This window comes from Eptesicus fuscus, chromosome 18 (genome assembly GCF_027574615.1).
Source record: "Eptesicus fuscus isolate TK198812 chromosome 18, DD_ASM_mEF_20220401, whole genome shotgun sequence".
Classification (NCBI taxonomy): domain Eukaryota; kingdom Metazoa; phylum Chordata; class Mammalia; order Chiroptera; family Vespertilionidae; genus Eptesicus; species Eptesicus fuscus.
The window spans coordinates 56866053-56938141 of record NC_072490.1 but is presented as its reverse complement, the minus strand read 5'-3'; the positions used below and the strand labels follow the sequence as shown (position 1 = coordinate 56938141).

At 41.6% G+C, this 72089-nt stretch overlaps 1 long non-coding RNA gene across 3 annotated transcripts; it reads right to left on the bottom strand.

Annotated features, from left to right (window-relative positions):
- Positions 1 to 19778: 19778 nt before the first annotated feature.
- LOC114227295 (uncharacterized) lies at positions 19779 to 71045 on the bottom strand. 3 transcript variants are annotated; one of them, XR_008558869.1, is made up of 6 exons: positions 70813 to 71045; positions 70119 to 70462; positions 45969 to 46028; positions 41968 to 42007; positions 39571 to 39694; positions 33558 to 34155 (listed from the first exon to the last, which is right to left on the bottom strand). It is a non-coding gene; the product is annotated as an uncharacterized LOC114227295 (long non-coding RNA). The 3 variants fall into 3 exon arrangements; XR_008558870.1 differs by lacking the exons at positions 33558 to 34155; positions 45969 to 46028 and adding an exon at positions 19779 to 19836; XR_003613340.2 differs by lacking the exon at positions 45969 to 46028.
- Positions 71046 to 72089: the final 1044 nt, after the last annotated feature.

The window sequence follows — 72089 nt, the reverse complement described above, 5'->3', positions numbered from 1 at the left end:
GCTGAGAATCAAGGAAATTAAATGTATGTGACCATATTGTCATTGATTAGTCCAAACAGGGCCGTAGTAGAACACTGATTTCTTGACACATGGTCTAGTTCCTGTCACATCAAAGTGCCTCCTGCAAATAGTCTTTGTTCTCCTCCTCCTCCTTCTTTTTCTTTTCGTTCCTTCAGCTCAGTGGTTCTCAACTGGGACCACTTTGTTGTTTAGGGGTCAATGTCTGGAGACAGTTTTTGGTTGTTAGAAGTGGGGAGTGGGATGCTATTAGCATAGTAAATAGAACCCAGGGATGCTGTTGAATATCCTACAATGTAAGGGAGTAGACAGCTTCCCCACAACAAAGGATTATCCCAATCAGAATTCCCATAGTGCTGGAATTCATAAAGCTTGCTCTAGTTACATTCTGCAGTTATTAAAAGTGGATATAATCTAGAATAGTTTTTTTAGAGTAGAATCTTTTATATTCTTAATGACCTAATATGCATAACTCCATATGCAAATAGAAGCAGTAGTTTATATATTTATTTTATGAGCTCAAATCCATAATTTTTACATAAAATGAAGCCATTCAATGGAAACGAAAGTTAATGTGTCAGTGACAGCCAGTGTGAGAAAACTTGGTATTTAACACATTTTAGTACATTTTGTTGTTTTTCATTATCATTTTTAAAAAATGTAAAAATGTGTTTAAAAGTGAACAAACAAAACATTAGGGATTACCTTTACAGAGCACCGAGTTCTGTGGACCACATTTTGACTGATATATTCATTATAACTCCAAAATAGTATATTCAAGGTATTAATATATGAGTTTCTAAAAAATTAAACACATACCTTTATACAAATATAAAATTAACATTTGTAAAAAAGTATTTTATCATTTAATGAGGGAAACCATGAAACATTAAAATTGGTTCAGAGGAGATTATGAGTAACAAGCGCACACACACACACACACACACACACACACACGGATGTTGACAAAGCAAAGCTTGGTACTGTTCTATAGGGCAATAAAGTGTAAGATTTGGGGTCATCTTTCAAAAGGATGGAAATTAATTATATCTCTACTGAACAAAATTAATTTACTTTGCTATGAACAAAATTATTGCAGCTTAACCTCTACCCCAATAGACTTGTGAAATAGCTTACATAATAGACTGTCGAAGGTACATGCCCCTCAATAATCCTAGGCCAGGAAGGCTGGCTAAGCAGTGCCCAGCAGTCCACTGAAAGATGCCTACTAATCTCTTTGCCCATTTCCAAGTCATTTACAATTTTTCTGACACAGGTCAGTCCTAAAATTTCTATGATACGAAAAGCACTTATCAAAGTTCATTCATTTCCAGGTTTTACTTGTAGATCTCACTCCTCCATTCTGCCCACCTAACCCCCAAAGACACACCGAGTTGTGTTTCTAAGAAGTCCTACATAGTTAGGTCAGCTGAGCCTGTACTTTATAGACCTCACTTTATAGTTAGAAAGGAAAATGTTAATTACCTAATGTAAAAATAAACCAGGAGAACACGTTTTTCTCACTGATTGCCTGACTGTTTTCTGGTACTTACAGCTGAGGGGAAATTAAATGATCATCCCTGATTAGAAGTTCAGTGCTTGTTTTTATTTGGGGAGCAATCTGGAAGGGAGACGCCATCAGCGGGTGTAGATGTGATCCCCATGCTGAGTGCGCGTGCTCCCGGGAAGGTGCAGCAGCGTTTCTAGAAGAGAAATTCCTGCAGAAATAAAACCACGTTGGTCCTCTTTCTCCCCGGAAAGGCAAAGAAAGGGAGCATTTTATAATATATTACTTGACTCAAAGAGAAACACATTTATTCCCCAAAGTTTGTAAAATACAGGAGAGTACAAAGAACACAATATGTGCCTTTAACCCCCAGACCTACAGGGAAACTTAATACATTAGTATGTTTCTTTCCTTCTGTTTCTCTGTCTTTCGTACAATTTATCTCTGTCTTCCTCTCTTTCTCAGCCCACTGCTCTTCCTCTTTTTATATACATATTTACTTATTTAAATAATTTTTAGTTTATACCACATACATAATTTTTAGTAACTTACTTTTTCATGTAATGATACATACACACACACACACACACACACACACACACACATACACACACACATATATATCCTTCCCATATACTTAAAATTTTTTGGCAACTCCTAAGTGGGTATGTGAATTTTATTATAACTACATAAAACAAATGTTACTAAACATTTTTATAAAATAATTATGATCGCTTACTTTATGTCTAATTTTGGAATCTATGAAAAGTGGGATTATTTTTTTGTATTTTAATTATTGTTTATTCAGATAGGTGCCAAATGAAGGGGAAAAAACATACTTTATTAATCAAATTTCAAACATCATTTTTTGTTGTAAACTTTCTTAAGTAACTGGCTTCATTATCACACTTGTTAGAGTTTTCATAGGTGAATCTAAGGGCAATGAAATGAAAAAGTCTTAAGTTTGTTAGATAATTGACAAAAAATGTTATGTAAGCTACACAGTACAATATGACAGTATTTAATTTTCTAAATTCTGATGGTGTCACACAAATTTGTGCCAGATAACTGAAATTGTACTTCTAGTTCAAATTCCATTACCTGAAAGATTGTTCTATATCAGAGGTCACTAAATAATGTTACTTATAATAAAGTATTTATTAATAAAAAAGGAAAGAAATTACATAATGTATTAAAGTTAATGGAGATAAAAACAATTCTCAGACTCTAAAAACACAATATTTGGTGCTGATTATCACTTTGTTAGAGGTAAACCTGAAGGTGGGGGCTTAGGGATGAAGCAAATGGGAACTGGAAAAAAAAAATAACCTAAGAATAACAAACAGCATTTTTCTCATTTTTTCCTTTGCTACTTTTATAGTATGAATTTTGCCTTACATAGACTTTATTAAATACACAGACTGTCTCTGATTTTTTTAAACCATTTCAATTGAACCTCATACTCATCTAACATAATATTGGAAAATTACAGCTTTATAATTCTTAGCATATTAAATACAAGGTTTTTCTTAATTTGCTCACACTGACTTTCTCCTTTATGATGTTTGTGGGTTGCATTTTTTAAGGAACCTGGAGGAGGCATGAGTCAATCCATCTACATTTTTTCTGGTGTAAAATACCGGCATAATTTATTTTAATCAATGTAGCCCTCAGCCATTTCAAATATCTTAAGGGAAAGGAATGAAAACCTCTAGAGAACAAGAAAACTGAAAAGTGTGAATCACCTACATTTCTCATTTACCCATGCTAATTAAGACCACGCATTTGAAAGTTACCATCTGAAGGAAAATTAAGCCAATTAACCCACTGATGAAGATAATTTTCAATATTCTATCAGGAGGCAAAAACCTTCACCAGCCCCTCTTATTCCTACTGTGGAAATAATTTGCGTGCAGTCTCTCAGCACTAAGAACTTAAACGAGTGTCACGCCAGTTCTGTGGGTTCTAATTGCAACTTTTATTTAAATTCTGATTTTCTGCCCCACAGCTTGATTTCTCATTGGTGGAACCTGATTGCTTTCAGACCTGATTAGATTTTATTTGTAGGGCCTTGGAAACGTGCATGGGTAACATTCTCCCAGCTTAGGAGGAAACCCTCCAATATCCAGCTTGTCTATGTCAACTGGAGCATGAGAACCGCTGGAGGTTCTTGAGGGAAGGGATTAATTTGGGAGCATTAATTACCAAGTAATTACATCCTATGTGTAAGTTACTCATAAAGATGTATCTCAGGATCTAAAGCTGTTTCTCAGATGAGTACATTTCCCTTTAATTTCAGCATATGCAGCATTTTGTCTTTTATTGTTTTTCCTATGCGTAGAGTCAGCTAGCATTTTACAGTAAAAATGCCTTTACTAACTGAAATGAGCATTTTACTTTGTAAGATCTTTCCTTGCTCTGGGGAGGGAAGATTGAATGGACCAAAGAAGATAAATATGTATTTTAAAAAGCACCTGGAGTATTTTTAGACATAAATTTCAGTTGTAATTATTGTCTATCTAAATATCTAACTATTTTTAGTATTTCAAATAATAATGACCTGGCTTGGCACAGAGAGAAATGAAGTAAAGTGAGTTATCTGCAGGGCAACTCTAGGTGTTTGAATTTACACGCCTTGCTCTAGGTCTCTGGTCGGCAAACTGCGGCTCGCGAGCCACATGCAGCTCTTTGGCCCCTTGAGTGTGGCTCTTCCACAAAATACCACGGCCTGGGTGAGTCTATTTTGAAGAAGTGGCGTTAGAAGAAGTTTAAGTTTAAAAAATGTGACTCTCAAAAGAAATTTCAGTCGTTGTACTGTTGATATTTGGCTCTGCTGACTAATGAGTTTGCCGACCACTGGTCTAGGTTCTCCCTCACTTCTTCATAGGCTGGCCTGTTTCCAGCTCAAATACTCTTGGAAAATGCTAGTACCTTTCCCTAATGAGGAAAATAAACCAACAAGAGTCTCCTTGGACATAGAGCTAGAACATTTCAGGATGATGTTTTTTTTACACAACAAAAATCTGCTTTGTATTCATTTAACATTTCGATAATATAGAAATATTATACAGTTAAAAGTAAAAAGCATAAGCAATTTGATTATAATACTACTATATTAGAGATGTTCAAGAGGTTTTAGAATAACTGTTTTCCTAATTAATCATCATGATCATATGTCAATGGAAATAACTATATTTCGTCCAGCTATATTTACCATTGATGATAATGTATGAAAATAGTGTCTCTCATTGTACATTGATTCATGGAAAATATACACTAAAAGGCAGGCACACTCTCCACTTCAGCGGGATCAGGGCCGCACATGTGCCAGCACACTTCTGGGAACGAATGGTTTCTTCTCCTCAAAGCGTGCTGTGCTGCGTGTGGAAATGCCTGCGTGGGTGTCTTTCTTGCTTTGGGCTATTGTAATGAAATCTGTGACACTCGGTAGAAATAATGGTGAAAGCACAACAAAAGCCACCAGGTTGGTAAGAGAACACATGAGACAACTTAACTGTTCTGTTACTAGTTTATTACCAGTCAGCTTGCCGAGCTACCTGGGACATGGACAATGAGCCATACAACCCAGAATCCAGAGGTCACTCAAGAGTGAAGCTCTTCGCACAAGACATGTGCCTCTCTTCTGTCTCTCTGGCTTCTCTCTCAGTGAATCTTTAGAAAACTGTTAGACCCTTGTTTTTTAATCTTAACCCATGGATATGTTTTTATTGATTTTATATATATATCAAACAAACCAAGAAATTGTTCACACTGAAATTACTGTGCAAGATATGAAATTAATTTTACATATTATATATACACTAGAGGCCCAGTGCACGAATTTGTGCACCAGTGGGGTCCCTCGGACTGGCCTGTGGGATCAGACCAAAATAGGCTCTCCAACATCCCCCGAGGGGTCCTGGATTGCAAGAGGGCACAGGCCAGGCCAAGGGACCCCACTGGTGCAAAATCAGGGCCGGGGAGGGACGCAGGAGGTTGGCCAGCCAGAGAGGGGCTGCGGGAGGGCTCCAGGGCATGTCTAGCCCATCTCACTTAGTCACAATCGGCCGGACCCCAGCAGCAAGCTAACCTACCAGTCAGAGCGTCTGCTCTCTGATGGTCAGTGCACGTCATAGCAAGTGGTTGAGCAGCCATAGCATATCATTAGCATATTACACTTTGATTAGTTGAATGGCTAATCAGCCAACTGGACACTTAGCATATTAAGCTTTTATTATATAGGATAAAATTATATATATATATATATTTATATAATTACATATATGTATACATATATATACATATAGTGTGTGTGTGTGTGTGTGTGTGTGTGTGTGTGTGTGTGTGTGTGTGAGAGAGAGAGAGAGAGAGAGAGAAACATCCATCAGTTGCCTCATGTATGCTCCCTGACGGGGAATTGAACCCACAACCTGGGTATGTACTCTGGGAATCAACCCACAACCTTTGGGTGCACAGGATGATGCTCCAACCAATTGAACCACTGGCCAGGGCTAGTTCCTTTCTTTAATGAGGACTCTGACAATAAACCAAGTCTATAGGACAAGTGGTATTTACGCATAATAAAGTTTCATAGAGAGAATAATTGTGGTTGGGTTTCTACATGTTGAGGAATCTGTTTTTATTTCCTACACTAGAGGCCCAGTGCACGAAATTTATGCACAGGTAGGGTCCCTAGCAGCTGCCAACCGGGGCCTCCCTTCCCTGGCTGCCAGCTGCTGGTTGGGGCCTTCCTTCGTTCTGCGCCACCCCCTGGTGGTCAGCGCACGTCATAATGAGCGAGCCAACTCCTGGTCAGTCGAACTCCTGAGGAGACACTTTGCATATTAGGCTTTGATATATATATAGATAATCTATATCCTGGAACTGACTTTTTAAAATTTATTTTATCCTCACCCAAGGATAATTTCCCATTGATTTTTAGAGAGAGTGGAAGAGAAAGGGAAAGACAGAGAAAAATTTGATGTGAGAGAAACACATCAATTGGTTGCCTCCTGCACACTCCCTCAACAGGCCCCCTCCCTGGGGAGGAGCCTGCAACCTAGGTACGTGACCTTGACCTGAGTCAAACCTGGGAACCTTCGCTCTGCAGGCCAATGCTCTATCCACTGAGCAAAAATGGCTAGCGCTGGAGCTGACTTTTTAAACCCCATCTTCTCATCAGCGACAGATTGGCAAATACAGAAACATCTCGTCACAGTGCTCACCCAAAGGGCTGATCAGACAGAAAGGACCAATAGTGGTGTAGCAGGATAAAACAGGTCTTAGGTGGCGCTTAGCCTCATGCACTACCTCATTGATTTAATGGAGAAGATAAACAGACCAAAGAAAACAGAATCCAGCTCTTGTGCTGTGAGCTGTCATTATTTTTTGATATTCAAAAGGAAGAGGATACTTTTGACTTTTAAGAAGAGCCTGGCTATGTGAGAGACCAAAAATGTGTTATGTTACAGAAATCTCGTGTTGAATATCAAAAGTATGCTCAGAAAAACCCAAGCATGCCTTGTATTAGCTTCCCTAGCCATAGACTCCCATCCAGATGTTGCCTGGGAAGGTTTGTTAGGGAGCGCTGCTGAGACGCAGCCTCGGGCAGTGCAGAGGGGGCTGGCCTGAGGGGCTGACCGCAGGGGCTACGGCCGAGGCCTGGCTCCCCTGCAGCCGAGGCTCTCCCCTGGGTCCAGTCCGAGGAGAGGGTTTGGTCTGTTTGCATCCCTTTGTTGGTCAGTCACAGGCTAGCATTGCAACTAAAAGACTTAACCCTTGGTTCCTAACTTGCTTATGGGACATTATTATTATGAATTTTACTACATGGAAAGGGGCTCTTTTTGTGATACGTATTCCTTTAAGCAATTTAAAATGAGGGTGAGGTGTGTGGGGTGTGGAGGATGAGTAGCAATTCTATTTAAAACAACCAGAAAATTGTGTGGCTGGTTAAAAAAACAACTGATCAAGGTCTGCACAAAACGTGCAGAAAAACCACTTCATATTGTATTTAGATTGATTTGGATGACAACAGAAGGAGAAATGTAATGTAAATACCATAACTTTCCCAGCCATTCGTGAGAAATGCACTGCTATATATAGCGTATTTACAGTAGAAAAAGGAGTCCAGATTTGTCCCAATTAACCTTGTAGCTAGATGTCCTCCAGTGCTTACAAATGACAGTAATGAGATGCAGACAAGACAATGCATTAAACATCATTGGCATATAAATTAAATTCACATACAGCCTAAAAGGAATAGATACCTTTATGTACTGGACACGCAGGGAAATTATTAAGAAGCTATTTCATAAGAAAAAGCTAATTAGAAAGAAAATTCAATACTTTCTCTAGTGCTCATCTCCATCAATGTTGGAAACAAGTTTGACCACGAACTAAGAAATTGTTCCCACTGAAATTACTGTGCGAGGTATGAAATTAATTTTATGATTGTCCCAATGGAAGCTACAGTAGCTACAAATACTTATATGCCCATTATCATTTTCCTCTATATTGGCCTACATTTTAATTTGCTTAGGTTTCTATCTAAAGCTTATGAATATTTTAAAATAGATCCATCTTTACAGCAAAATAATGATAGATAAAAGAACGAGATAGACATTTTGCTGTGCACAGAATCCAAACTCAACAGCAAAAAATGTGAACTCTATATGAGAAGATTGCTTTTAAAGGCCATTTGTAAGAGTATATTATTAAAAGGTAGCTCGGGGCCCAACATGTGATAACATGTGATAACATGACTCCTGTCAGGAGCTTGGCAAGGAGCTCGGAGGGTCGGGCAGGACGGGTGCTCTCCGATAGAAGATAGTGGCCGCATCTGAGAAGGAGCATCTGCAAGGTTTCAGCACTGAAGACAGTTGAACTTTGCTTAGGACAATGGCCTTTCCTGACAGTTTCTAGAAAATATTACCATCGTGAAGGCTGAACACAAAACTGGGTCTTTCCAGTTGTCACAGGCTAATAACTACTGCTTTGTTCTGCCACTTCTGACTAAAAGCCACATCCAGGCTTGTAACAATGGCAGCACCAGGAAGGAGGGGGCGCGCCTCCCACCCACCCATGTTCCAAACATCAGCCCATCAGGCTGGCTCCGACGTGCAGTACAATAGTGTCGGAGCCCCATCAGAAATCAATCAAAGACATATTTCTTTTGTGAGTTTTTTTTTTTTTTTAAATCACAACAACTCTGAGAACCAAGGAGGAAAAGCAAGCTTCTAAACAAAAACGAAATTAGTAACAGCAGACCCATTGCCAAGGGCAACATGCATTTGACAGGAGATGCGAGGATGACAGATGAGCCCGCGTTCTCAGTCTGAATTTTGTCTGAGAACGACTTCCCGGCATCTCAGGGACGATCAGCCGGCGCTCACCTCTGTCGTGCAGAGTGGAGGGGCTGTGCTGGCAGAAGTCACAGAGGTGTAATCCCCCTCCCCCGCGACCCTCCCCGTGTGCACTTGACAGCAATTGTTCCAGTCTGTCCCCCACCCCCGTCTCCTCGGTGTGCCTCCGCATTCGTGGATCTCTTCTCCTTCCCTCTTCTCCTCTAACGTGGCAGTTGTCTGTTTTCTGCCACTGGGACCATGAATTTTTTTTTAACTGATTTGAAATACTCTTCGATAAAAATCATGTTTTAAATTTTTTTTCTTTGGAAAATATTTCTTTTCATGGAATTCAATTTAAATAAGTTTATTTTTTAGCACTACAATCTTTCTATGTTTATCCAGTGCAACCTTCTCATTTTATAAACGAGAAAACTAAGATCCAGAAAGTTATGTGGCTTAGCCACGGTGACATTAAACACCTGTTATTGACATGGTTTCTGGAACTATCTAGCAAGCTGTTTTCAGTTGTCTTTTGCACTCTAACTTTGATTCTCTCAAAACCTCCTGGGAAAACCAGGCATTCCTACCACCGCTTTCGCAATAAGGAAAGGCAGGCTGGGCTCCGAGATCATCAGTTCAGCTAAGATCATGCAGCAAGCTGCAGCCCTGCTGACTGCAGGGATAGCCGCCTGCCTCCGGGGCCCCTCTACTGTGAGAACAAGAGGGTAGGTTACGTATAGAAACAGAAATTCCCATTTTGTATTTAATCTTAGTGGCCTTCCTTTCATTTTCAGTAATTTCCTCCTAATGCACAAGGTGATAAACTGCTCACTTTGATGAAGACTGTTCATGAGCTCTCTGAATTTAGTAAGAACCGAGCCAGAGGCTGCTCCTCAGTGGCCCCGGGAAGGCGGGCAGTCACACGTGACAGAGCAGAGCAAGCCCGCTGCCAGCTGGTCAGCCATGCCCCTCACACAGACTGGCACGTGGTCTCACGAGCAGGCACTAGAGATTTTCAGAGAGCTCTCACAGCTCACAATCATCTAGGACAAATATGGGACAGAGATCAAGAATTAGCCTGGTATTCTGTTTATTAAGCTCGTTTCTACAAAAGATTGGGACTTCCTTCCCTCGCCTTGTCTCTGCCTGAGAAGCTTCCCGCAGCTTCTCCCGGCCAGGCCCGTGTTTAGACAGACTGTCCAGGTGACACGAGGTACAATGAACAGAAGCCACCGAAAACCATCAGTGGCAGAGCTACTTATTATTGAACCATCTTCCTCTAATTTTAGAAACTGAAGGAGCGTCGTTCTCTATTGTCCATGTTTTAATTAATGCCTATTATTTCCCCTAAATAGTGCCCTCCTTTGACATGCTATTTATACACACAGTTTCTGCAAATACACAGGATTTGCACGGCAAGCAGAATCCCCACAGAGGGATTCTGTAAGAAGTATTTGGGTCCCTTTTGTCTCAGCAATGTCTTGAGGACAAATCTGTAGCGTGCCTCCTCCGGGATGTTCCAGCTTTCAGTGTCTTTTTATGTGATTTTCATACATTTGATGTTGTGTTTTGATTACTCTGCTAACATTTTCTCTCCTACAGTTAATTTGGCGTCCGCAGGACAGGGGACCGGCACTTCGCTGGGTGCTGACGGGGCTCTTTCGGGCCCTTCGGGCCTCCGAACAGCAAGCCCCGCACCGCAGGCCCAGGTTTTCCCAGGCGAGTTCCCGGGGAGCCGCCAGCTGCTCCCCACGGAGGCAGGGGGCTCAAAGGCCTCTGCATGGAGGCAGCTGCACAGCCACTGGGATGGAGGGGCCTGAGCCCCAGGGACAGGGCGGGGCAGAGCTGGAAGGTGACTGAGCTGGGAGGTGACTGGGCTGGGAGGTGACAGGGCTGGGAGGTGACAGAGCTGGGAGGTGACAGGGCTGGGAGGTGACTGGGCTGGGAGGTGACAGAGCTGGGAGGTGACAGAGCTGGGAGGTGACTGAGCTGGGAGGTGACTGAGCTGGGAGGTGACTGGGCTGGGGTGTGACTGAGCTGGGAGGTGACTGAGCTGGGAGGTGACAGAGCTGGGAGGTGACTGGGCTGGGAGGTGACTGGGCTGGGAGGTGACAGGGCTGGGAGGTGACTGAGCTGGGAGGTGACTGAGCTGGGAGGTGACTGAGCTGGGAGGTGACTGGGCTGGGGTGTGACTGAGCTGGGAGGTGACTGAGCTGGGAGGTGACAGGGCTGGGAGGTGACTGGGCTGGGAGGTGACAGAGCTGGGAGGTGACTGAGCTGGGAGGTGACTGGGCTGGGGTGTGACTGAGCTGGGAGATGACTGAGCTGGGAGGTGACAGAGCTGGGAGGTGACTGGGCTGGGAGGTGACAGAGCTGGGAGGTGACTGAGCTGGGAGGTGATTGAGCTGGGAGGTGACAGAGCTGGGAGGTGATTGAGCTGGGAGGTGACAGAGCTGGGAGGTGACAGAGCTAGGAGGTGACTGGGCTGGGAGATGACAGGGCTGGGAGGTTGACAGGGCTAGGAGGTGACAGGGCTGGGAGGTGACTGGGCTGGGAGATGACAGGGCTGGGAGGTGACAGGGCTGGGAGGTGACTGGGCTGAGAGGTGACTGGGCTGGGAGGTGACAGGGCTAGGAGGTGACTGGGCTGGGAGATGACAGGGCTGGGAGGTGACAGGGCTGAGAGGTGACTGGGCTGGGAGGTGACTGGGCTGGGAGGTGACTGAGCTGGGAGGTGACAGGGCTGGGAGATGACAGGGCTGGGAGGTGACAGGGCTGGGAGGTGACAGGGCTGAGAGATGACTGGGCTGGGAGGTGACAGGGCTAGGAGGTGACTGGGCTGGGAGGTGACAGGGCTGGGAGGTGACAGGGCTGGGAGGTGACTGGGCTGAGAGGTGACTGGGCTAGGAGGTGACAGGGCTAGGAGGTGACTGGGCTGGGAGATGACAGGGCTGGGAGATGACAGGGCTGGGAGGTGACAGGGCTGGGAGGTGACAGGGCTGGGAGATGACAGGACTGGGAGGTGACAGGACTGGGAGGTGACTGGGCTGGGAGGTGACAGGGCTGGGAGGTGACAGGACTGGGAGATGACAGGACTGGGAGGTGACAGGACTGGGAGGTGACTGGGCTGGGAGGTGACAGGGCTGGGAGGTGACAGGGCTGGGAGGTGACTGGGCTGGGAGGTGACAGGGCTGGGAGGTGACAGGGCTGGGAGGTGACAGGGCTGGGAGGTGACAGGGCTGGGAGGTGACTGGGCTGGGAGGTGACAGGGCTGGGAGGTGACAGGGCTGGGAGGTGACAGGGCTGGGAGGTGACAGGGCTGGGAGGTGACAGGGCTGGGAGGTGACAGGGCTGGGAGGTGACTGGGCTGAGAGGTGACTGGGCTAGGAGGTGACAGGGCTAGGAGGTGACTGGGCTGGGAGATGACAGGGCTGGGAGGTGACAGGGCTGGGAGGTGACAGGGCTGGGAGGTGACAGGGCTGGGAGGTGACAGGACTGGGAGGTGACTGGGCTGGGAGGTGACAGGGCTGGGAGGTGACAGGGCTGGGAGGTGACTGGGCTGGGAGATGACAGGGCTGGGAGGTGACAGGGCTGGGAGATGACAGGACTGGGAGGTGACAGGACTGGGAGGTGACAGGGCTGGGAGGTGACAGGGCTGGGAGGTGACAGGGCTGGGAGGTGACTGGGCTGAGAGGTGACTGGGCTGGGAGGTGACAGGGCTAGGAGGTGACTGGGCTGGGAGATGACAGGGCTGGGAGGTGACAGGGCTGGGAGGTGACAGGGCTGGGAGATGACAGGGCTGGGAGGTGACAGGGCTGGGAGGTGACAGGGCTGGGAGGTGACAGGGCTGGGAGGTGACTGGGCTGGGAGATGACAGGGCTGGGAGGTGACAGGGCTGGGAGGTGACAGGGCTGGGAGGTGACAGGGCTGGGAGGTGACAGGGCTGGGAGGTGACAGGGCTGGGAGGTGACAGGGCTGGGAGGTGACAGGGCTGGGAGATGACAGGGCTGGGAGGTGACTGGGCTGGGAGGTGACAGGGCTGGGAGGTGACAGGGCTGGGAGGTGACAGGGCTGGGAGGTGACAGGACTGGGAGGTGACAGGACTGGGAGGTGACAGGGCTGGGAGGTGACAGACTCCTGGAAGGCTCTCAGGAAGGAGCGTCAAGCACACCACAGGTTTCCATCACCATTTGTGTGATATTCTCATTGCTTTCTGGCCAGTTTTCTTAAGTAATGAAAAAAACAGGTTTTAAAGGACTTATTTTTAGGGTGTTTTAAGATTGCAGTTTCTGTGTTTAAACAATAATAATAAGCTGCGCAGTGGAAGACGCTGCCATTCCCAAGGCGGCTTTCCAGGCCGCAGTCTTGACTTGAAATGTCTTCGCTTGTGGTTGGTCAAACTGAGACCCTCCCCTGGTTTCCAGACGTGAGACCCCGAGATACTGAGGACAGTTAGCAACAAGCGCCTTCATTCAGCTGCCGCTTCAGGGTCTTTCATTCAGGGTGTCACCAGCTGCGTAACCGGGGTGCAGAACTGAGGCCTTGCCTTGCGGGCCTGAGTCTCAGACCTCTCAGCCGGGTGCAGCGGCCTTGCCCTCCCACAGGCCACCCCGCGGGCCGTGAGCCCGACTAGCAGGACCGTGCGCTCAGTTCCCGTGGGAACCCAGCCAGCACATCCCTCACACCTTACGTTACAGCAACAGCCGGCACCTTCTTTGCTACGTGAGACAGGGTCCATTTGGTAGCCTGCCCGCACTTACACATCTGAACATTCTTTTGCCTCTATCACTGTGCACACATCAAAACTTTTTCCAATGTTCAAAAATAGCATTTCACTTTTGCATTTGTCTTAAAACTACAGTAATGATCAAGTGTTTTGCTAATATAGCAGGTATTAAGAAAATATTCAACATATAATCACAGGAAGGCTGTCTGTCCAATAGGGTTGAACCAGAATGGGTGTGATGTAATGTGGGTCTGACCCGTCGCTACATCACATTCAAAGACATGTCAGGTCACTTTGGTGAGATCAGTCTAGAATGGATAATATGTTTTTACATATTCAATTCATGCAGTTTAACTACTTCTTTTAATTGCTTCAGTGTTGAATTAGTCTTTAAAAGCTTCCCCTCATTAACGTGAAAGGAAATTGAAAGGGAAAGTGAATAGAATGGGTTCTGAGACCATTAAAATTATTCAAAACCAGGAGGAAATGTATTTTTTGCTTCCAAACATCCAAAGTACTTTTTGGTACATATTTCATGGGTACATACATTTTCCATCATTATGAAGCATAAGCAGGATCATTCTCATGATTGTATAAAAACTGTCCCATCCTCTTAGCACAAGAACCAAAATTAAATTGTCTAGAAGTAAACAATGAAGAAAATGATTGTTGATTCTGTTATAATGAACTTGCTGGATGTTTTTTTATCTAACAAGGTTACGATGGGTGGAGGAAAGCTCTGACCTGAAATATTCAATGAGACTCTTCCATAAAATGAAATTTCTATCACAAATCAAGAACTTAAAGTCCTTACATCTTGAAAGACTCAGATCTAAGTAACCTAAAACACATTAAATTTGACCACCCTCCCCCAAAAAAGGAAAATGCCCATTTGAAAATGGAGCCTAAATTTCAATAAATCTTACTCGCCTAACCATTCTGCAATATTCCGGCCCTCCTGGGTTCAAAGTGCTACCGGCATCGCCTTTCCAGCCTGCACTTGGGCCACTTTAGGTAGATCAACCGCAGCCGCCACAGGAGTGGAATCCAATCGGGAGGTGGAACAGGGGGAAGTTCAATGCCACAAAGAGTCCCCATGGTCCCTGCATCTTGGAGGTAACAGGGAATGAGAGTGTTCTGGGCCTCAGGACGTACACAGCCTCGTGAGTGCTTATAATACAAAGATTTGAGGCAGAAAATGAACTCCGCGAGTTCTCCGGAGCTCTGAGAAAAGGAACATTATTATTCGTAAGTCATGCCTAGGCCTTGGCCTTCTAAAAAGAGCCCTTCAGTGGTTTCACGGTAACTACTTTCATCTTTTCATGGCAGTATGGAGAATTTGTTGCCAACAGACTTGTATGTGAAGACATGTTGAAGGAGCTCCCTGGCGGTTTTCATGCGGGGCACATTTAAGACTGCTTTCTTGGGGCACATTTAAGACTGCTTTCTTTCTTTAATTATAATTGCATAAATTCAATTTGTGGCTTTGTTTTAAGCTACAGTTTCACCAAACTGAAATAAGAGTACAAATTATAAAATTGTGGAGCTTGAATTTTATTTTATTGCCCCTTCACAATCCTCATTACCATATGAAAGGTTCTGAAAGTCCTGCAGTCAGGAAATCTGTTTTGCCTTAATTAGTCCAATGTCCCTCTATCTCGTTTGCTCCTTTTTTCTTCCTAAGTACCTTATATCTGGACTTTCTGGAGTCGTTTGAAGCACATTTTAGAAAACAGATGAGATACTTGCTTTCTCTGTCCCTAGTGCTGACGGTCAATGTCTATACCTGCTTTCTCAAAACTATCTTCACGGATGAGCAGCCCAGGAAAACGATGAGGGAGCAGGGTGCTTGCCAGTCACAGCATCAGGACGGAGGGTGACAGCACCTTCTTTTCTGCAGGTACAGACAAGCAGGCCGCCCGGTTCACTAGAATAGGCGTCCAGCTTGGTGGAAGGCAGGTTGGGGCACAGATCCACGAGCAGGACCTAGAAACCAGGCCAAACACGGCTGCCTTGTGCGCAGAGACATTTGAAAATCCCATGGCGAGTAGTTCAGGGAGAAAAGCCTGATGCTTGGTATCAAAAGTCAGGTCTCTGAAGGACGTGGCAACACCAGGGTCACCTATATCTCAGCTCACCGTGGCAGACTTTACCGTCCCCCTTCTCGAAGCCAGACATGTTAACAGAAGCAGAGATCCATTTTAAAAACGAGGTCGTCACTGATACATTGTGCATTCACTTGATCTTTGGTCCCAAAGGTACGTTAACAATACAGAACACCTCCTCACTTCACAGAAGAGGAAACCAAACGTCACAGAGTTAAATGACAAGTTACTTGGGGACACCGGATGACTCCACCTTACATGATCAGCACTTAAATGTTTAAATTTTTCTTTCATTTTTTTCTTATAGGAAAAGAAGCTTAGTCTTTTGAAACCTTTATTCTCTGTCTTATGTGAATTTTTTATGCATAATAAATTTTGTGATGATTTTTAAAATGTAATCGTATTTCATGAAATTGATCTCCAAGAAAATTAAAACTTACTTCCCAAATCATTGTGTCCTCATGTTTTACCACTAGTTTAATACAATGACATGTATTTGGGGGAAATGTCACATAGGAAAACAATGTTTGCCCACAACCATTATGCGGGCTCATCAGAGGCTTGCTGCCAGCATCTGAGTCACTTGACCGTTTGTGGTTAGTTACAATGCTGCTCTCAGTTTGTCACCTTCCATTATTTTCTACTTGTCGCATCTGTTCTTTATTCTGTTTTTCCTCTCTTCCTGCCTTCTTTTGATTTTCTCTTTTTAAGGTTTCAGTTAAGCTTCTCCATCACCTACTACCTTCCTCAGTGCACTCAGTGGTGGCTCCAGGGTCACAGGCGCATCTGTAACGTCTCACCAGCTACCTCCTACCCAGGTAATGGCTATTCCTAAAAGCAGAAGTCCTCTTTGATTTTTCAGTTAGCAAAAGCAGGTCCTACTAATTAGGCTTTTGTAAAAGGGAAGTGGCATAACGAAACAGATGTATCATCTTTGCTTTACACTGTCTCCGCTTACAAAGGTTTCTTACGCAGCCTCTACTCCCGGATAGGGGGAAACCTGTAATATTGCATCAGCTCACATACTAGTACAATGTGAAATCTCTCCTTTCTCTCCTATCTCCGTTTGTGCTCATTGTTGTCATAAATTTGACTTCTACACATGTTATAAATCTCTGAATGCATTATTGTTATTTTTACTTTAAGCAATTAATTTTTAAGACATTTTACAAACCAAGAAAGCAGTCTTAAATGTGCCCCGCATGAATACCGCCAGGGAGCTCCTTCAACATGTCTTCACATACAAGTCTGTTGGCAACAAATTCTCTCATATTTCATCTTTCTAAAAATTGCAGGACTTTTATTTTTTAGGAGTATCTTCACTGGATACAGAATTCTGGGTTACCTGTGTAATTTTCCTTTTGGCACTTTTAATAATGTTGTTCCATTGTCTTCTGGTTAGAATTGGTTGAGATAAGAAGTTACAAATTCTATCTTTGCTCCCCTGTATTTAATATGCCTTTTCTTCTGGCTGCTTTTGAGATTTTCATCTTTATTAGTGGTTTCTAAAATTTTATTATGAGATGCCTTGGTACAGCTTTCTTTGTGTTAATCCTGCCTGTAGTTTGTTGAGCTTCTATGCAATTTGGGTTAAACTTCTCATTAAATGTGGACAAGTTTTGGCCATTATGTCTTCAAATATTTCCCTGCCTTCTCCTCAGCGCTTTCCTTCTGAACCCCATTACGTGCATGTTAGACTGCTTGGGGTTGTTTTACAAATCACTGTCTCCACTTATTATACTTTTTTCTTTGTGCTTAAGCTTGGCTAGTTTCTGTTGTATTGCTATGTATTCAAACTTGCTGATTTTTTTCTGCAGTGTCTAACCTGCTCTTAAATACATCCAGTAAATTTTTTATATTAGTTATTGTATTTTCATCTCTAGAAGTTACATTTGGTTGTCTTTTCATAAATTCCATTTATCTACTTTTATGTTCATGTTTTCCTGGAAATCATTTAACATATTCATAAGAGCTATCTCCAAATCCTATCATTTCTGCCATTTCTGGCTCTGTTTTTATGAAATAATTTTTCTTCTGGTCATGGGTCACATTTTCCTACACTTTGTATGTGTAATAATTTTTATTGGATTTTGATAATTTTAAATACTGTTGAGTGAATGGATTTTTTTTTTAAGTGTCAAGAATTTTAAACTTTTTTCTGGCTAGCAGTTAAGCTTTATCCTTTGAGTCTTATTTTAAAATTTTGCTACAGCAGGTCTGGAATAGCCTTTACTTCAGGGTTTGTTTAGCTTACCTACCGGTATCATGTGACCTTCTTTGCTATCTACCAAGTGCCCCCTTGCTGAGTGAGGCTGTGTCACGTTCCCTGGTTGACACTTGAATGTCCCGCCTGGGAGAGCTCGGGGAGCTGCTCCACTTGGCGCTGGCTCTCTGACAGGTACTCTTTCCCTGGGTTTTCTCTTTGCCAGCCTCGTGGATCCTCACCCTCCGCGTGGATGTTAACTATCGTGCCAAAGACTCAAGGTGACCCTTGGCAGTTTCTGGAGCTTTTTCCGGCACAGCTCCCTTTTCCCTGTACTCTGCCCATCCACTCCAGCTGCTTCAGCTCACCGAACTCTGACCTCTGTAACCTCGGGAGGCTGTTGTGCTGGGCAGAGGTTCCCCTCCCTCATGCAGAAATCCCAGGCAACATAGGCTTGCTTCTTTGTTTCCCTTCTCTCAGGGATCACAGTCTTGCACTGAATTTTATCTAATTTCGTTTCTTATATTTTGTTCAGATTCTGCTTGTTTATGACAGGAGTGCAAATCTGGTCCCACCACCCCATCATACACAGAAGCCGAAGAGAATCATACATATTTAAAAAGAGAACATCTAAACCAACTCAAACTATACAATCCTTACTATGATTTGCATTCTTATGCTTGAATCCCAAGAAGATTAATTATATCTAGTCAGTTCAGCTCCTTCCCATCTGGTCTTCTGCGTCTACCGGGTATCTCTGAATCTTGACAAGATCAAAACTGCCATATGGAAGGCTATCTACACGGGTCCAGGTCAATATCAGGTTCAATCATGTCTTATATGGGTTACATGTCATGCACAACATACCTTTGTCTCAAAGTCATAGATAGTGAATTATTTCTTGATTGCATGACCTTAAATATCAACAAATTCCCCCCAAAATATAAGCAAACATTGTGATGACAGTATTGATGCCAGAAAAATAAGAAATCATATAATATCCATAGTAATTACATGCTAAATTAACTTAAATGTAATAGCAATAAAATGTTTTAATCACTGGATATTTTAGATAGAACCAAAAAAAAAAAAATCCATTCACAACTAATTTGAATGTTTCAATATAATCACTATTTTAAATATTATTAAAAAAGTTATCTCAGACTGCTTTCAAATAAGTACCTTGTAGTTTGAAAACTGTAAGCTATATGTCAAAACAGGGAAATTTTCTATAGATCCTAAAAGTGAAATTTGATAAAAAGCATCACATCTGTTTTTTTGTCAAGGATAATTTTTAGCAAATAAAAGGAAGTTTCTACCAAAATACTACACACACGTATACATGAATCTGTATACCTATATCTGTGATCAGAAGAGCGAACTGAGGACATTTGGTATCCTTTTACGAGGTTTCTTTGCAGTGGGAGTCAGCAAACACTTTATGAAAAGAACTCCATCATGAATATTTTAGACTTTGTGGGCCACAGAGTCTGTCACAGTGCTCAGCTCTGCCACTGTGGTGTGAAAGCAGCACAGGAAATGAGTCAGTAAGTGGGTGTGGCTGTGCTCCAATCAAACGGGATTCACAGGAAGCCGGGAAGCCAGATTGGGCCTGTGAGTCATCGTTTGCCAATCTGTGACCTGCAGCACAAGATTACAAAGTCCTAACGCCGCCCGAAGAAAGATGAATTATCTAGAGTCAGCCTGGAACCAATTAGACAGTCAACTTGTGCACTCACCTCTTGTGTGTGTTCCAACAACAGGGTACCGGAACACTCAAGGACTACAAACAACCCAGATACTTTTCTGTCTGTTCTCATTCCAGTCCATTTTTGTGCTTGTTTCCATCTTCATTTCTGGCCCCCACTCCTGGCTTTAGGAATTCTCCAGGGAAAAATCGACTGGACTTCTCGCCCCTGGCTTCTCTGCTTTGGTCTGCTTGAGGCAGGATATTCAAACATGAGGTCGTGTCTCTCCCAAACCAGAGCAAGGTGAAGAGTGGGTACATGAACTCTCAAGGTCATCATTAGAATTTGCAGGTCATTATGCAGAACAACACTATTCAAACCATCTCTGTTGTCTGTACCTCCCTAAACTAACTTCAGAGGCAAAATTGAGATGATTTATGAACTGAGCATCTGTGACTATAAATCAGAAGTCTTGGCTAATACCATGTGATTAATGAAAAATGTCCATCATACACATAGTTTATAATTTTTAAATAAATTATCCTAAGAGACTATATTCTAGACATAGAATTTTGTTAAAGTATTTATTAAAGCTTTCAGAAAAATATGCCAACTTAATCTATGTATGATGAACTTCATCAAACAACATTGAGTTGTTTTGAGATTTTAATTAGAAGAACATATATAAAACACCATGGCAGTACATGGCCTATGGTAGGCATCCAAACATTAATTCTTTTACATATCAAACAGAGAAAGAAATACCAACTGAACCAAATCAACTTATGAACAGGTATGCATATTTCAGATGATGTTTCAGTAAGAAATATGTGTTTTATTATTCCTCAAATTTAGTTCTATTGCTCCAAAATGAATAACAACTGAAATTATAAAGCAATCAAAACTATGTCAATAGCCACACATTCCCGAAGAAGGCACTCTATGTAAATATGCACATTACCCCTGTAGAACAGATTTGAGATGATGGATAATATTGAAAGACAATGACAGAATAGAGCAGGATTTTAGCAGAGCGTACAGGGTCATTCTTTTATGTAACTTGGAAAAACGAGAAGGGTAATTATCTGTTGAGTTTTAAGCATTAAAGACATACTAAAGAAACATGATTAGGAAGAAGAGAACAAGAAGTGCTTTAACAGAGGTTTATAAAAATAAACTTCAGTATGAAGAAGAACCTTGTAAATGTTTGCTCATGGCTTGCAAAAAAGCAAAATAAAATATTTAATAATCTCTTTCATATGGCATAATTTCACTAGGCTTTGCCTCAGGCAAAAGGGAGATTTTTGCCAATGAATGTGCTTTGAGCTTTTTCAAAAAGGAAAAAGCTAAAAAGGTATATTTCTTTTAGCAAGAAATAAGTCCTCAGACTAAATCTTAGCCACATTTTCAATAATATTTTTGAGTTGCAAAAAGTGAAAATATATAGGAACTTTTTTTAGAAAATACTAGAACAAAATAATGGAAAATTATAATTCAGGATTAGGAAGAAAAATTTCATTGCCTAAAAACATAAACTGATTTGTGCTTTATATTTCATTTTTTCATTATTTTGAGAAAACAATAAACTGATAACTGAATTATTTTATCCAAATTACTAGGGATTATTTTTTATCAAAAGAACATTAATGAGAATTCTTTTTTAAAATATATTTTTATTGATTTCAGAGAGGAAGGGAGAGGGAGAGAGAGATAGAAACATCAATGAGAGAGAATCATTGATCAGCTGCCTCCTGTACAGCCCTCACTGGGGTTCGAGCCCACACCCTGGCATGTGCCCTTGACGGGAATTGAACCTAGGACTCTTTAGTCCCCAGGCTGAGACTCTATCCACTGAGCGGAACCAGCTAGGGCAATGAGAATTCTTTAACCCCAAATACTAAAGACTGCCTCATGGAAAAGTAAGACAAGGGCCTAAATTGACACTTGCATTCTGGGAGTGTCTAGAATTTCTTTTGTATTGCAAAGTTGAGATTTACCCAAGTTATTGTCTGATCTGGAAATGAGTTTTCACTGTTCATTCTGAGGTTCCTACCTTGGATTAAATAATGACCTGAGCACTACCCAGAAAACCTTTATTCGCTTGTTCTCTGGTGTTTTGTAATAGAAGATAAATCTTTTACCTCTGGGGAGAAAGCAAATATCTATTATATAATTTACCAGAATAAATAAGAAAAAAAGTAGGCTTTAAGAATAAAGAAAACAAAAGAGCTAAAGAATAAAGTCTAAAAAGAGTTTAAAATACTGGTGGACCACATTCTGACATTAATCCTTAACTATAATATAAGATGATTATATATTCTTCTTTGAGATTCTCAGTGACAATCATATTTAATTCCCTTTAATATCCTCCTAGGTTAATGTTTTCCAAATCAGAGGGACTCATGTACCAAATTCCATAATTCTTGCCATTTTTGTATGCAATGTCTACTATTATTTACTAATTGATTTTAATCAACCTTATTTTTTCCTGATTAAATGCATCTTACATAATAAAAGGCTAATATGTAAAGTGACCAAATGGTGGAATGACCGGTTGCTATGACACGCACTGACCACCAGGGGTCAGACACTCAATGCAGAAGCTGCCCCCTGGTGGTCAGTGCACTCCCATAGGGGGAGTGCCACTCACCCAGAAGCCGAGCTCATGACTGGCAAGCACAGCAGTGGTGGCAGGAGCCTCTTCCACCTTTGAGGCAGAGCTAAGGACCAGGCCTAAGCCGACATCCCCCGAGGGGTCCTGGACTGCAAGAGAGCGCAGGCTGGGCTAAGGGGACCCGCCCCCCCCCTCCCCCCCGCCCAGTGTACAAATGTCGTGCACCAGGCCACTAGTTTAAAAAGAAAATTTGATCTCAGAGGTGCTGGGAGAAGGCGGGACCAGCCTGAGGCAACTCGAGGGTGGGCGGTGCCTCGGGAAAAGGCAGAAGGGAGAAGGTGAAAAGGCCAATGCTGTGCATGAGAAGGCAGAAGAGAGAAGGGAGAAGGTGGCAGTTAGGCAGGGTGATCAGGCTAGGAGGGGAGAGCAGATAGGCAGTTAGGGAGATCAGGCTGGCAGGAGAGAGCAGTTAGGGCCATCAGGCCAGCAGGGGAGCAGTTAGGGGCATCAGGCAGGCAGGCAGGTGAGTGGTTAGGAGCCAGTGGTTCCAGATTATAAGAGGGATTCCGGATTGGAGAGGGTGCAGGCTGGGCTGAGGGACCTCCCCCTCCCCACCCCCGTGTACAAATTTCATGCACCGGGCCTCTAGTTATTACATAAAATTACCATATACTCTTTTTACACTATGTAAAGAAAAACAACTGTATATTAGAAATGTTTACTTCACATTAATGAAAAAACTGATATCCATCAAAGTGTTTTTATAATCCTAAACATTGTGCTAAAATGATATCAATAAATAAGATACATTTTGGGGGTTTTCTTTCAAATGCATGGACCTTTGTTGGTCTACATCCTAGGGGAAATCTAACAGAAAATAAGTCAACTTCTTTTATTAACTACTATCACACTTACTAGCATCCGATCAGGCTCTTGACTTAAATGCAGTTTTTTTCACATGATACTCAATGACTTTGGTGCTTTTGTCACCACCATCCTTATTTTACAGATGAGGAAATGGTTTCAGAAAATTGAACAAGTTTGCTTAGGAGTGTACGGCTGGGATTTCCCACTAGTCTGTCCCACTGCGAAGTCTCCCTCTGAAAGCGAGAACAGCAAGGACGCTGTGGAACCTGAGTGGGGGGCGTGCCAACCAGCAAAGGAGAAAGACGACGGGAGTGAAAGTGGACTGGCTGCCTAATCCAAATAAAACATTCTGTCTCTGTGCCCAGCGCACATTTCTCCGAGACGAAAACCTGAAGATTCATACATTATCTTTCAGAGCTTCTAGCTCTAAAACAGAATGAGTCTAAGACTCACATTTATTGGTTGCTAAACGATGAATTAAGGTATACTCCTAATTTGCCCATGTCCATTTTTTTTCAGTCTATCAACTGGTGTATATGGAGGTCCTAGTTTCACAAAGCAATACAAATCAGATTTTGTCACATGCTCATAATTTTGGAATTAGAACATCTTGGCTCCAAAAGCCTCTCGCTGACAAGATAGCTGTAGTCATTCCAACAAATCTCTATTTCTGTGTCTCAGCAGAGCCTGGAGCACTGGCATTTCCTACCGCACACTCCCTATGTTGTTGAGGAAGTGAAAAGTCAATTTGAAGGGGTGAGTAAAAAATTTTCAGGATATCTTTAAGGTTCTAAAAAGTATGAAGAGCGACTTCAGGCCGTTCAAAGCTATTTCATAACGTACTTCTTGAACCTGGAAATTAGTGCTTCAGAAACATCCTCTGTCTACTTAAACTTGTCAAACAAATAGTTAGTTTAGGATCCCAAGGTGTGTGCTGTTGAGAAGGAAATTAGTAATAAGAATGTGCTATGTTTACTTGAACTGTTAAAAAAAAATACATTGCTTTAGAAATTACTCTGCTGATTTGTTAAAGAAACCAGTTTTTGTAATTTATGGAAACAGCTAAAAATACATGTTAAGATGTAATCTACAAAATTATTTTGAATTCATTTTGAAAAGACTTTAATTTGATTTAGTCAAAAATATACAGGAAACTTTATTCATTCTCTACTTAGGTTAGAAAAATGGTTTCAGGATAAAACTAATATGAGTAAATATCTCTCTTTTCAAATGATGAACATATTCAAATCATCCAAAGACATGCAAATTTATATTTTTCTTTTAACATCTACACTATAATTCATGTAACTTTCCCCCCAATTGCTCTGTTATAATTGTTGTGTACCATATATTTGCTTGCAGAAATTTTGCTGCTGGCCACGGGCCACTATGACCATTGTTATAACTATAAGAAATAAGGAGATAAAATTATAAATATTTGCTAAGATATTAGAAAAGCTAAGAAAATCAGAATCCACAAGCACATTCCATATTATTTATAATAAAAATGCAAAGAAAAGATTGTGATGATGTATTTTGTCTAACAAATTGGCAAGTAATACCCAGACACTCCTTTGTGAGTGCTGCAAGATAAGCTGTTTTCGTGGATGCTGAGAGTGTAAATGGCGGCATCTAACTCAGGTATATAGCTAGATCATGCATTTTAAGTATATTTATACCTTTTGACCCAGTGATTTTACTTTTAAGATATTTTTCTAAGAAAATCAGTAATACATACATCCACATATATATGTATATACATATATTTGTTTACACACCTATTGCTAAGTAAAATGTCAAACATTTACCTAAAATTAAAAATATTTTTTCCTAAAGATGATTAGAGAACAAATGCTGAAAATTAAAAGATCTTCTGATAGAACAGTAAGCTAAAAATAGAATATTAAGCTTAATATATAGCAGCACTCAGGTCTTGGTTAAAATTATAAACATTGCTTATGAGAAAGAGACAAGGAGAAACTATCTTAACCCTGCAATAATGATCTTTCCTGGTGGGATCTCTTACCTTTGGGATCTGTTAGTGATGGGGTTTAGGGTGATTGCTGTTTTCTTCTTTATCATATTTTCTGCTAAAGACTATTTACATAACAATTTAGAATATTTTTGTTGTTTTATGTTTTTATGTAAATGGACCATAGTTCAACTAAATGACTCATTAAACATTAACTAAGTTTATAAAATTTGCTTTTTCACTCAAAGCCCAATTAAAACTTAGAAAGATGAGCAATACCCTCTTCCTTTAATCAGATTATCAACTCACGTGACTTCTTTTTCTCTTCCTCAAATTCTCCCTGCCCCAACATTAAAGGATGAAAACAGGAGATGATCTATTTATTTTCATGTTTCTTGCAAGAGGGAAAAAAAAATTTGGACTTGGGGTTAGAATTACATTTTAGGATAATGCCAAGCTTGGCCTTGTGTAACATATATATTCCGCTTATTTCTCAACTTATATCTCCAAGCCGGCTTCCCTCTTCCTACAACTATGGTTCGTGGACATCTGGACATCTATGCGCTTTTCATAGTCACTATAGCCAAAGCCTAAAATATTCTGCATTTGGTTTATTCACTGCCCCATATTTCTAGAACAATGCCAGACCATGCTTCATACAGAGTAGATGCTCATTAAATGGATAAACACTACATAGATTGTTGCCCAGTGGGCTTGTGGGCTCCTGCAATAGTCACAGAACAACTCAACATGGCCGAGAATCGTTAAAAGATTTGACTTCTGAATACTCTCCAATTATGGTTATTCGTCACTGAATGATACTTGGAAATCATTGCAAAAGAATCCCTTATATTGGCCTAACCCTTTATAATATATAATACCATTTCTTCATACTTATGACATCACTTCAGTCTTTCAACAAACTATGAATCAGCCAGGGATGATATTTGTTTTTCTGTCATAAATGGAGAAAATAATAGCTGCCATTATTAAACACCGACTCTATGCCAGGCACCATGCCTGATGCTTTGCATGCAAGATCATGTTTGACTCTCAGTGCCAAATATCACATTTTAAGGATGAGGGAATGGTCTCGGGTGAACTTGGTATTCTTGTGAGCTAGGTGCCTTGTAACCTGGGGATTATAATTATTAGGAAGTGTAAAGAAGAGAACACAGGCTTAGGAAGGTGAAGTAATACCCCAGTGTCTCCCAGGAGGGGTGAATGAGCTGGGGTTCAGACCCAGGTCATCTGATTCCCATGCTCATGCCTTTAACCAGCAAGAAGGTAACGTCCTAGTGAAGAAACTGCCCTTCCTGTGCTGGTCGCCTGGACACCAGACCCTGGACTCCAGGAACTCAGGGGCATATCTGGCTATCTCTGCCATTCCAGGCTTCTTGAACCCATTATACTCCCCTAACCCTTCAGCTGTTTCAGGGCAGCGAGGGGGGGGGTGCGGTTCATAAAGCCATCACATACATTTCTGAGTGGATTTTGTAAAATTATAGCAGATATAATAACCTAAATGCCAAAGTGTTCTTACTATGCAAAACTAGGTACTTCATGGAGAAAATGAGTTTTGCTTTCATTCTTAAAACTTGGTTTGAGTATTAATACCATGATTTCAGAGGGCCTAGAGCACAGAATTCAAACCATAGATAAATGGCATGAAGTTGCCTTCTGGCCACATAGGAAGAGATACATGTCATTTATTGGCAGGGGGAGGTACATACATGGATGGTGGCAAGAAGGAAGAGAGGGCAGGGAGAGAACTGATGTAAACAGTAGTTCCTGCCTCCTCCCACCTTGCCTGTGTCCTGGGGAGAGAGAAGAGTGGAATGGAGGGCAATGACAGGCATCCTTGACAGGATCAGGAAGGGTTCATAGCAGCAGGGGACAACATGTCTTATTCTCCAGGGTGAGCCTGAAAAACAGCATGTTTCTGAGAAACACTTGGTCCGCTCAAGACTGCTAAGATAACACAGACGTAGAGAGGTGAACAGTGATAGTGCTTACAGCATAAACAAAGAGGTGAGCGAGTGTGGCCTTAGACACAATAGTTAAGAGGATACCCAAAACACCCAATAGAGAAGAGATAAAGGTAATTTATAGGCAGGCTAGAGGTAAAGCTTTGTATTGCCAAACAGTCTCAAGATAAATAGTATTTTCATGCCTGATTTCAAAAAATCAAAATGAATGCAGAAATCAATGATGCACGAAATATCAAAATATTAACCAAAGACTGACTGTTGCTGGCTGTTTGTTTTACACCCTGCATTATTGCTACTGGTTCAAAGGCCCCGTGCCCAATGCTCTGACAGGCCAAAACTCGAGTTTGGAGTAAGAAAAGATGTATTGATCAGGAAGGTGCCAACCAAGAAGATGGGGGTTCTAATTCTCAAATCCATCTTAAGAAGTTCAGGCTTCTTTTCTGTCAAGAAAAATGGAGGGGCTGTTATTATTACAAACGCAAGCCCCCGTCAGAGTCTCTCCAGTGATTAGCATGTCTGAAGCAGGAGCCGTTAGTCTGGAGGCCGGGGGCTATGCAGGCTTGAACAAGATGGACTCAGACACTGAGCATTTCACTCTGCCACATGGTTGAGGAGCAGAAATATCATTTTCAATCTGCCTGGGCTCCAACACCTCGGTGCCTCTGACAGGGCTTTCTAAGGATTGGTGTGGGAGTTCAAGACTGTTCGGTAACACAAAGCTTTATATACATATTCATTTCTTTTTTGGCAAAATATATGGAACAAAATTTACCATTTGAATCACTTTTAAGTGTATAGTTCAGTAGCATTAAGTACAATTTTGATATTGTACAAGCACCACCACCATCCATCTCTAGAACCTGTTCATCTCCCAGAACTGAAACTCCGTACCTATTAAACACTGACTTCCCCATTCTCCCTTTCCACCAGACTCTGGTAACTGCCATATAATAATATTGTTTGGTAAATGAGATTTTTTTAATTTTTTTTTTAGTTCCACTTTCTGAGAGATCACTGTTGGTGTATAAAAGTGCCATTGATTTCTGGGTGTTAATTTTGTGTCCTTCTACATTGCCAAATTCATTTATTAAATCTAGTAGTTTTTTTGGTGGAGTCCTTAGTTTTCTATGTACAATATCATACTTCCTCCTTTCCAATTTGAATGCCTTTTATGTTTTATTCTTGTCTGATGGCTGTGGCTAGGATTTTCAGTACTATGTTGAATAAGTGGTGAAAGCAGGCATCCCTGTCATGTTCCTATTCTTAGGTGTAATGGTTTTAGTTTTTGTCCATTGAGTATGACGTTGACTGTATGTTTGCTATATATGGCCTTTATGATATTGAGTTATGATTCCTCTATTTCCACTTTGCTGAGAGCTTTGATTAAAAATGGGTGTTGGATTTTGTTTAATGCTTTTTCTGCATCTATTGATATGATAATGTGACTTTGGCCTTTCAGTTTATTTATGTAATGTATCATGTTTATTGATTTGCAACTATTGCACCAGCCTTGCATCCATGGAATAAATCCCACTTGGTCATGGTGTATGATCTTTTTAATATATTACTGGGTAGGATTTGCCAGAATTTTGTTGAGGATTTTAGCATCTATGTTCATCAGGGATATTGGCTTGTAATTCTCTTTCTTTGTAGTGTCTTTATCTGGTTTTAGAATTAGGATAATGCTGGCCTCATAAACATAGGTTGGAAGTGTTCTTTCTTTTTGAATATTTTTGGAATAGTGTGAGGAGGATAGGTGTTAATTGTTCTTTGGCGGTTTGGTAAAACCCCTCTGTGAAGCCATCCCAACCAGGACTTTTATTTGCTGGGAGATATATTATTATTATTATTATTATTATTGTTTTAATTTCATCAGTTGTTATTGGCTTATTCAGATTTTCTGATTCTTCCTTATTGAATTTTGGAAGATTGAATTTTCCTAGGAATTTGTCCATATTTTTCCAATTTGTCCAGCTTTTTGGCATATACTATAGTTGTTCATACTATTTTCTTGCAATTCTTTGTATTTCTGTGATGTCAGTTGTTACTTCACTGCTTTCGTTTCTGATTTTATTTATATGGGTTCTCTCTCTTTATTTCTTGATGAAATCTGGCTAAAAGTTCATCAATCTTGTTTATCTTTTCAAAGAAAATTAGTTCTTGATTTCATTGACCTTTTATATTGTTTTTCTTTAGCCTCTATATCTTTTATTTCCGCTCTGATCTTTATTATTTCCTTTAGTCTACTTACTCTGGGTTTTTCTTGTTGTTCTCTTTCTAATTCTTTAAGTTGTAGAGTTAAATACTTTATTATTAAATTTTCCTGTTTTATGAGGTAGGCCTGTAGTGCTATGAACTTTCCTCTCAGGGCTGTTTTGCTGTGCTCCATGTATTTTAGGTTGTTGTGTTCATTTTCATTTGTTTCCAGGAAGTTCCTGATTTCTTTCTTGATCTCATTGGCAACCCATTTATTGTTTAATAACATGCTATTTAGTCTTCATGTGTTTGAATGTTTTTGAGGTTTTTAACTGTAGTTGATTTCTAATTTCTTGACTGTGTGATCTGAGAAAATGCTTGATATGATTTCAATCTTCTTGAACTTGTAGAGACTTGTTTTGTGTCCTAACATGTGGTCTGCCTTTGAGAATGACCCATGTGCACTTGAGAGGAATGTTTTTCTGCAGCTTTGGGGTGAAATGTTCTGTAAATGTCAATTAAATCGATCTGATCTAGTGTGTCCTTTAGAGTCACTGTTTCCTTGATGATTTTTTGTCTTAAAGATCTATCCAGTGAAGTTAGCAGGGTGTTAAAGTCCCCTACTATGACTGTGTTGCTGTTGATCTCTACTTTAAAGTCCTCCAGAATATTTTTTATATATTTAGGTGTTCCTATATAGCAGTGGTTGGCAAACCATGGCTCGTGAGCCACATGCGGCTCTTTGGCCCCTTGAGTGTGGCTCGGCGTTAGAACCACTTCTTCAAAATTGACTCGCCCAGGCCAAAGACTGACTTCTGCACATGGGTCACGAAGTTTCAATCGCACTGTACATGCATGCCCACACGTGGTATTTTGTGGAAGAGCCACACTCAAGGGGCCAAAGAGCCGCATGTGGCTCGTAAGCCTCGATTTGCTGACCACTGCTATATAGGATTCATATATGTTTACCAGGCTTATATACTCTTGGTGGATCAATCCCTTTAGTATTATGTAGTGACCTTTATTGTCTCTTGTGATGGCCTTCATTTTGAAATCAACGTTGTCAGATATGAATATTGCTACACCAGATTTTTTTCATTTCCATTTGCATGGAAATTTTTTTTCCATCCCTTTACTGTCATCCTGTGTGAGGATTGTGCCACTTATCAGCTTAAACTCACAGGTGACTATCCTACATGTGTAATCCTTGCACTGCCTGGCCCCTGCCCATTTCTCTGAGCCCAGCCCCTCCCTCTCTCTTAGGCATTTGTATTGCTCGGAGGCAAATCAGTGAAGCTTTTCCCACCTCCACACCTTTGCACTTGCTGTTCCCTCTGCTCTTTGCCTGGCTCACTCCTTCCCATCCTTCAAACTTCAGCCTGTCTCTTCTCTCTACAGAAGGGCACCAACTTATTCTTTCATGGCATAGTTTTGAAAGAAGCTCTTGTCACAAAAAATCTGCAATTATATCATCTTATTATTGGCTTATATAGTTATTTGTGTTTATCTCTAGACAGTAAGTGCTGCTACTTCAGGGACCAGTCTCTACCTGTAACAGGTACCCAAACAATGTAAATGAATGACTAAATAAGTGACAGAGCTTTTATGAAAAACAGTAAAACAGCCACCATTTGTTGCTATCAACTGAGTGCTAAGCATTGCACAAAGAACTTTCCATATACTGTCTCATATTACAGTCCCAATGTAATGTGAGAAAAAGGTGGCTCATAGCATCTTAAGGACTTTGTGGTGTGAATTAAAAACTGATGTAACAGTTGAGAATGCGTCACTGTGGAGTGAACATCAAAATTTACCAGCGATATTAATAGTACAGGTCATAAAATGTCAAACTACTGAAGAATCTATCAAAATAATATCCAGATAGTTGAGCTTTTTATCAAAAGCATTCCAATCAGTCCCTACCCTATTCCTGCTTGACTCACATTTCTTCAGAAGTACCTTTCTTAAGCAAAATCTTCTTGGAGATACAGAAAGATGAAAAATTCGTTTTGTGATGCGAAGTGAAATCTGCCTGGCTCCAAAGCCTATGCAGGTGCACCTGGATTTATTGCGCCTCGCTTTATTGCGTTCCACACAACGCCTATCTCACAAACTGAACACAAGACCCTCCACCGGCCAAAAGATTGGACGGGCTCTCGTGGGAGACTGCTCTACTGGTGGTCTGGAACCCAACTGCAATGGCTCCGAGATGTGCCTGTATTTTTCCTCCATCCCACGCTCCCCTGGCTTCTGCTATTTGAATCCTCAATTAGCTAAATATTACAGAAACATCACCTACTAGCCTGAGTCAAAATTATCAAGTTTGATCTCATTTCATCCCTCAGCAACCAGATGAGGTATAAAGATCATCTTTATTTCCACTCTCCAGGTGGGGTAATAGGAGTCAATTCTTTTAGTCACGGTCTTGGAGCTGGTGGTAGAAGCAAACTCAAACAGATGTGACTACTCCAGAGCCTCCACTTTGAACTCTTTGGTCCCTGTCTGACATTCTTCAGAGAGCTCCGGGACTGCCTCAGGACTGCCCTGGCCTTCTGGAGATGCATGGCTGGGGATCTCATGGGCTGCAATCCCAGATGTCTGTGCCATCAGTGGATCCTTTCTCAAGAGAGGCCATTTGCACATTACTTACTTGCAGGGGCTTTACGGTCACGTAAACCTAGGTTTGTGTCTTCTGCCACTTCCCATCTGTGTGACCCTGGATAAGTTACGTAACCTCTCAAATTCATGGAGACAAGACAGTACCTACCCACCCCCTATGGAATAGTGAGACAATGAGATAAAGAATGCAAAACACTTTGATGGTGTTTGTCACAGGTTAGTGTTAAAAAAGATCAGAGCCATTGTTATGGTTAAGATCATAAACATCTTTTAGTCCTCTATTTAGTTTTTCCAAAAGAAGAAGGTTTCAAAGGCAAAATCTTTATCTATTTCCAACCGTTTAAGCTAGTAACCTAGGTGGTGATGTACCCACTGTGTCTATTGCTTGACGAAGGAAGCTTGGCATTTGTGAGCAGGTGAGCTTATCACTCATGGAGATAAATAACAGGCTTCTCATGCAGTAGTGGAATATTTGGAATCTACTAAGAACTAGCCATTAAATCTTATAACTGTTGTTTCACAGACCTATTCAAAAGTCAGGAGACACTATTATTTTATTTAAAAATTATCCAATTTTTGCCATAGATATTTGCCTTTGTGTAACAAAAAACAAAGAGAAATTTTAATTGATGTCATTATAAGTCCCATTCTTTTTAATGGAATACATTTTAACTTAACACCAGGAAATTGAATCAAGTGGGCTTGGAAAAATATTAAACATGAAACTATTCCAAATCCCCTTTATTAGAAGGAAATGTAGTTAATTATTGAAATACAAGGGAACCAAAACATACCACTCAACACTGCTGACAATCACACCTAGGCTATCATGAGCACAGACAGTTACGCATATACCCTTGGACTCCTGACTTGCAATTATAAGAAGATGTTCCCTACACAAACCTCCAAAGACACCATATAAACACATGACTGGCACTAGCCTCAAACACATGTTATGCCATTAAGAACCCAGAAAACAGTTGCCAACATAAGATGAACCTGCACTTGCACACAAAATATTAGGGCATAGTTCTAAAGAATGTGTCAACATGATTACAAATATTTATTTAGTTAATTTGAATTTATTTCCCAAAACTACTGTTTTCAGAGGTGATCTCAAACAGAAATAGAAACAGACACATACCTGAAATTCCCAGGACATTGGCTTCCACGGCATAGCTAAGTAAGGAGAGTCTTTCCTGATGGCTCTTGCTTGACCAGTGTAGATTACCTCCAGTCACTCTACCCAAAATGTGGCCTAACCATGATAAAATATACTAACATATTTTTTTACAAATTGTAATGACACAACATGTCAACTTAATACAAATTTGTTAACAGACTATCTTGCTGGAATATAATAAGCAAGAAATACTCTTATAGTTTTGTTTATATATTTTCATCTCTCACATATAATCCTCCAATATTTTAACATTTTTTCTACAAAAATGTGGGGAAATCACAGAATATTTTTTAATTTGATATCTTATTCCACTATAAGGAGAAAAATTCTTATTTATTAAATTAATATTTCTTGACATAATTTTTAATATTTTGTTCCAAGTTCAAATAGAACAATCTGGAACAATAACTATCAAATTTCAAATGACAAATGATGAAATTTTATCTGGGCAATTACTCTATAAAATAATCATTTTTATTCATGTTCAAAATGAAGACTGAAATACAAGGAAGATAATTTGCAAAGATACTATGTGCCAAGCATTAACCTTACTTTTAGAAATCCTGTTTTTACAATAAGATCATACTGTCTTTAAAATTGTAGGTTAAACCTTACAATTTACTTGGGATTTAGATAACACTATTTTTGCTATCTTAAAAAATTGCTCTTGCCATATATCATCATCCTTCCTTCAGCTGCTCTTAGATTTTCAGGAAGAGATGAGTTACTTGTACTCATTTGTACTCATTTCTTCCCATTTTCCTTGAGTGCACTTTAATCAGGACTTTGCTCCAAACACTCCACAGAGATTGCTGTAACCCAGGTCATGACTGCCACCCACCGCTGCATCCAAGGATGAGTCCTGGTCCTCATCCTACTTGAGCTATCAGCAGCATTTGACACAACTGATTACTCCTTCCTCCTTTAATCACTTTTTGCTCTTGGCTTCCAGAAAAATCTTCCAGTCCCCTTAAGATCTGGGCCTCCCTGGCCATTTCTGCAGCATATAATTGGTGATGGCAAGTCAAAGAGAAAAGCCTCGCTTCAAGGGAGGGGACATAGGCTCCACACTGAATGCACAGGGAAGAAGGAATTGTGGATATGTCGGTAGCCATCTTCGGAGACTAGAACATAGAGCGGAAAAAAAGGCGGGGAGGGGGTTAAACAGGTGAATGAAGGTAAAGGGGATAGGAAGAGAGAAAAGGAATGATGTCTCATTTAGAAAGAATAGTCATAACTTAGTACAATATGTTTACAATTCAGGCCACCTATTTTTATTTTAGATTGAATATGTGGCAACTCTCCCTCTGAATTTTATTTCCTGCCCTTCCCCAAATTGAGATTTATAATATTTCAATTTATAATTTTATATTAGATAGGCTTACTTAATATTGTAATTAACCAAAATCAAAGATATCAAGACGGGCACTTTCTGCTGTTTCCTTGGGCTTTCCCGCATGGACCCACATCACTGCTCCAACTCAAGGCTTCGTGTTCACGTTCCAGGCCAGAAAGTGAGCATGGGGCGGTGCTCTTCCCGGCTGCTCCTCAGAACCCCGCAGACCTTTGACCATAAAGGCAACTAGAAAGCATGTGGGTTCTCCAGACTATGTTTCAGATTGCAGTTGAAAAGATAGACTAGCTTTTGTATTTGTGAATCTATGGTGATTACTACATTTGACAGGGAAAAAAAAGGAATAAAAATATATTTTATAGCATGAGGTGGAAGACTTCTGTAAAGAACCAGATAGTAAATATTTAGGATTTGAAAATCATATATCTCTGTTGAAAATACTCAAGTCTGCCATTGTAGTGCAAAGGCAGGCATAGATAGTATGTAAACTAAAGGGTCTGATTATGTTCCTATAAAACTTTATTTACAAAAACCAGCAGTGGGCCAGGTTTGTCCCATGTGTCATACTTTGCTCACCCCTGTTTTCGAACAATAATTTGAATACACATATGTGCAATCTATGTGTATCTTCAGAGTCCTCATCTGAGTGAAAATATAAAAATCTGAAGAGAAGGCAACTAAGCCTACATTTAAAAATATGCCACAATGTATTTAGAACAGTATTTCCTATTACAAGCACCATCATTTCAAGCCTCTACTGAACAATCTCCTTCACAAAAATTATACCAGGAAAGTATGCAAAGATGATTTGTGCACCCTCCTCTAGCTAATAGAGTATTTCCAGGCATTTCCTATATGGCATGAGGCACTCAGGAATCTACTTTGTCTTATATCCACCTTCTACACTGTGACAATAACTGTTTAAATATTTTTTAAAGAGTTTAATTCTTATGCTAAAAAGAGCTCTTTTGGTGATCTCCTGAGACCAACTTCTGGCCCAGAGTTAGATACAATCTCCACTATTTCATCTCCTTGCCATGTCTCCCTCCTTGTTTCCAGAAAATCTATAATATGTAATGATTTAGAATTAATATCCCAATTCCCTAGATCTTTTAATGCATTCACTTACACTTGGGGATCTGACCAAGGCATCTGTTCATGAATAGTGGAATGATTACCAAGTCCTGATGGGGAAGGCATGATGCCATCTCTTCCTGAAATACATCCCAACTGAGAAATCAAATGCCTCATGCCTGGATTTTTTTGTTTCAATATTTTTTTCATTAACTATAACAGTCTTTTGGACATTTTCTTCCAAAATACCTCTCTTTACCATATTATATCTCTAAAAGGTAGAGAAAAAGGTCCAATATGTGAAACTTTCCTCATGCATCTATGCCAGGACTTCATATGAGAATTTAGCATCTGAATCAATTAATAGCCATTGCTTTTCCAAATCTAAGAAATAATTTTTAATTACCTTGGGCTTAACTGACACCTTCAAATCCTCCATCTGCCAAAAACTTAATACGAGATTCCTCTAGTATTTCTAGTTAAAGTAGTTGATATCAGAGGACAATATACAATCTCTATTTCACTGGTATGTTCTTCACTTTTCAAATATTCTACGCAATAGAATATTTAAAATTTAAAAACTAAGTTAAGCCCGGCCAGTGTGGCATAGTGGTTGAGCATGGACCTATGAACCAGGAGGTCACAGTTCCATTTCTGATGAGGGCATATGCCCGGGGTGTGTGCTTGATCCCCAGTAGGAAGAATGCAGGAGGCAGCTGATCAATGTTTCTATCTCATCATTGATGTTTCTATCACTATCTCTCCCTCTGAAATCAACCATACACACACACACACACACACACACACACACACACACACTAAGATAAATCCCTTCGTGAATGGAATATAATCTTGACAACTCCTTTTCTGTCTCCATTGCCTAAAGTAAATCAGCTGCAGAGTAAAGTGACTCCTAACCCAACTCCCCTCTTGAAAGCAGACAGCCAGGCAGAGCTGTTGACTTTGAGATGGGAGAAGAGGGCATGCCAGGGACCTTGACAACCAGTGGAGCTCTGTCATTGTATGTCTGGCTTGAATTTAAATTATTGACCTGATAGCACAAGGCTGAGATTTTCATTCACGTTTTCCAGGCTGCTGCAAACTCTTGCCAACAGTGCTGTGCAGCCTGCTCCCTAAGCATGGAGGCAAGCAGCCAGCCTGAGGCCCACAGCACATGCTTTCCCAGCACTCAGATTTATGACCCTCAGTCTGGATAAGTGTTCAAAAGCTTACCTCATTTGTCCTGGGCATTATAGTGCTAGTTTGAAACGAGTGATGGAAAATCCCTGCTGAAGAAAGACTGTTAATAGTGTACTTCAAGCATTGTTTGACACTTGTTAATCTTTACCATCATCCAAAGGAATCTCTTGAAAACAGAATGTGAGCTCGGCCACTATGTAAATCAAGTTAAGACAACATATCTGTCCTTTAGGGACTTGAAATCAATAATGGACACGACTGAAGGGAAAAGAGCTATATTGAGTTACTGCCACTAAGCGGGTATCTCTGTTTTAGACATTCGTCACTGGGTAGGTCATGCCATTAGTCAAAACTGTCACTGGGACAGACTGCAACCTCCCAACTCAGGTAATCACGGATTGTCCTGGACTACATCCCTGAGAACTCCAGAGCTGAGCGTGCTCTTAGTGTCTCCATCACACTCAGTGCCTCACAGAACGCTAAAGGCAGCCTGTCTCTGAAATAAACATGGAATCGGTGAATGGGATGAATCTAACTTCTGATGAGTTTACACATTTTGGCTGGTTTCCCAGGAGTTCACCCGAACCTATAATAATTAGCTGATGTGCCCAGTTTAGGCCTAGGTCTTCCATCATCAGCATATTTGTAATGATTGTGAGGAAGTGTTAACATTTGATGAGTACTTCTTACATAGAAGGTCTTGCTGGTTGTCCTAAGAACATTTTTCTGTTAATCTTCAAACAAACTAACAAGGTATTATTACTTTTACTAGAAGCCTGGTCTACAAAATTCATGCATTGGAGTAGGGGTCCCTCAGCCCAGCCTGCACCTTCTCACATTCAGGGACCCCTTGGGGGATGTAGCAGTGTGCCAAGCTGCAGGTGGCCAGGGAGGAGCCCAAATTGGGTAGGGGGCTGGTCATGTTCATCCTGGCCCACTACAGAGTCGAGAGAGGCTCTCGCTGTGGCAGTTGCACTTGCTACTATGAGCCCGGCTTCTGGCTAGTGGTGCTCCCACTGTGGGAGCGCTGACCACCAGGATGCAGCTCCTGTGTTTAGCGTCTACCCCCTGGTGGTCAGTGCGCATCATAGCAACTGTTTGTTCTGGTCATTCTTCTGTAACGGACGCTTAGGCTTTTATTATACTAGAGGCTCAGTGCACGGGATTCGTGCACTGGTGGGGGCATGGCCTGTGGGGATTGGCCTGCTGTGGGAGCGCGCTGAACACCAGGGGACAGCTCCTGTGTTGAGCGTCTGCCCCCTGGTGGTCAGTGCACATCATAGTGACTGGTCAACTGATCGTTCTGGTTGTTCGGCCTGTTCGGTTGCTGGGGTTTTATTATATAGGATAGGCTAGAGGCCCGGTGCATGAATTCGTACACCAGTGGGGTCCCTTGGCCTGGCCTGCAGGATCAGGCTAAAACCGATTCTTCGATATCCCCTGAGGGGTCCCGGATTGTGAGACGGCACAGGCCAGTCCAAGGGACCCCAACAGTGCACAATCAGGGCTGTGGAGGGATGCAGGAGGTTGACCAGCTGGGGAGGGACTGCAGAAGGGCTCCAGGACGGCCTGACCCCAGCAGCAAACTAACCTACTGGTCAGAGTGTCTGCCCCCTGGTGGTCAGTGCATGTCATGGTGAGCAGTGGTTGAACGGCCTTAGCATATTATGCTTTGATTGGTTGAACGGCCAACCTGTTGACTGGACACTTAGCATATTAGGCTTTTATTATATAGGATTTTAAGAAGTTTGGCCTTAAAGAAAAACTCGTGCAAAGGGCAGTATGCCAGGACTGGAACCAGACCCTCAGACCCCATCACTCTGCTTCTCCACCACCTTGTCTGTCAGAGTGTATGGGCCCGGCCTTCCCTTAGAAAGAACGGGTACATGCTGGGTGGAGGTGCCTACCATTTTGGTTAATTACTTCCTTTGATGTCTACACTGTGTTATCACTGGCTACTTGGGGCCATTGAAACTATATAGAATTAATTTCCAAGGGGCTCAGTGGCCCCAGGGGGCTAGTGGATACCTTATTGGACCACACAGATGTAGGCTATTTCCACCATCATAGCAAGTTTTAAGGGATACACTTGCTTAGAAGAAAGAATCCCTTTTCTTCTACCACTCATTAGAAAACCTGAATTCTACCTCCTTTCGAAGGGGCTTCTCCTTGCCCACTGCACTCCTACTTCAGTCTGAGAGGGAGCTGACTGGCTTTGTGTTCCCAGGAGAACAAAAGACATCAAAATACCTAACTGAAGGGCTACCCTCAGGCCATCAGACTGACCCCTATGTATCTCTCTGATTCCACGGAGGTAAGCACCAAAGTTCCTATGTTATAATAAACATCTAGAACTGCAAACAGGCTGGGATGCAATTACACAATTTGCTTTTACTTTTTCAAGAGGTTTTTAAAGGTATGCTGGATGCCTTCAGATCATTTCCATTTTCCATTAAGAAAAAAATCCCAATGTGTTTTATTAAAATTTTCATCATGCATATTACTCTCCAATTTCTATTTTTTAACTGAAAAGGATTGATTAAATCAGCAGGCTGCAACGGAATTGTGTTTAAGACTCAGTGTGAGTGGAGTAGGTTTTCCCTTTCTCTATCCACGGGCAAGGCTCGCGCTCCGCTCCTTTCCAGTGGTGCTTAAGCATGCAGCTTTACCCAAGGGCTTTGTTGGTCACCCCCCTTCCCACCATGGACATCTAGGTAAAAAAATACAAATTCAAAATCCCTCAAATTACTTTACGTATTAAAAATTGACAGGTGGTGTTGGTACCAGAGAAACATTGTTAGAGGCAGAGAACTGAGCTCAAAGCATGCCCGCTGCAGTGCTGAGGGCAGGTTTGATCGGCTGGCTGTACCTTGTAGCAAAGTGAAAATAATTGCCTGAGTAGTAATAATACCTTACACATCCAGAGTGCTTTTCATCTCCAGTCAGCCCAAGGCTCTTTCTCATCTATATATAGAGGCCGCTGCAGCCTCCGCTGGAACGCAGCCGCCTTTGGGGTGGCACCAAGCATCTTCCCTCTGCAGCGATATTACACAACAATTTTCAGGAGGGCAGAGGGAGAATAATTTCTCCTGTGGAAACTCTAGGAGGAATTTCTAAGTGGGAAGAATGTAATTTCTAAGTTAGAATTGGCACTGACACCAGGACTTAACACCCTAATTCACAGGGACAGTGGGTGTGGGAACTTCAAAGAGCTTTAGGGATGCGCCTAGCTCTCTGCCTGCAGCAGTTAATTATAGCACTCAGGGAAATTAAAGCTGTTTTCCAGTGTGGCTTCTTGACTTTACCTGTTAGGCTTAAGTTTATCTTTTTTTAAAAAAAGGGAAAACAATTATAAAAATATGCCTATACTTTCACCATGCAGAATGGACAAAAATATAAGAAATGTGTATTAGCTCCTGCTGGCGCTGATGGGGAGAGATGTCTGTTAGATATACTTAATTATTTTGTAAATTTATGATCTCTTTATCAAAGGAGTATAAAAAGTAAATGTAGAAAATATATCTGAAAACTATTTAAAAACATAGCAGAGACTAATGTCTTGGGATTCCCCAAATCTAATCTCCTATAAAAAATGTTTATCAAGGGAAGTTACCTGTTAGAGAATAAGCTTGAAGTGAATAGAAAAGGGGGAAAAAAAAATAAAAGGTAGGAAAAAACAATATTCATTTACTCCGAAGTAAAGAACAAACAATAACCTTCATTTTCCAAACTAGAGAACGACTGGAATACTCTTTTTCTTCAAATTATTTTTTCTCAAATTAATCCTTTTTAAGGCTTGCAAAGAAAAGGGTTCCAAAATCTACGTAATTTAGATGAAGAGCTGTGTATTGGAATTGTACTTGAATGTGTATTATGAACATTTTAAAGATTGGTTCACTATAAATTAAGAATGTCTTTTTATTAAGTTGCTTCATTTGATTCAGGATCCAAACAATATCAATTATTTGGTTTGTTGTTAATTTCTTTTAAATCCCCCTTTTTCCTCTCCAAATGCTGTTGATTTGTTAAAGAAACTGGATCTGTTTCCTCCTATTTCTTCAGAATGTCTCACATTCTGGATTCGTCTGATCTCTTTTTTGTGGAGCCACTGAAATTGTTTCTCTCTCCCCATAATTTCTGCAATCTGTTCAAGTTGTGATTTTTTTTAAATTGTACCATTCATCCTATATTTATTAACTGGAATCCTTTCTGAAGAACTGTTTTTCATCAGCCAGTCTTTCATTAGTTACCTTGAAATCCGGTTCATGGGGGAAAGGCAGGATCAATGCTTTACCTTCATGTATTCAGAGTCAGAATTTTGCCTCTACATTCTCTCCCACAGCCGCATTGGTATTTGAAAATCACCTTGCTTTCTCATACAACAGGTTCTTGAGGGAGCTCACATTCCTTTTAGAACAGAATGGTATTTAGAGACCATAATATAGGCAGTTAGCGCTCAGGACAAGTAGTAAGCTGTCATTGTTTTTGGTGCTTTCTAGTGCACAATGATGGAAAATACTTGTTCTTTTTTAAAAATGAGTCATTCTAATATTTCCATTTTAAATATAATGTTGATGTTTTTCATTTTAAATATAATGTTGATTTTTACTTAACTTATTTGATTTTTATATTTGTACCTCTATTTCCTTGCATTGAAAATTCAGATTTTCAACAATATTAGCATAATTTATTTATCCTACAATATACATACTCTAGACTCAAAACAATGTCAGTAATAATGAAGTTTAAAATATTTTGTAATTAAAACCCTGTTCTAGCGTTGCTTGGTGTAATATTTTTTTGAGTTGTTACATCATCAACCTTTGATATGGGTTTACTTATTTCAGTTTAATCATAGGGCTTTTTTTTTTTTTTTCATGTTGGGTTTAAATTTTTTTGTAATATAAAACTTACATCCAAGTCAAAACTATTGAACAAAGTGTATTCAGAAATATCTCACCTCCATTGCCCTATTCCCTCTTTTTGTCATTAACCATTTTTATTAACTTGAATTTATTTGTTTTTATAAATATAAGAAGTACACCATACATTGTGTTTTATGCATTTGAAAATCAAAGGTTGGATATATTACACACTTTTTGGCTCTTTGCTCCCTCCATTGGGAGGGATATAGAGATCAGTCACCCAGCCCCCCCACCCCTCTGGGCTGCTGGGACGGCATCAACAGATAGTGCTCAGCTCTTAGCCCCTCAGGGGTCTTGCAGCACAACCTCTCTCTGCCCAACTTTGTCCTGCAGCAATGGGTGTTGGCACCAGGCGCACTGCTATGAACATCTTGTGCACTAACCTCCATCTCAGAGTCTTCTTCGCAAAGAGGGCTATTTGATCTAGCAATAAAAAGAAAGGGTGCCCAGTTAAATTTGACTTTCAAATGAACAATGAATATATTTTAAGTGTAATGTGTGCCCTGCAATATTTACATTAAGATATATTTATCCTAAAGAATACAACATTCACTTAACAAGATACACTACAAATCACTCTGCATTTGTGTACATATCTTTTCTTCATTTTTTTTTTTACTGCTTATTATAAGAATCTACTGGTAGATATTTAGGTTTTTAGAAAACTTTGCCATTGCATACAGTGTCACAACGCATATATCATTTTATACTTGTACCAATGTACTTTTGGGTACATTCTTAGAAATGGGATTGCCAGATTAAAAGTAAAAGCACCTGTAATTTTGGTAGATAGTGCCAGTACCCCAGGGTAAGAAATGTATAGGGTGGTATTTATGGGAAAGATAGAGACCAAAAAGTTAGCAATGCTTTTTCTGGGTCAGAAGACTATAGATTAATCTCACTACAGCTTATCTTGTTTTATTTTTAAAAAGGTATTGCATATTTGAAATTCTTACAGTCGTGTTTAAGTGTGTATACACTGTAGTTTGAATTTTGAAAATGAGAAACAAAAAAAAAAAAGAAAGAGCATGATCAAATCAGAAGTTAATAGTAAAATCAGGCAGAAGATGTAAGAATTATTCTCTTCAAACCCGAATAATCTGTAAAAAGCATTTGGCAACAGATATTAGGAACTTTCAACATATTTATATATTTTAGTCTTATAACTAAGCTTTTGAAACCTTTTCTAAGAAAATATTCTAAAATGTAAATGGTTTATATACCAAGTTGTTCATAGCCCAAATTGTTCACACTTATGCATACCTAGAGGCCCAATGCACAAAATTTGTGCACAGGTAGGGTCCCTAGGCCTGGCCAGTGATCAGAGCCAATCTGTGGGGCAACTGGCAGGGTGGTCGGGGGCCTCTGCTGTCACCCACCTTGGCCAGCCAGGCGCCACCCGTTCACCCCCCCCCCCCCACCATTGCCACAGGTTGCTTCCCTCTGTGGGGCAAGCGGCAGGGAGATTGGGGGGGCCCCCACTGGCACCTGCCTTGGCTGGCCTGAGGCCTGTGGGCTGGGGGCAGCTACTGCATTGAGTGTCTGCCCCCTGGTGGTCAGGGAACATCATGGTGACCGGTCGTTCCACTCTTCAGTCAATTTGCATATTAGGCTTTTATTATATAGGATACTGTGTGGTTATAAGAATGAATGTTATTTTAAATGAATTTACTCAAACCTGCTATCAAAGTAACTGATAATCCAAAGGAAAAATCTCTGGAATTTCATCACCAATTCATTTTTCTATTTATACAAAAAACCCTTCAGTACTTTTGCATGTATGTGTAACTTGTTCAAAATTATAATAAAATAGAATTTGATAGTCTACATCTGATAAAACATACCATCAGTATGTTTCCACTTGGCTACTGCCTTGGTATTTTTTACCTCATCCTTACCTCACTAAGATTAACCTCTTTACAGATGGGATTATATCCTTCCTCACCTCTCTCCATGCTCATATAAGTTATATGCATATACATATACTAGTACATTTATTGCTTTATCATTGCTTATTTTCATATAAATGTGACCATTCTATAGACATTTCTCAGTGACTGGCTTTTCTCACTTAATAGCATACATCATGGACACCGTTGTGAGTTACCAGATGTGGATCTAAATTATTCTTTCATATTAACTTGATATTTCCTAATATGGGTGAAACATACTATGTTTTTATCATTCTCCTATATATTTAGCATTCAGTGTAGTTAGAGTTTTTTGGGTTTGTTTTGCCATTCTAGGATAAAATAAACATCCTGTACATATTAGTACATTTGAGGGCTTTTATTTTGATAGAAAAGAATCCCAGGAGTGGAGTTGCTAAGTAAAGGGGATATACTTTTAAATTTGAAATGCATATTTCCATATTACTTTTCTGAGGTCTATACCAATAAACATTCCCCACCTGCAGTAGGAGAGTACCCTCCCCCCATGAACTCAGCAGCATTTTATTAAATTTTTTCTCATCTCATGGGTAAAAGCTAGTATCTCATTGTTACTAATAAAATAAAACATTCTTTCATATGTTTATTGACCTTTGAATTTTCTCTTCTGTCAATTGCTTATTCATATTCTATAAACATGTGTTCCTTGGGACACTTGCCTTTTGTTTACATAATTGTAGGTATAATACAATTTATAATATTACTAGTGGCTTGGCACATGAAATTTGTACAAGGAGGGGGGGTTCCCTCAGCCCAGCCTGCAACCTCTCCAATCGGGGACCCATTCGGGGATGTCCGACTGCTGGTTTAGGCCCGATCCCAATCTGGGACTGCTGGCTCCTAACCGCTCACCTGCCTGCCTGCCTGATCACCCCTAACTGCCTCTGCCTGCCTGCCTGATTGCCCCTAACCCCTCTGCCTGCCTGCCTGATCACCCCTAATTGCCTCTGCCTGCCTGCTTGATTGCCCCTAACTTCCCTCCCCTGCCATCCTGATCTCGCCCCCAACTGCTCTCCTCTGCCAGCCAATTTGGTTCTGATTGGTTAGTTTCTATGCCAGTCAGCGTCAAAAGCTCCGCCTCCTAGGCAGCCATTGGATCCTCACAGTTGACCCAGATTTGGTTCTGATTGGTCAGTTTCTATGCCAGTCAATGTCTCTGGGCCTATCAATGGGGCCTGATCAGAAAGGCGGGGCTGATCAGCAGCCCCTGTGGAGGCCTGGAGAGAAATGGAGGCATGACTGGTGGCCAGGCTGGGAGAGAAAGAGAGAGGCAAGTGCTGATCTAAAGCTGCCACAGAGGCAACAGATCAGTCCCTGCTTCTCTCTTCGGGCCTCTCTCTGGCCCTGATTCACAGCCCCCTCAGCAGTCAGTGCTGGGGCACTATGCCTGCAGCGGAAGCAGTGCTGACTGCAGGACTGGCTTCCAGTTGGTGGAGCCTTGGCCGTTACCAGTCGTTATGACCCAGGGATTTTATATATTAGGATGGGTAATGTTTTTTTTCTGTCATATGTGGTGCAACATTTTCTTCCAGCTTATCATTTATCTTTTTACTTGGTTTTTGGTATACATTCACATATAACACTATCTTTATGAATTTAAATGTCTTTTCCTTTATGGCTCTGAGTTTCTGTCTTGTTTAAATTGCTTTCCTTTACCTTAAAGGTATAAAAACATTCTCCTAAATTTTCTTTTCAGGTTTTTGGTTTTATAACAAAAATTCACCTTTGTATCCATATGGAATTCCTTTTGCTTATTGTGTGATAGAGTGTTTTTCTGATGGATAGCCAGTTGGGAAAGTACATTCAGTCTTTCTCCACTGAATCAAAGTACCACCTTAATTATATTTTAATTTTCTGAGCATACACAGACAGATTTGCCTGTTTCTATACTAATGCCTTACTATTTTGATTAAAAAATTATCTACTATTAAAGTATAGTAGGTTTTAATTTCTAGGAATTAATCTCATGCAATTTTTCTCTTTACATAATTTTTAGATATTTTGAACATTTATTCTTCTTCATAGATATAAGATCATTTCACCTTTTCCTTCCACTCTTTCCAAAATAGTTTAAGAGAAAGTTGAACTTCTAAGATTATATTTTACTTATATACTAATATATTAATTTTTGGATGATTGAGACTTTTATGATACATCTTGCTACCCAAGAATGCTATGCCTTTGCTTTCTTGTGGTTTACTTTTATGAATATCAACAAGACTGAATAAGAATATTCAATGGTTAGAATGATATTTGGAAAATTTTTAATGACATTGAATAAGATTTAATTAAACTAAATAATAGCAAATAAAATTACAGGGACAGCATGATGCCAATTAAGTTAAATTGCACAGGAAAAGATTCACAGTAAACATTTTAAAACATTAATAATGAGACCTGTTTGAATGGAAAATTTGTAGATAATCTTTACTTACCTTGTATAATTTTTTCTATAATTTTCAAATTTTTAATAGTGGGCTGGACTCAGAGCATGGCTGTGGATGAAGAAAACATATAAACTCTCTGATTTTGTCTACTGAAGTAGGAATCCTAGAATCAATAGTGAAAAACAAGAGACACTACTTTCTGTGTGTCATTGTCGCATTTTGTCACAGAAAGACCTATGAAAATCTTCTATAACGTATCTGATGGAGTCAATCAAATAACATAGTACCATTATATGTGTGGAATTTTTCTTTCCTCATAAAGCAGAAACTCTAAAATAAGCATACAAGTTTAGTCTTCCAACATAAGCATTATGTTGTAGTTCATGGGAAGTAATAGCAATTAGTCTGCAAGACATTTATAACTTTATTCCAACATATAATAAATGCTTCACATAGAAATTTGAAAGCACTTTACCTGAAATCACCAACTAGTCAAAGAATAAACTTGAGAAAAACACTTAGTTAACTCAAAGGAAATTTTTTAAATTTCCCTAGAAAGTATTTGGATGAAGTCTAAATTGCCAATTGAAAATTATTACCCCTGAACAAACTCTATCAACGCGTTCTTTGTTGTCTCATCTTCCAACGTATGTCTTCTTTTGATTCATTTAAAGTATGAAAATAAAAGATTGAAACATTAGGTACTCAATAAATGCAGGTTAAAAATGTTCACTATAGAAATGTCTCCCTAAGTCAGCAGTTTTTCACCTTCTTCTCTTGGAAATCATGTAATAACAACAAGAAGACAGGAAAAAGTCTAAAAACTCCATTTACAATGAATATAAGGTATAGATATAACCCAGGTACATGTATACGATCTGTCAAAAACCGCCACGATTGGGAAAAAGTAAGGAGAATTTTTTAAAAAGCTTTTTGAACGGGCTCACCAACAGTGGATATCAGAATGAAAAATAATATACTCACTGAAGGTGAGAGCCATACACTGGTTAGATAATTATGTCCAGTGTTAGCAATAAGGGGGAGAAAGTGAAGTAGACCAGGTTGCCAACAGAAAGACTCATTGATCTGGTTGGGTTCAGAGAAGCGGATGAGGTGGGCACACACAAACAACCACATGATGCGCCATATGTGTTAGAATGCCTTTCTGTGTCCCTGTGGCAGCAGAGAAGGAGGAGCTTTCCGCTTGTGAACCTGGAGGACTTCCCAAACTCTTCCCTGTTCTGACTCCCTCACCAAAACAGACCTCCTTCAGATAGCTGACTAACACACTGATGGGCAGTAAGAAGATTCTAGAACAAAATCATACAAAGACATAACCTGACTGCCGTGCTAAAAGGACAGCAAACTGTTCAATAGATTAAAAAATGTTTACCATAAAATATCGCTGTGAAGCAGAAAAAAATACAACTCAAAATATCACTGTTCTGAAAATATGAAGTAACAGTTACCTCTGAGAAGGTCACAAAGGGAAATGCAAGAACACCTGCATAAATAAGAGAACATCATGCGAAGCATAAATGCAAGAATGAGGGGAAGCACTGAGAGATAAAAAGAGGATGTAAAATACGATGTGCATGGATGGGACATAGAGTGAAGTAGAATGTAAAAACAAAAATTTGGGAGGGACTTCCACTTATGACAAGATGAAGTGGATGTACCTTTCACTATTCCTCCCACTAAGTACAACCAAAGCCTCTGGGATTTGTACATATGAAGTCATAGGAAGACTCCGAGGGTCTGAGAGAAGATAGACTCATCAGGGAACTAAGGACCCAAGGAATAACGTAGTGGTGAGTTCCCAGGTTGGTTTCTATTTTGTTTTGTTGTGTTGTAGCGTGCTTTTTGTTTCTGTTTTGTTTTGGGCTATAATTTATTTTATTTTTTGCCTCATAAAAATCAGACTATATATTGGGGAAGCCAGCAACCCAGAAAATGCCAAAGGGTATAGGCAAAATGAGACCCAACAAAAGCCTGTTCTCTGTAGTCAAACAATGAGAAAAAGGGACAAATTAGCAAGACAGAAATATTTAAGCAATAGCCAATATGTTTCAGCCAAATAACAGGGGGAAAACTGTGGTCCTAGCACTAGCCCTGGGAGGAAAGGCCAAGTGAGAAGCCTGGGCCTCCATCTTCACGGGACAACACCATGTCCCTGAGGAGGAGCAGTCGAATAGACACCAGGACTGTCAACTCCTTCATGGCACAGGAGGCTCCTTCCCATGTTGAGGTGTTGGTTGAGGCTACATGATGGACACCCTCCCAACAAGTGTCTTATCATCTGAGGTCTAGTGAAGAACTGGTAATCCTACAACCTCCCAGCAGCAATGAGAAGTTCTCCTCAGCTTGAAGGTCAAAGAAGCTTAGTAAACCTCCTGAGGAAAAACCCAAGAAATACATACCAACACCATCATACCCAACACCATCATACTTCTTTTCTTTTTTAAAAAGAAAAAAGTTGAAAGCAGCAGAAGATAAACAATATCTTCTTTACAGAGAACAATTCAAAGGACAGAGATTTTATCACCAGAAATTATGAGAACCAGAAAGATGTGGCACAACATTTATAAGAACTGAAAGAAAAACACCATTGACCCAGAATCCTATTAAAGATCCCTAATGAAAATATCCTTAGGAAGGGGAAAACCTAAATATACATTCATGCAACAAATAACAGGGCTGCAAAATATATGAAGAAAAAGAATTAATCAAATTGAAAGAAGAAATAGATGTATACAAAATAATAGTTTGGATTTCAACATCTTTTTCTCAACAATTGATAGAATAAGACAGAAAATTAGCAAGGTTATTGAACTAATCAACAACACTATCAATCTACAAAAACTAATTGACATGTATTGAACACTCAATCTAATCATAGATGAATACCTAGGTTTTCTAAGTACCAATGAAACACATACATATACCATAATAGACCACATCCTTGGTCATGAAGCAAATATTAATAAATTTTAAAGAATTTAAACTGTACATTGTATGTTTTATGACTAAAAAGGAATCAAAATAGCCTGGCTGGCATGCTTCAGTGGTTGAGTGTCGACCTATGAACCAGGAAGTCATGGCTCAATTTCCCGGTCAGGGCGCATGCCCAGGTTGTGGGCATGATCCCCAATGTGGGGTGTGCCAGGAGGCAGCCAATCAATGATTCTCTCTCATCATTGATGTTTCTATCTATCTATCACTATTTTTCTCTAAAATCAATAAAAATATTTTTTAAAAGGAATCAAAATAGAAATAAATAATAGAAAGGTAGCAGAAAAATCGGAAAACACTTGGAAACTAAAACTACACCATTTGATAAAATTCAACACCAATGCATAATTAAAAAAAATATCTCAGCATCACAGCAAACTGGGAATAGAAAGGAACTTCCTCAACTTGGTAAAGAGCATCTACAAAAAATCTACAGATAACCTACAGTATACCAACTGAAGGAAGAAATAAAACTGTTTGTTGGTATATGATGTGAATATTTATACAGAAAGCCCCAATGAATCATCATCAACAAAAATACCATCTTGGAACTAATAAGAGTGAACCCTAACGTTATGGGATACAAAGTGAATATACAAAAGCCAATAGTTTTCCTATACATTAGAAATGAATAATTGGGATATAAATTTTAAAAAAAGTACTAAAGCTCAAAAAAATTAACAAACAGTTATAAACCTAACAAAATAAGTACAAGATCGATATGTGGAAAACTAAAAAACTGTGATGAAAGGAATCCAAGAAGTCCTAAATAAAAGAAGAGATATTTCTGTATTCATAGATAGCAAGACGCAAAATTGTTAAGATGTCATTCTTCCCAGCTTGATTTACAGATTTAATACAACTGCACTCAAAATTCTAGTAATATATTTTGTAAGTATTAACAAACTGATTCTAAAATTTATATGAAAAGAAAAAAACATAGAAAACCCAATAAAATATTGAAAAACAACAACGGTAATGAACTCATATTACCCAATTTTAATTCTTAGTATAAAACTACAATGCTCAAGACAGTGAAAGAACAATGAGACTACAGAAATAGACCCCACAAATATAGCCAATTGATACTTGACAAATGAATAAAGACAATTCAATGCAGAAAAAAATAATGTTTTCAACAAATGGCATTAGAAAAAGGGAGCTCCATATGCAAATAATAAGGACAGATACAGAGTTTAACTGTATAAAAAAATCAAAATTTCTCAAGTACATAAATGTAAAATGCAAAAATATTAAACTTCTAATTGAAGAAAATTTATGTGACCTTGAGTTTGGTGATAATTTTTTTGATACAACACCAAAAGCACAATCCATTAAAAATGTTAATTATTATTATTAAAATTTCAAACTTCTGCTCAGAAAAATACATGGTTAAGAAAATTAAATGGGAGGTTGCCAAGGGCCAGGCAGGGACAGCGCATGACATTGGCTGGCACCAGAAAACTTCCCAGGAGTCCCAGAACAGACACACTAAGTGGCGAGATTCAAACAATAACATGTCAAAATCCAGTGAGCTACACAAATAGCTGATCCAAAAATTTTTGTTTTTTCTTTATTTCTTCTTTCATATGTCTTATTTCTCTCTTTCCTTTAACTCTATTGTATTTTTCTTTCTTTTATTGCATTTACTTTATGTTTTGCTTTCTTTCCATTTTTCTTTTCCTATTCAATATTTTATTTTATTCATTTTTATTACTTTTAAAATTATTATTTCATTTATAGTTTTGTTTTGTTTTCTTTTTATTGTTATACTTTTTTTTCTCTTCCTTCTTTACTTTCATATTCTCTTTTTAGTTACTTTTATTTCTCTCTAATTCTTTTGATCTCTTGCATTTTAGTATTCTTTTTTTAATTCTTCTTTATTGTTGTTTTTGTTGGTGTTGTTGGTTTATTTTTGTGTTATTATCAGTTTGGTCTTATTTTTTTCTTGTTTTGTTCTGTCAGCACCCGTATAACAGTTGGCAGGATGATGTCAGGGTTTAGCCTCACAGTCAGCCAGCCCAAGACTGAGTCCACCCAAGAATGAAACAACAGCAATCAGACCCAAATAAAACAGGAGGACCAGCATAACCCACACAAGGGACATTCCTAGACCACCATGCTCAGAAGATTAAGGAGACTACAACACTGGGTCCCACAAGACACCCACTATAGAAGGCTCATGAGACTGTGAGTCATAGATGTCCTAGCCAATACACAGAAATAAACACAAAGAAATAACAAAAAATAGGGAAACTGAAAACAGGCCACATATGAAAGAACAGGAGGAATCTCCAGAAAAAAAGTCAAATGAAATGGAAGCAAGCAATTTACTAGAAACAGAGTTCAAAGTAGTGGATTTAAGAATGCTCAACAGCATGGAAAGGAAAATAGAAACAATGGAAAACAACTAGTCAGAATTGAAGAATGGTATAGGTGAAATAAAGAATACACTGGAAAGAATAAACAGTAGTTTGAGAAAACAAAGTACCAAATCAGCAAATTTGAGGACAAGGTAAATAAAATCACTCAATCAGAGCAGTAAAAATATAATATTAATAACAAAAAGCAGGAGGATAGTTGAAGAGAATTTGGGACAATATAAAATGTAACAACATCTGCATCTTAGATAAAAAATGAAAATGAAAACAGTGACCTTATATGACACACTGGATCAGATGGATTTAGTTGATATTTACAGAACATTTCACCAGAGGGAGAAGAAGGTGAGCCAGGGATAGAGAACCCATTTGAAGAAATGACAGAAAACTTCCCTAACCTGGTGAAGGAAAAATCACACACAAGTTCAGGAAGCACAGAGTCCCAAATAAGATGAACCCAATGAGACCCACACCAGAACACATCATAGTTAGGATGGCAAACATTAAAGACAACAAAAGAATCTGAAGGGCAGCAAGAGAGAGAGAGATAGTGACCTACAAGAGAGCTCCTCTTAGGCTATCAGCTGATTGCTCAACAGAGAAACAGTAAAGGCCAGAAAGAAATGGCATGAATTATTCAAAGCAATGGAAAGCAAGGATCTGAAACAAAGACTATTCTATCCAGCAATGCAATCATTCAAAATTGAAGTTGAAATAAAGAGCTTCCCAGACAAAAATGGGCTAAAGGAATTCATTACCACCATACCAGCATTGCAAGGAATGTTAAAGGGACTGCTGTAAGAAGAAGAAATGAGAGAGAGAGAGAGAGAGAGAGAGAGAGAGAGAGAGAGAGAGAGGAACATAGGCATAAAGAATAAAAATGGCAATACTTATGTACTTATCAATAATTACATTAAATGTAAATGGATTAAATGCTCTAATCAAAAGTCATAGGGCAACTGTAAGGATGAGAAAACATGACCCATATAGTATATAATGACTATAAAACACCCACCTCAGAACAAAATGAAGGATGGAAAAAATTTTCCATGCAAATGGAAATGAAAAAAAGCCAGGGTAGCAATACTTATATCTGACAAAATAGACTTCGAGTCAAAGGTCATAAAAAGAGACAAATAAGGTCATTTCAGAATACTACAGAGATCAATACAACAAGAGGATATAACACTGGTAAACATATATGCACCCAATATAGGAGCACATAAACATATTTAAAATAACTCCTGGAGGACTTTAAGAGAGAGGTCGACAGAAATACAGTCATAGTAGGGGACTTTAACACCTTACTGACATCACTGGATAGACCCTCTAGACAAAAAATGAACAAGGAAACAATGACCTTATATGCCTTATATGACACACTGGATCAGATGGATTTAGTTGATATTTACAGAACATTTCACCCCAGCAATAGAATATACATTCTCCTCAAGTGCACCTGGGTCATTCTCAAAGACATTTTATGACACAAAATAACTCTACAAGTTCAAGGGCACTGAAATCATATCAAGCATCTTCTCCGATCACAATGGCATGGAACTAGAAATAAATTAAAATAAAAACAATCAAAAACATTAAAAAATATGGAAACTAAATAGCATGTTATGAAATAATAAATGGGTTACCAATGAGATCAAGCACAATATCAAAAACTTCCTAAAAACAAATGAAATTGAACACACAAAAACCCAAAATGTATGGACACAGCAAAAGTGGTCCTGAGATGGAAGTTCAGAACATTACAAGCCTACCTTAAGAAACAATAAAAATCTCAAATGAGCAATCTTACCCTACAACTAAAGAATTAGAAAAAGAACAAGAAGTAAAGCCCACACTTTGTAGAAGGAATTAAATAATAAAGATCAGAGCAGAAATAAATGACATAGAAACTAAAAACAATACAAAAGATCAATGAAACCAAGAACTGATTCCTTGAAAAGATAAAGAAAATTGAAGAACCTTTAGCCAGACTCATCAAGAAACAAAGAGAGAGGAGACAAATAAATAATATCAGAAATGAAGGAGGAGAAGTAACAACTGACATCACAGAAATACAAAGAATTATAAGAAAATACTCGGAAAAACTATATACCAACAAATTGGACAACCTGGGTGAAATGGACAAATTCCTAGAAACATATAATCTTCCAAAATTCAATAAGGAATTATCAGAAAACAAAAATAGATCAATAACAACTAATGAAATTAAAACAATAATCAAAATACATCCAGCAAAAAAAAGTCCCAAATTGGATGGCTTCACTGGAGAGTTTTACCAAACATTCAGAAAAGAACTAACACCTAGCATTCAAAAACTATTTTACAAAATTCAAGAGGAGGGAATATTCCTAAGATCATTTTATGAGGCAAGCATTATCTTAATTCCAAATCCAGATAAAGACACTACAAAGATTGAAAATTACAGGTCAATATTCCTGATGAATATAGATGCTAAAATCCTCAACAAAATATTAGCAAATTGGATCCAGCAATACATTAAAAAATCATACACCATGACCAAGTGGGATTTATTCCAGGGATGCCAGGCTGATATAATATTGAAAAATCAATAGATGTGATACATGATATAAATAAAATGAAGAATAAAAGTCTCATGATCATATCAATAGATGCAGAAAAAGCATTCAACAAAATCCAGCACCCATCCTACCTTATAATAGAGAAACATGCAAATTGACCGCACCTCCGCTATGCCCATGATTGGGCCTGCCAGAGGCTGGGGGCGGGACTCCGGGTGGCCTATCCGGCCTTTGGGAAGACCAAGATGGCTGCGCACAATCCTCTTAGTTCCGGGGGTCCCAGGGCGATCGCCACCCAGGGGGCGTGTCCGGGCCAAGCCAGGCGCTTCGCGGGGGTCCCGGGGGCGATCGCCACCCGGGGGGCGTGTCCGGGCCAAGCCAGGCACTCCGCGGGGGTCCACGGGGCGATCACCACCCAGGGGGGCGTGGCCGGGCCGAGCCAGGCGCTCCCCAGGGGTCCCCGGACGATCGCCACCCTGGCCTAAATGGCTGGTGCTGAGCTGGATCAATGGGGCCAGTGGAAGGAGCGGGAGGTAGTTGACCACCGAGGGCATCTGCAGCAGCCGGATGCAGAGCTCGGGTCCGAGTTCTCCAGGTTGGCCTCCGTGGGGTCCGGGTCGCACCCATAGTGGCTGAGTGGGGATGCTGGCATCTTAGCCCCAGCAAGAGGCCAGCTTCCCAAGCCAGGCTGCGGAGGGAGGGAGGGCCTCTGGGCTGGGAGCACTCCCCCACCCCAGTGGACAGGGCACAGCGAGCGAGCAGCAGAGAGCTACTAGCGGTGGTGGGTGTGGAGGCCTGGCTTCCAAGAGGCTGGCTTCAGCTGCTGTGGCCTGCGCTGAGGTGGCTGGTGGTGGGGGCAACTGCGGGGGCGCATCCGAGGCTGGGGCACTGGGAGACGTGGGACTGCAGCCCAGAAAGCGAGTCTCCGGAGGACCTGGTCACCGACCCCCGGCAATGAAGCCGCCTCCTACAAGATGTATCCTAGCCTAGGTGTGTGGGAAGCAGGTTCAGGAACCTCTCCCTTTGCGGCGCCAGAGCCCAGGCCTGCCAGCGCCCCAGAGGAGACCCCCACCAGGATCGGGGGCTTGACCAGTCTCTAAACCAGGGTGGCCATTAGCCCAGGCCTGCCAGCGCCCCAGAGGAGACCCCCGCCAGGATCGGAGGCGTGACCGGCCTCCAAACCGCCAGTGACCCTAACCCTGGGTGAAATGGACAAATTCAGGCCTGCCAGCGCCCCAGAGGAGATCCCCAACAGGATCGGGGCGTGACCAGTCTCCAAACCAGGGCGGCCATTAGCCCAGGCCTGCCAGCACCCCAGAGGAGACCCCCGCCAGGATTGGGGTCATGGCCAGCCTTCAAACTGTGGCGGCCCCTAGCCCAAGGAGGCCTCCTGGCCGAGGACACCTGAGTCTGTTCTTGACCTAGGGCCGGGCTCTCCCCGCAAGGGACTCAGGAGCCGCCAGAGTCTAACTGCCAGTCTCTGGGAGTGCATCCACTGTCCACCAAAAAGTAGGGCCATCAAACCATTCAGCCTCAGTGCAGGCACAGGTCCGTGGCTGACGGGGTGGAGGCCAGACCAAAACAAAACAGCAGAAACACCCTGCCCACCTGGGCGGGTACTGCTGTAGTCCACGTGGCCTGGGCAGTGTAGAAAGCGCTACCTTCTCCCAGGTCCTGTGCTGGCACCGCCGCCTCGCTCACCCTCAAGCCCCCCTGAGTCCTGACAGCAAAGTGTGTGGGGCATTCTGCAGGAGTTGTGCCGTTCTGGGTGCTTTTGCCCAAAGACACACTTTGGGATGAATTCAGAGCCACATCTCATTTCCCATGAGACTGGAAGAACCATGTAAAAGGATTTTGACAAAAGCTTTCCACATCTCTGTTTATTCTTTTGAATCCATAAAACGACCTTAAAAAAAGCATCCGGGCCACCTAAGAAAGAATGCACTTTCTGGCCAGAGCACGCAGGATTCTTTTGCCCAACAGGTTAAAGGGAGCAGAGCTGGCACAGTTGGAATGGCCCTGGTGCCCTATGAGGAGACCGGGGGAATGGGGTTGCAGAAATTCCATAAGCCTCTTGCCACCTTCTCCTTTGCAAACCACACCATCCAGATCCACCAGGACTGGAGGCAACTGGGAATCACAGCCGTGATTTGGGACATGGTAAGCAAATCTTGAGGGGCCTCTGAAAACATCTGCAATTGATTATAAGACTGGTCTTTATTTCAAAAGAAATAAAAGAACAGCTTTGTTGAGATATAACCCATATACTGTACATGTCACCTAAAGTGTACAATGAACTGTTTTTTTAAAGTAAATTCAGAGTGGTACAACCATCACCATGCTCAATTTTTAAATATCTTCATGACCCATCCCCTCCAAAAAAAACTTCTACCCACTGGAATCACTTTCCTGATCATCTTCCCTTGCAAAATAGGTTGCACTTTAAAGGTGGGTAAAGGAAAGTTGAGGGAAGTTAAAACACTGCACAAAGGATATTGTAAGATGACAAAGCCCAAAGTGAAGATCATGTGTTTTCTTTAAAATATATATATTTTTAAAATTTCAGAAAGGGAGAGGGAGAGAGAGATAGAAACATCAATGATAAGAATCACTGATCAGCCAAAACCGGTTTGGCTCAGTGGATAGAGCGTCGGTCTGCGGACTGGAAGGTCCCAGGTTCGATTCCGGTTAAGGGCATGTACATTGGTTGCAGGCACATACCCCGGTGGGGGGGGGGGGTGCAGGAAGCAGCTGGTCGATGTTTCTCTCTCATCGATGTTTCTAGCTCTCTATCCCTCTCCCTTCCTCTCTGTGAAAAATCAATAAAATATATTTAAAAAAAAGAAAAAAGAATCACTGATCAGCTGCCGCCCACAGGCCCCCTACTGGGGATTGAGCCCGAAACCCAGGCATGTGTGCCCCTGATCAGAATCAAACCTGGACTCTTCAGTCCACAGGCCAAACTGACCAGGGCCATGTGTTTTCTTCAAGTTCTGCATGGTTGTAATGGTCCCCAAATCTATACTAATAAAAGGGTAATATCCTAATTAGAGTGGTTGTCTTCCGGACATCTTTCCAGACAAAGCCGCAGTGGCTACAAAGGCCAAGGCTCAGGCAGCCATAACCAGCTGCAGTGGCAGCAGCATTGGGGTTATGGGGGTGGTGCCTCCAGAGGGAGGCCAGACTGGGGGCCAAGGCACAGGCAGTTTGGGGTGATCAGGCTGATAGGGGAGGGCAAGGTAGGGGCAATCAGGCTGGCAGGAGATCAAGGTAGGGGCGAGCAGGCAGGCAGGCAGTGGGGTTAGGGACAATCAGGCAGGCAGGCAGGTGAGTGGTTAGGAGCCAGCGGTTCCGGATTGTGAGAGGGATGTCCGACTGCTGGAAGTTGGACATCCCCTGAGGGGTCCCAGATTGAAGAGGGTGCAGATTGGGCTGAGGGGCACACCCCCCACCCCCCTCCCCTCCCCCCAGTGCACAAATTTCGTGCACTGGGCCTCTAGTTTATAATAAAAATTTTCAGTAAAGTGGCAATAGAGGAATCATATCTCAACCTAATACAGGCCAGACATGACAAACCAATAGCCAACATCATACTCAAAGGGCAAAAATTAAAGCATTTCTCTTAAGATCAGAAAGAAGACAGGGATGTGAGTTTTAACTACTCTTATTCAACATAGTACTGGAAGTCCTAGCCACAGCAATCAGACAATCCTATCTAATAAGAGAGTAATATGCAAATTGACCATACCTCTGCTACACCCACAAGCCACACCCACCAGCCAATCAGGAGCGAGTATGCAAATTAACCCAACCAAGATAGCTGCGGCCACGGAGAGAGCAGGAGGCTTGGGTTTCCCCCGCAATGGAGGAAGCCAAGTTTTCAGCCTGCCCTGGCCTGCCTTGGCCTCCGCTTAAGGCTACAAAGTTTCAATTATGGAAGATAAATAAATCCCAACAAAAATGGCTGTGACCACGGAGTGAGCAGGAGGCTTGGCTCTGCTGAAGGCTACAAAGTTTCAATTATAGAAGATAAATAAATCCCAGATACCAGGGCTTCCTCTTGGGTCACCAGGGGGCGTGGACAGCCTGCAAACCACCACAGGCCCCTCACCCAGGCCGCCCCACGCCACAAGGGAACCCCCACCCTAATCCGGGACACCCTTTAGGGAAAACCAGCCAGCCCCCACCCATGCACCAGGCCTCTACCCTATCTAATCCTATCTAATAAAAAAATAATATGCAAATTGATCATCACTCCAACACACAAGATTGCTGCCCCCATGTGGTCAAAGATGACTGCCCCCATGTGGACACAAGATGGCCAGCAGGGGAGAGCAATTGTGAGGGACCAGGTCTGCAAGGGAGGGCAGTAGGGAGCAATCAAGCCTGCAGGGAAGGGCAGTTAGGGGTGACCAGGCCAGCAGAGGAGGGAAGTTGGGGGCGACTGGGCCTGCAGGGAAGGGCAGTTGGGGGGACTCAGGCCTGCAGGGGAGAGCAGTTGGGGGGGACCAGGCCTGCAGGGGAGGGCAGTTAGGGGTGACCAGGCCTGCAGGGGAGGGCAGTTAGGGGTGACCAGGCCTGCAGGGGAGGGCAGTTAGGGGCAAACAGGCTGGCAGGGGAGCAGTTAGGCATCAATCAGGCTGGCAGGGGAGTGGTTAGGGGGTGATCAGGCTGGCGGGCAGAAGCAGTTAGTGGCAATCAGGAAGTCAGGCAGGCGAGCAGTTGGGATCCAGCAGTCCTGGATTGTGAGAGGGATGTCCAACTGCCCGTTTAGGCCCGATCCCAGTAGGATAGGGCCTAAACGGGCAGTCGGACATCCCTCGAGGGGTCCCAGATTGGAGAGGGTGCAGGCTGGGCTGAGGGACACACACCCCCATGCACAAATTTCATGCACCGGGCCTCCAGTCCTATATAATAAAAGGGTAATATATAAATAGACTGAACCGCAGAACAACCGAACAACCAATCAAAGTGTAATATACTAATGATATGCTAAGGCTACTCAATGGCTCTCTATGATGTGCACTGACCACCAGGGGGCAGACAGTGGGCTGGTTGACCAGTAGCTATGACATGCACTGACGACCAGGGGGCAGATGCTCAGACCGGTAGGTTAGCTTGCTGCTGGGGTCCAGCTGGTTGAGACTGAGTGAGATGGTCCGAACACACCCTGTAGCCCTCCCACGGTCCCTCCCCTGCCCGATCGTGTACCGGTAGGGTCCCTCAGCCTGGCCTGTGCCCTCTTGCAATCCAGGACCCCTCGGGGGATGTCAGAGAGCCGGTTTGAGCCTGGTCCCACAGGCCAGTCCCCTTGGGAGGGTGCCAGACGCAGGGCTCATGGCTGGCGAGCGCTGCTGCGGTAGCTCGAGCCTCTCCCTATCGGGACGAATTGGGCACGAGCCCGTGGTAGGCACAGTGGGGCCAGGATGAGTGGGAGCAGCAGGCAGTGTTGGACTGTGGGCTTTGGCCAGATCCCTGCAGGCCACCCAGAGGGATCCCACCCATGCACGAATTCATGCACTGGGCCTCTAGTAAGAAAATATAAAAGGCATTCAAAATGGAAAGGAAAGAAGTAAAACTATCATTATTCACAGATAACATGATATTGTACATAGAAAATGCTTCAGAATCCACCGAACACTACTAGAGTTCATAAATGAGTTAAGCAAAGTTGCAGATACAAAATAAACATCCAGAAATCCATGGCACTTTCATACACCAATAATAAACTTTCAGAAAGAGATAAAAAATACCATTGCTACAACAAAAATAAGACACCTAGGTGTAAACTTAACCAAGGAGGTAAAAGACCTGTACTCAGAAAACTATGGGATATTGAAAAAGGAAATAGAGAAAGATACAAACAAGTGGAAACATTTACCATATTTATGGATTGGAAGAATTGACATCATTTAAATGTCCATACTACCCAAAGCAATCTATAGATTCAACACATTCTCTATTAAAATACCAATGGCATATTTCCTAGATCTAGAACAAATATTCCAAAAATTAGTATGGAACCAAACAATACTCTGAATAGCCACAAGAATATTGATAAAGAAGAACAAAGTTGGAGGGATCACAATACCAGATATCAAAGCCATTGTAATCAAAACAGCCTGGTAATGGCACAATAACAGGCATATAGATCAATGGAAAAGAAGAAATATCAACCCTACCTTTCCCAATTAAATTTTTACAAAGGAGGCAAGAGAATACAATGGGGTATTTTTTATTGTTTTTGGAAAAATTGGAGATGTATATGCAAAAAAATAAAACTAGATCACTAACTTACACACAAGAATAAACTCAAAATGGACAGAAGACTTAAATGTAAGGCATGACATGTAAGGCAGTAAAATCTCAGACATCTCTGGTAGCCATATATATATATATATTGCTATTGTTATTCCTCAGTTGAGGATATTTTTCCATTAATTTTTAGAGAGAGTGGAAAGGAGGGTGAGAGACAGAGTGAGAGAAACATTGATGTGAGGGAGACATATAGATCGGATGGATGCCACTTGGGCTGGGGATCAAGCCTGCAACCAAGGTACTGCCCTTGACATAAATCAAACCTGCCACCTTTCAGTCCAAGGGCTGATGCTCTAATCACTGAGCAAAGCCATCTAAGGCAAATGTAGCAGTGTTTTCACAGATACATCTCCTAGGGCAAGAGAGACAAAGGGAAGAATAAACAAACAGGACTACATCAAACTAAAAAGTTTCTTCATAGCAAAAGAAATTGTAAACAAAATGATAAAGGAACCCACTGTTTGGGAGAACATATTCACTAATAATACATCTGAAAAGGGGTTAATTTCCAAAGCATATAAAGAACTCATACAACTCAATACCAGGAACATAAACAAACCAATTTTAAAAATGGGCAAAGGACCTAAATAGACACTTCTCCAAAGACAATATAGAGATGGCTGAGAAACATAAAAAACTAGAGGCCGGGTGCATGAAATTTGTGCTCGGGGGACGGGAGGGGGCCTCAGCCCAGCCTGCACCCTCTCGTAATCCGGGACTGCTGACTCCTAACCGCTCGCCTGCCTATCTTCCTGATTGCCCCTAACCATTCGCCTGCCTGCCTGATCACCCCTAACTGCTCACCTGCCTGTCTGTTTGCCCCTAACCACTCTGCCTGCCTGCGTGATCACCCCTAACTGCTCACTTGCCTGCCTAATCGCCCCTAACCACCTCTGCCTTGGCCCCTGCCACCATGGTTTCATCCAGAAGGACGTCCGGAATGACGTCTGGAAGGTTGTTCAGCTGTCCGGTCTAATTAGCATATTACGCTTTTATTATTATAGGTTGCTGAAGTCACTAATCATCAGAGAGATGCAAATTAAAATGACAATGAGGTACCACCTCACACATGTCAGAATGCCATCAATAAATCGACAAATTAGTGCTAGCCAGGATGTGGAGAAAAGGGAATCCTGGTATCCTCCTGGTGGGAATGCAGACTGGTGCAGTCACTGTGGAAAACAGTACAGAGTTTTCTCAAAAATAAAAATGGAACTGCTGTTTGACCCTGTGACCCCCCTTCTGGATATATATCCTAAAAATCCCAAAACACCAATCAGATAGAATGTATGCACCCCTATGTTCATAGCCTCACCATTTACAATAGCTAAAATCTGGAAACAGCCCAAGTGCCCATCAGTCTGTGACTGGATAAAAAAGCTTGGTACATTTTTACACCATGGAATACTATGCAGATGTAGAAAAGTAGGATCTCTAACACTTTGAGACAGCATGGATGGGCCTAGAGAGTGTTATGCTTTGTGGAATAAGCCAGTCAGAGAAAGACAAATATCACATGATCTCAGTTATTAGTGGAATGTAATGAATATAATAACTTGATAAACAAAATAGGTCCAGTGATATGGATGCATGGAACAGACTGACAAATCTCAGAGGGGAGGGATGGGAGATGGGAAGAGATTAACAAAAGAACTTATATGCACACTAGAGGCCCGGGGCATGAAAATTCATGCACTGGAGAGGGGTCCTTCAGCCTGGCCTGCCCCCTCTCACAGTCTGGGGGCCCGCAGGGGTGGGAGGTGAGCCAGCGATCAGGGGAAGGCAACGTTCCATCACACCTCTGCTGCTGCCACTGCCAGCAGCGCAAGCCTCGGCTGGCTCTGGTTACCTGAGCCTCGGCTGGTCCTGGTTACCTGAACCTCGGGTGGCCCTGGGCGGCTGGGCAGCCGCCATCCAAGGCTTGCCTGTGCCTCGGGCTGGCTCTGGACTGCTGGGGGACTGAGGGGACTGGGGGACTCCAGAGGCAGGTGCACGGCAAGGCCAGGCCCACCTGAGGATTAGGGTTCAGTTTAGGGTTAGGGCCCAGCCTTGCCGCATGCCTGCTGCCCTAGTGGGGCTAAGGGGACTGGGCGCTGCCATCTTGTGTCTGTGGGCACCGCCATCTTTGTGGCCATGGCAGTCAATTAGCATATTCTCTCCTTATTTTCTGTGGGAGCCACCTTCTTTGAGGGTGGGGCAGTCAATTAGCATATTCCCTCTTTATTGGCTGTGGGTGCCGCCATCTTTGCAATGGTGTGAGGGTCAATTAGCATATTCCCTCTTTATTAGATAGGATATGCAGACCCAATGGAAACAGACAATAGTATAGTGAAGACCTGAGGTGGGGTAGGCGCTGGAGAAGGGGGGAAAGAGGGCATCTGTAATACTGTCAATAAATAAATAAATAAATAAATGAGTGAATAAATAAATAAATAAATAAAAGATAAGTTATGTCCAGACAAAAACTTGCAAGTGAATATTTTTGGTAGATTTATTCATAATTCCTAAAGAGAGGAAGCAGCCAAGAAGTCCTCCCATAGGTAAGTGGATGAACACCCTGAGGTACGTCCATACTGTAGAATATTATTCAGTGATTAGGAGAAAATGAGCCACAAGCCCTACCCTCACCCTCACTCCCCCATCCCCGCAGCCCCCCACACACAAGACAGACATGGAAGATTCCTACGTATATGCTCTTTAATGAACCAAGGCAATGTGGAAATGCTGCATAGGTCATGATTCCATGGAAAAAGGAAAACCTTGGAAAGATCAGGCCTCCCAGGTATTCAGGGGCAGCGGGGGGGTGGAAAGCACAGGGACCTTCAGGCTGGCCGAACTGGCCTGTACTGCGCTGTAATGGCAGGTGTATGACATACTTTGCTTTCCAAAACACACAGAAATTTACAGCATGAAGAATGAAACTTGATATGTGCTAATAAAGAAAACACTTAGGAAGTCAGGACATCACAGACTAGAATGAAGAATGTAACAGAACAATCTGGGTGCATTATAAATGTTTAAAAAACTTCCTGAGGAGGTTGGGGGAAGGTGCTGATTTAGGTAACAGGAAATGAGTAAGCTCTTCAAGATGAAAGACGAGAGAAACCTTACATAGGCACTATAATAGTCTATTTGATTCAGTGATTTTCTACAGGGTGTGGCAAACAATTCTGGTACTTCCCCTTTGCTAGAGTTATCAATAAAGTAAATTAAGTGGATTGTAAGTGGCAGGTGGCAGGTATCTGTTGAGTGGGATTTTAGAGATAAGAGAGGGGAGGAGGCTGTAATGATATGCATAGCAATGAATTAGAGTGTACACATTAGTATGAATTTGTGTTAGTCTAATATCAATACTGGTAGTCACATGTGGAAATACTTTATGTTTTTATACACACAGGTGTTAGTTAGTATACACACATATGAAGCAATGCCCCAGGACCACTGACCACAGCTAGCACCCCCGTCTTGGTTTTTAATGCCATTCTCCAGTGAAAGGAACCAGGGATTCTTGGAGGAATGGCTGGCTCTAGCACTTGGGTGGTAAATATACAAAAATACAACATGGAGCATCTTGTAATGTCAGAAAATGAAAAAGTGCTAAATTAAAACAAAACACCACATTGGTGGAGGCATGTCAAAGGAATACAGGAGCCCACTGAAAGCTCCCCATGGCCGGAGCAACAGCGTAAGTGAAGTCTCATTGGATTGTAGCCCAAAATGTAAAAGGAATATTCCTGAGTCCACAGTGTTATAAATAAACCATTCAATCCATAAATAAATGCATAAATAAGGGAGACCAGCTAAGAGAACAACATGGAATGGACGTAAATAGGAGTGTCTTTTCAGCAGAGTAAACAGTCACCACGTCAGCCAGGTGCGCAAGGTCAACATCACTCTGTTGATCATATGTACCTTGACATGATGTGACAAAAATGGTATTTTGCCCCTGAAATCTTCCTCTCTAAATCCACAACCCTAGTCTAGTCATGAAGAAATTATCAGACAAATTCCAACTGTGGAACTTTCCATGAAATACTTGACCAAGTACTCTTTAAAACTGTCAAAGTCGTTAAAAATGAGAAAAGTCTGAGAAATTGTCATGCTCAAGAGATGCCCAAGGAGACACAAGGACTGTGTCTTTGAAGGAAATCTTAGGGTTAAATTCTGGAATATCAGGGACATACATACAAGCCAAAGAGATCTTAGTAAAGTGAGCACTTAAGTTAATAACAATGTATCAAATTTGTTCATCAACTGTGACAAATGTAGTGAGTGTGGGTATCTGGGAACTCTCTGTAACACCGTTGCAATTTTTTCATAAATTTAAAGCTGTTCTAAAGTAAAAGTTTATCTAACATTATTGTAAAGAAAAAATAATCAAGTAGAATTTTTAAAGTGGGCAAAAGACATAAACAGACATTACACTGAAGATGATATACAAATGGCAAATAAGCACATAAAAAGATGTTCAATCTCATCTATTTGGAAAATGCAAAATAAACTACACACTTATCAGAATGGCTAAGACAAACAATATGGACAACACTCAGTGCTAGCGAGGATGCAGAGAAACTGCATCGCTAGTGGGACTGTAAAATGGTACACAGCCACTTTGCTAAATAGTTTGACAGCTTCTTAAAAACTAAACATGCAATGACCATAAGACCCAGCAATTGCACTCGTGGGCATTGATTTATCTGGGAAAAATGAAATTTATGTTCACACAAAAACTGTACGTGAATGTTTTTAGCAGCTTTATTTATGATAGCTAAAACCTGGAAACAACTCAGATGTCCTTCAGCAGGCAAATGGTTAAACAAACTGTGGTATGTCTATATCACTAACTGCTACTGAGCAATAAAAAACTATTGATGCCTGCAACAACTTGGATGACTTCCCAAAGAATAATGCTGAGGCAAAAAAGCCAATTTTAATAGGTTACATGCCATATAATTTCATTTATATAACACTAGAGGTCTGGTGCACATATTCGTGCACAGGTGGGGTCCCTAGACCTGGCTGACTGTCACCAGGCCCAGCGCGGGAGGAACAGACGCTGGACACTGACGTAGGCATTTTATCACCACACAGTTCCCACCTCCGCCCCTCCTCCTTCCCTCACTGCCACGCTGCCACCATGGCAGGTGGGCGGCAGGCTGATTGGAGCCTGCCGGCAGGGTGGAGGGACCATGGGAGGTTGGCCAGCGCGGGAGGTTGGCTGTGGGAGTGCTCCTGTGTTGAGCGTCTGCCCCCTGGTGGTCAGTGCGTGTCATAGCGACTGGTTGACTGGTTGTTCCATCTTAAGGGTTGCCTAGGCTTTTATATATAGAGATTGTACTAATGACAAGATTATGGAGGACAATAGCAGAGCAGTGACTGGCAGGGTTAACGTTGATAAGGCAGACGTAGGTCAAGAATGAGGGGGGTGCAGCTATGAAAGGGCAGCAGGAAGCATCGTTGTGGTGACAGACACTTTCTGTATCTTGGCTGCATTGGTGGCGGTGGTGTTGTGTTATGGTGTGCAAGGCTTTATCGTAGGGAGATCTGGGTAAAGGACACAGGGGCTCTCTGTATTATTTCTAACAGCTCCATGTGAATCTACAATTATCTCAAAATGAAAGGTTTAATTCAATACCGAAAACCCCACAAAATGACAGGAGAAATAAATATAAAGTTGGAAGAATTACAAGGGAGATAGCTACTGTGGAAAACATGGTAAGATATGTAAAGGAGAGAGAAAATAAACAAGACTAAGGAAAAATGGAGCTTAGGTTTAAAAATAATAGCTGTAGAATGTAGGGAAAGGAAAAACATCTGTATTTTTAGAGTCCCCGAAAGAAGATCAGAACTGAGGAGTTAACATATTTCAAGGTTCAATTCAAGAAAAATGTCCTGGGTAGAATGAGACTTGGCTCTCCTAAAAGAAAGGATATACCATGAAAAACTCACCACAGTCAACACCAAGACACATCTTTGAAAATTTTGTGAATTTTAAAGGTAGAATTTAGCCCTAGCTGGTTTGGCTCTGTGGATAGAGCCTGGGGACTGAAGGGTCCCGGGTTCAATTCCAGACAAGGGCACATGTCTGGGTTGCAGGCTCGATCCCCAGTAGGGGGCGTGCAGGAGGCAGCCAATCAATGATTCCCTCTCATCGTTGATGTTTCTATCTTTCTCTCCCTCTCCCTTCCTCTCTGAACTCAATAAAAATATATTGAAGGTAGAATTTAAAAAAGAAAAGAATCTTTGGGACAGTAAGACAAAAAGATCAAGCCACCTGGTAAAGGGGGAAGAAAGTGGGCCTCAAATTTCTTTGCATTGACATTTTTTAACATCAGAAGAGGGTTGAGCAACATCTTTTAAAAATAAGAATAGTAAACCAATACACATGCCAATATATATTCAGTTCGAACATTCAAGAACTCAGAGGTGACTTTCCCATGAGCCCTTATTGATGAAACTACCAGGGGACAAACTTCCTCTAACAAAGAGACAATTGTGGAAATTACAGCAAAAAGCAATTGGTGGGGACTACATATGTTTAACAGCATACATTAAGTGGAAACAAATGCAGAAATTAAACATAAAAGTTGTATGTTCTGCAATGTAAGAATAATAGAAATAAAGGAAGGAAAGGGGAAGGGAGGATGGAGAATATCAACAAATAGGATTTTAAGAAAATTAAAATTATTCATACATTTTTAAACAACCCATAGCCAAACTAAACAGAAAAAAAGCTAGAAATGTGTTTGCAGCTCATACTATATTGAATGTTTTTAAATTTTTTAGTTGAATATATTGGGGTAACATTGGTTAATAAAATTACATACGTTTCAGGTGTACAAGTCTATAACACATCATCTGTATGTTGTATTGTGTGTTCACCACCCCAAGTCAAGTCTCCTCCCATCACCTTTTATCCCCCCTTTACCCTCTTCCACCTCCCCCACCCCCATCCCGCTGGTGATCAGCAGACTGTTGTCCGTGTCTATGAGGTTTTTCCTTGTTTAATCCTTTCTTCACCTTTTTCATCCAGTCCCTCACCCACCCTGACAGCTGTCAGTCTGTTCTCTGTATCTGTGAGTCTGTCTCTGTTGTGATCATTACATTCCACATATAAGTGAATCATATGGCACTTGTTTTTCTCTGCCTGGCTTATTTTACTTAACATAAATACTCTCCAAGTCCATCCATGCTGTCGAAAAAGGTAAGATTTCCTTATTTTCTATGACTGAGTACCATTCCATTGTGTAAATGTACCACAGATTTTTAACTACTCATCTACTGATAGGCAATAGGGCTGCTTCCAAATCTGGCTATCCTTAATAATAAAGGGCTAATAAGCAAATTGTCCCCTGGGGAGTTCAACCAACTGGGAGTTCAACCACTCGCTATGATGTGCGCTGACCACCAGGGGGCGGCACATAATGAAGGAAGGCCCTGGCCAGCAGCCAACAGCCAGCAGCCGGGGGAAGGAAGGCCCTGATCGGCCCTGATCAAAGGCCAGGCCTACGGACCCTACCCATGCACGAATTTCGTGCAGCAGGCCTCTAGTTGTAAATAATGCTGCAATGAACATGGGGGAAATGCATATAATCTTTCAAATTAATGTTTCAGGATTTTTTGGATATATTCTCAGAAGTGGAATCACGGTCACAAGGCAGTTCCAGTTTTAATTTTTGAGGTAACTCCATACTGCTTTCCACAGTGGCTGCACCAGTCTGCACTCCCCCCAACAGTGCACAAGGGTAAGAAAACATTAAATTTCAACAAATATGTGAGACAAGGTCACAAACAGACAATCCCTCCATCCATATACAAGTACACAATGCAATAATGCAATTTTAAAATGCCAGCTTTTTAAAAATGATAAATTATACATGTCAATGAAACGGATACTCCCAAACAGTGCTCGTGGCGTGGCAAATTGAAATTACTATTTGAAAATCAATGTACCAAATTAAAAAAGAATAAATCTTGTACTAAGATCTTTGAATGTTCATACAAAAAGACCCAAACTGTTCACACACATGGACTAGCCACTCTTCTTCTGGGCATCTATGCACGATAGTGCCAAGCTGGGGAAAGACATAGAGGATGCTATGATTTATTGCATATTGTGTCATTCACTCTGTTGAGTTTTAATTCCAATTAAATGTTTTAATTGTCACTCCTCTATGGTACTATAGTAAGTACTACAGGTAAAAAGGTATGCAACAATGAAGAAATTCCTATGAAAAAAATGTCAGGGACAAAGCAGAATACAGTGGACATGTACAGATATATTCTATGATTGCTGCTACATAAAAACATCTAACAAAGGGCCATGTAGCACCACAACTCTGGAATATATTTATCAAAAACCTTGCAGAGTTTTCTTTATAAAACTCCAATAATGTCTTTTAAACGATAGTAGGGGGGAGAGGGAGAGAGGAAGAAAGAGATAAGCAGACAGCTTGACTAAACGCTTGTCACTCAGAATAAAAGACCTCAGAACCTTTATAGGTTTCTTTGAATTACTGTTCTAAAGCAGAAGCAGAGCCCTAGCCTGTGTGGCTCAGTGGATAGAGTGTTGGCCCATGGACTGAAGGGTCCCAGGTTCGATACCAGACAAGGGCATGTACCTGGGCTGCAGGTTCAGTCCCCCATCCTGGTCTGGACACATGCGGGAGACAACCAATCCATGTGTCTCTCCCTCTCCCTTCCAGTCTCCCTAAAAATCAATGGAAAAGTGTCCTCCGGTGAAGATTAGCAATAAATAAATAAATAAATAAGTAAATAAATAAATAAATCAAGCCAGCAGAAGTAGAAAGCTAGTGTGAATTTTGTTGGCATTCTGCTGTTAACATGCTCTCCTTTTTCTCTTTTCCACTCCTTTCCTTCTTTCAATTTAAAATGTTCTTCTTTCAATCCTGCCTGTCTCCTGCGTGGCCCACATTGTAGCCCACACATCTGATGGGCCACTGCAGCAGAATGCCCTGCAGTGCCATGGCACCCCAGACGCCTGGCCCTCTCCAGAGCTATTGGTATCGATGTGATGGGAGACGGTGCAGCATCGGCAGCTGGCAGCTAGCATGTTTCCTAGGTGATTATTGCTCACATTACGCTTTGAGAGCAACTGTTGAACCTAACACGTAACACTTGCTACTGAAGTAGCGACTGCAAGAAAGAGATTAAGGACGGGCGGAACAGATCGCTCCTGGGTCTCCATCTCCAATTTATTCCATGGCTCAGGGTAAGCACCCTGGGTCAGACACAGAGCCCTTCAGACACCATCTGCGGGTTAAAGCAATTCAGGAGCTCAGGGAAATCACACACACACACACACACACACACACACACACACACACACACTTTACCAAGTCCAGGGTTTTCAAACATTGCCAGGTAAATGGTCTTTTTTCCCTGTCCCTCACCAGTTTAGCTTTTCTGCCTTTATCTCTTTCTCACTTAGCATTCCATAAACTATTTCATTTAATAACATTTTCTGCATCTCAAGGAATAGGGTTAAAAAACTCGGTACGGTGCTACCATGAACCTCTTAGGCTGCCTTGCCATTGCACAGTGTGCAGAAGCGTGAGCTCAAAGGAACACACGTTAGGGACTCAGTTAGGGCAGGGAAGGCAAATCGCCTGCCTACTTCTAGTTTTTTGAAATTTTAGATCGATCCTTGTTGAGAAATCCAAACATCTTGGACCTTATGTGTTAGATTAATTAATTTTTAATATTTGACCTTTGACTTGATCTGTTAAGTCACCTGATGTCTACCTTTTCTAATGTTTGATACAAAAGAAAATTCAAACCCCTACTTATCCTTCAAGAGTCAATCCAAATATTATATCCCCAAGTGAGGATCACTTGATTTCTTAGTTAAAGAATCCTGTCCCTTTTGCTGCTACACACAACAGGCACTTAACACAGATTCATACATGGCGGTTTGCATATCTGTATCTCCTCCAGGCAACGGCTGCAGCGTAATCATTCATCTCGCGAAATCCTGGCATAATAGGGACATTAAAATGATTGCACGGATCTAATTATAGAGTGAAATATTTAGTCCTCTGTTCTAGATTATTCCATAGTGTCTTCAAACATATTAGTGAGTGTTTCCCATTTTAAGTTTGTCTTCTATTTTTGGCCGTATTTTCTTGCTTTTTGATCTTCATTTCTGGTGAAAATGTTAGAAGAAGGATGCTGCCTGCTGCCGAGTCCATGCTGAGAAAGGCACTCTACCGAGGTGCGGTTTGAAACGTGAGATCATCCAGTACATAAGCTGGTGACGCAAAAAATACAGAAATAAATGACCCATGACATCCCAGGACATGCCCCGCTTTGTAGGTGTATAGTACCTGCCTGTAGACGTTAGGATTCTATGTGTGCCTTTGACAAAAAGGGGAACCCTACATAAGCCCCCGGGATGGGTCCAGGCGGTGCCCGGCGGGCGCTTCAGAAGAGGCGGGGGGGGGGGTGCTGGGGGAGGGTGGGTGCTGGGGGAGGGCGGCAGGCGCGTGCTGCACGGGCCAGGCTGGTCTCTGGGGACGTCAACAAAGATGCCCGCAGACAATGGAATTGTCCACAGGGATGGGAGCTTTTCCAGGAGTCCCAGTACCCTGTGTAACTTACTGTTCTGTGAGAACTGGGGAGCTGGAAATGTTGCACTCAGTTGCTCTCAGTTAAAAGAACCCGAGCACCCGCACCCACCAAGTGCACGAAGGCCGGCACGGCTTCCTCCCGCCGGCCGGCAGGACGGGCGCCCAGGAGCCGGGCGCAGGCCAGGGCGCTGGTGCTGTGACTGCCTCGTCCGGAGCCGGGATGCCGGACGCAGCGGCCTGCCCTTAGCCCTTCCTGCCCGGCTCGGTGACCGAGCCCACGCCGTGTTCTATCTGTGACGCGGCCACGGTGCTGGTAACATGCTCAGCACAGGGACAGGCATTTTCAGACGCAATGCATTAGAGCTGGTCCTTCTGTTTATACTCAACTAATATTTCTCCTTTCAATAGAATCGGGTTTACTTCTTCGTTCAGAATGAAATCAGACTAAATATATTTAACTAGAGGCCTGGTGCACAAAATTTGTGCAGGGGGGGGACTCAGTCCAGCCTGCACTCTCTCCAATCCAGGACCCCTTGTGGGATGTCCAACTGCTGAATCTGGAACCGCTGGATCCTAACTGCTCTGCCTGCCTGCCTGATCGCCCCTAACTGCTCTGCCTGCCTGCCTGATCGCCCCTAACCGCCTCTATTTTGGCCCCTGCCACCTGGCTTTGTCTGGAAGACATCCGGTCTATTCGGTCTATTTAGCATATTACCCTTTTATTAGTATAGATGTTCTCACTCTGAAGTATTTGTATAATTCCAAAAAGCTTAGCACAGCCATACTTTACCAAAAACCTGGATTCCCCCCATGTATGTCATGAAGCTTTATAATATCTTAGTATGAGGAGTCTCAGATGGTGTAGGCCCATTCAAAACCTCAATGATGAAGACTTCATCTCATGGCACTTAAGAGTGAAATAAAATTTCACCATCCAACTCACTCTGCCTTCATATTTTCCTTTCAAATTAGCACCAAAAATGTGCTCGCTGTGTGATTGCTGGTGGCGTTTAGTTTGGCGAAATGAAAATGTTTCTATAATCTCTTTACTTCCCTCAGCTCCCTCAGTTTAAAGCACAAACTGTCAAGAGGAAAATGAGTTATTTACAGAGTTATCAACTTTTACTGCAAATAAACCAACATCCATATCGACTTAATTAGCATTGCTTCCAAAGAGGTCCTCTCCTCATTGCATAGCTAAGTCGGAATGCTCAGTGGTGACGAATCCATGCCTTGAATTTGGAAAACTTGGCTTTTTACAAGCTTGATGTTGCAGACTCTCATCCAAGGGAGGGACGAGAATGACAG